Source organism: Rhyacophila brunnea, unplaced genomic scaffold (assembly GCF_057557595.1).
Source record: "Rhyacophila brunnea isolate RB1 unplaced genomic scaffold, BYU_Rbru_1.0 scaffold_24, whole genome shotgun sequence".
In the NCBI taxonomy this organism is placed as follows: domain Eukaryota; kingdom Metazoa; phylum Arthropoda; class Insecta; order Trichoptera; family Rhyacophilidae; genus Rhyacophila; species Rhyacophila brunnea.
Genome location: NW_028232904.1, coordinates 12,306,727 through 12,367,937, shown reverse-complemented (window position 1 = coordinate 12,367,937; position 61,211 = coordinate 12,306,727). Strand labels below are relative to the sequence as shown.

Here is a 61,211-nt window from a genome sequence, read left to right as displayed (position 1 = left end):
CTATAAAGGAAAACAAAAATTGTCCTCTTATAACACCCGAACAAATAGGGAAACTTGCCTCTTTGCATATTTTCTTCATGTCTACAGTTTAATTTTTTGTTTCGACCATTTCCGATCCTAATAGGATCATATGGGCCTCCACAGAGTGGAGGTTTGTTTTTACGAGAAATGGATGTCAGCCACTTGCCCAAACTATTAGGTCCATACTCTGACTCTCTGACTGAAAAACAATGTGTATTTGTCAGACCCAGGATTCGATCTTGGGACCCACGACACTGCAGTCCAACGCTTAAGTCGCGCGGCCATACTGATCAAAAATTGCCAGAATGCTCGATATGATATATGTATTGAACGTCATTGAGAGATTCCATGTCGTTGACCTATTCTGCTGTCTACTTGAATATTGAGGATACGTACTGCCGTGTTCAAATGACAAACATTCATTTTATATTTCAACAGCGGTTCGTCGATATGCCATGGATAAATGGAACCACATTATTAAAAATTATGTTAATCGATATGTATGTAATTATTATTGTAGTTGTATGGAAATCCTCCATTAGGTATATTGTAATCATGACAAATTAATATTCTCTATTCTTCCATGTCCGCTACTGGACAATTGAACGCATTCCTATTTTTTATTGCGTGCACTATTTGCCCCATAATGTACTGGGTCATATTCAAGAAATTTGAGTTTGCCAGTGTCCATACTAAAATTAATTTACTTGACGGCCATGTTGGTCGTAACCATAGTGCCACTGCAGTAGTACTATGTACTCTCTAATTCCTGTTTTATCTTTGTGTTCAGTTTAGATACCAATTACTAGAAGGCCGGTCTTGACTGCAACATGGCCATAAATCAATGTGCCAGCAATGTTGTAACTCGCTCTTGTGACGTGAATAAAAATTCAAACGAAACAAATGTCTGTACAAAAATGCCATCGGACATTGATTATCAGTAGATATAAATATTGGATCATGTTTGAATCCTGTTTCAAGCATGAATATGCATGCATGTAGTGTGTGAAAATTTCTCTTGTATTTGTTTCAATTCTCAGCACCTTAATTATTATGGATACAGAATTGATTTGTGGTAGAGGATTGTCTCAATAAAACAAAGTGAAATAATTTTTTAAAAAGTTTTTATTCAATTTTTTCCTTGTTCCAATAGCGCTGATAGCAACCCGCCACATTTCCGACGGGTTGCGATCATCGCTACCGCACCGCCCCACCACGCAACAGTGACCAATAACAAATTCAGCATAGTAAAAGATAATTCTGGTCTCATCGTCACGATTGCGTGGCGGAGACAGCCTAGCATCGTGGCGCGGAGCGTTACGTCTATTCGTCCTTGACGGCGTCTCCCTTTCCTCCGCGAATTCTGCCGGTTCTTCTGGCGGCGATGAGACCGATCTTGCGACCGGCGGATGTTCCTCGCTTGACGGTAGAGGCCTTACCTGTTGGTGGACAAAAAAATGATTTACTAATTTATGGGACACAGAGAGAATTGACAATAAATACATAAGCTTCCGAACACATAACACCGACAAAACCTATGGAATGTAAAAAAGGAATTTACAAACTCTCAGTGTGTCCAACTGGGTATTACAGAGCAAAAGAGAAAGTTGGTGGATAACAATGTTGCAATACAGCTGTATTTTTATTTTGCAGGTCGGATACTAATTTTCACACTGCTACTGCTGCTAACCGCATCATAGATAAAAATACACTGGACTATTTCGCTGATCTCCGATAGGTCTATGTCCCAGTTGATTCCATCTCGTTCACCTTATTTCTTAATCATTAAGCAGCGCTTCCGAAACCATTTTACATTGCACTCACATGGCGGTTGTGATAAGGTCTTGGTATCTATTCGTGCTTAATTAAAATAAAACACAAAAAAATATAATACTTACCTACCACATAGTTAAGGGGGGACATGCTCGTCGTAGGTCAAAATTGAGTTTTATTGTATTTTCAAACCATGATCCTGGACACCTTAAACGTTGTAGATAATCTATTTATATAATTTTGAAACCTTATTATTCTTTATAGTTATTTTAAACATTTGATGACTGCATAAAGTATTTTTGTTACATAAAATAGTATTCTTTTAAACCTCTCGCTCTAATGTTTTAGAATATAGTCATATTTCGGTACATAACTGTGCAGTGGTGTTAAGATTTTTTACATTTATTAATTTTTAAACGCATTTATAAAACCATTAGTATAATTTATGACGAGATAATTTTTGTAAAATATTCACGATAAAAAAATATATTGATAATCTCTGTGATCCCAAATTTGACAAGAATTAGGCATTTTATTATTCAAAAATCGGCAAAATTTACACATTTGAAGATAATTCTAAAGATACTCATTATAAGCTATGTCTTTGACCATTCAAGTGTGATAAACATCCTACGAATAATGATTGCTTTATAATAATTATTGACCTAAGATTAAGGTAGTGTTTTTTTGAAATACGCCATTTCTTTTGGCATTCCCCAGTAGTTAAGCTACAACATACGGCCGTAGCCATAAATTGACAAACTATAATTAAAGTAGGGAGTAAAATTATGTTAAAGCGCGTGTTTGAACATGTACCTAACCGAATTTTTTTAAAAACGGTAAATGTTAAAACACGCGCGTCAATATCATTTTACTCCCTACTTCAATTATAGTTTGTCAATTTATGGCTATGGCCGTATGTTGTAGCTTAACCACTGGGGAATGACAAAAGAAATGGCGTATTTCAAAAAAACATTACCTTATTCTTAGGTCAATAATTATTATAATGCAATTCATAAGATGTTTATCACACTTAAATGGTCAAAGACATAGCTTATAATAAGTATCTTTAGAATGAACTTCAAATGTGTTAATCTTGCCGATTTTTCGAATAATAAAATGCCTAATTCTTGTCAAATTTGGGATCACAGAAATTATCAATATAATTTTTTATCGTGAATATTTTACAAAAATTATCTTGTCATAAATTATACTAATGGTTTTATAAATGCGTTTAAAAATTAATAAATGTAAAAAATCTTAACACCACTGCACAGTTATGTACCGAAATATGACTATATTCTAAAACATTAGAGCGAGAGGTTTAAAATAATACTATTTTATGTAACAAAAATACTTTATGCAGTCATCAAATGTTTAAAATAACTATAAAGAATAATAAGGTTTCAAAATTATATAAATAGATTATCTACAACGTTTAAGGAGTGTCCAGGATCATGGTTTGAAAATACAATAAAAACTCAATTTTGATCTACGACGAGCATGTGGGCCGTTAAGTAATGAACAGGTCTGTATTAGGCTTCGTATTACACCTTCTAATTATTGCATTAGTTCATTCCTAACTCACAGTAAACCGTTCCTGATAATTACAAATTAGATTATGTGGAATAAGTACTAAAGAAGAATAAGGTGATACAATCTCACCTAAACTATTTACAGCTACCCTTGAAGATTTATTCAGGCAACTTGACTGGAATGACAAAGGGATCCCCATAAATGGAGAATATCTGAGTCACCTGTGCTTTGCCGATGATATAGTAATTTTTTCACAAGACTCAGAAGACCTCCAAACCAGAATGCAGGAACTCGCTGAAGTAAGCAACAAAGTAGGCTTGAAAATAAATCTAACAAAGACGAAAGTCATGTTTAACTGCTTTGCGGGCCAAAAAGAGATCCTCATCAATGGCACTCAGCTCGAACAGGTGAAAAACTACATCTATCTGGGACAACAAGTGTCTATAGATGGATGTGTATTTGATGAAATTGTTCGGTTGTAATGATAGGCTGGAGTGCTTTTGTCCGCCTGAATAATGTCTTCAAAAGTGACCTTCCACTATATCCAAAACACAAAGTGTTCAACCAGTGTGTGCTTCCCGTAATCATATATGCGTGTGAAACATGGACCCTTAGTAAAAGGGAAATCCAGAAATTTAGAGTAGCACAACGCGGTATGGAGAGGTGCATGCTGGGCATAACACGAAAAGACAAAAAGAGGAATGAGTGGATAAGGAAGCAGAAAAGGGTTTGCGATGTGATAGAGTTCATTAAAGCCTCAAATAGAGATGGGCTGGACAATCGTTGGACGAATTTAGTCATCCAGTGGTATCGAAGAGGTACAAAACGTCCGCAAGGTAGACCTAGAGGCCGCTGGATCGATGAAATGATAAAGTTTTGCGGAAGTACGTGGCAACGCAACTCACAGGACCGAGAGAAGTGGAAGCAGCTTGAAGAGGCCTTCATCCAGCAGTGGATAAATTCAGGCTGATGATGAAGTACTAAATATTCTGTTTTATTTTATTTAATACAATTTCTTTCCACCAAGACGGTTGGTAAACAGCATTAAAGAAATCTACTAATAGTACAAAGTTTCATGGAAAATTAGGCTCGGATGAAAAATGGTTGTATTTCAACTGTGGGAATCTTAAACACTTTGTTTTTAACGTTAGTTGCTGCATTGTTCAGGAATGGATAAAGAGAACAATTATTGACCGGCTTAACCCATCCAATCGGCTGTATACATAAATAATTCTAAATCAAACCCTGTGCTTGATGTAAATAATGTATATATCGCACCATCGCAACTAAACTGCCACAACCCAAAAAACGTCAAACAGAGAAAATCAGCTTTTTGTTTTTATTTTTGAAATTTGTTTAGATATTGAGTGAAGTTTTGACTTATGACTTAGAGATATGAAATTTTCGGTACATAATATGTATCTATCGTTCATAGTATATCATACTATGAACGATAGACAATGAAACGTAGTAATTAACCCAAAACACGTAAATTTGGACTTGTGGTGGGTTTAGTTGCGAGGGTGCGATATGTTCTTCAATAAATACAGAAAAAAACTATGCAAGTAGAAGAGAATGAAGTCTTACCGATGTGCTGGTGATTACCACCTCCGTGGGGATGCTCAACAGGGTTCATGGCAACACCTCGTACCTTTGGCCAGCAGTTACGCTTCACCTTGTATTTGTGGTATGCTCTGCCTGCTTTCAAGACGGGTTTGTCTACACGACCGCCTCCAGCAACGACACCTGTTAAACAAGGAACATACTTAGAAGGTAAATCCCTATTTTCAGCCAGTGGATATCCACAGTTTGGAGATATTTTGAAATACTTATTCACTTAAAACTGGATAAAACATGAATTTGACGCAAAAGGCAGAATTTGATTAGTATAAGTTGACCAATAGTCGTTCACTAGAATGCTATCTATTGAGTAAGAGCCGAGCCACACCGGGCGACTCTGGTCTCCTCGTGCGATTTACTCGGGCAACTTGCCGGCGACCAGAGAGGCAGCCTATAATAAAAATAATAATGAATGTACACGCAAGTATGCAAAAAAAATACGTTCTCTCCGCAGCGTGGCTGCCGGCGACTTGCAGGCGACCAAGGCAGTCAATAAATAATAATAATAATGAATGTACGTACCTACGCAAGTATGCAAAAAATAATAAATATAATGACGTGGCTGCCCGCGACTAATCGCCCGGTGTGGCAGCACTCAATACATAGCTATATGTTTTCATACATCGCTACCGGTCGCCCGACCAGAGAGACCAAAGAGACCAGACCGAGCGCAAGAACGAGATTTTACTGATCGCCCGACTTTATTGCTTGCGCGACTACTGGGCGACCAGGTGTGGCATGGTCCATATAACTGCATGCATCGGTCTGGTCTCGAGACCAGAGTCGCCCGGTGTGGCTCGGCACTAGGACATAAATAAATTATATATATCTCCAAGATTTTAATTGATGAACTGAGGATATAACCCGGATAATTCAGCTGTCAGGTAGCCTTTTCCACAGTTATTGGCATTCAGTGACATTAAAGGCATGTGGTAGTGTAACGGAAAATCTGTGGTATCCTCAATTTGGTCCATCCATCGGTTGGAGTATTCGAACTTTTCACCTGACCAAACATCACCAATTTATCAAGTTGTCGTCCTCGCGGGATGTAACCAACGAAAAAGCTAACAATTAATCGACGAAGAATTCTATCAACTGCGATTCAAACCCAGAATCTTCTGCTTTTATTACACTAATAGGGCTGACTTTATAACTGGATTCAATGGAAGAACATTATGTGTGTTACTCACCAACCATGGCCCTGTTATTTGAGGGCATGACCTTCTTGGCACCTGATGGCAGCTTGATCCTGGTCTTCTTGGTGTCGGGATTGTGGGCAATGACGGTGGCGTAGTTTCCTGACGCGCGCGCCAATCGGCCGCGGTCACCTGTCTTCTCTTCCAAGTTGCATACGATTGTTCCCTCAGGCATAGTGCCTACTGGCATAACGTTACCTAAAAACAAACACATACGAAGTCTACACACAGTTGAAGAAACCAACATTTTTTTTTTTATTCATTTAATTTTCGCAATATAATTCTGTACTTCACAGGCAGTGTTGTATGTACGATTTTGTACCTAAAATATAACAATATCTTCCGGAGCCAATTCACCTTTTAAGTTTTATAAGTACTATTCATGATTGAAATCAGAAATGTTTAAAATCAAAAAAATTATCTTAAATTGCGTATATCTGAAAGTGATCTTTTTAGGAGATACGGTCCACTGGTTCTCGGGTACAGAAATTATCTATTTTCAAAATGCCGTAGATTAGTTAATTGGCATTGTATATTTGCATTTATAGTAATATTAAGCATAGACTTGAAATAAACTGTCTCAAGATCATAATCATTGACATCATAATTCAATGAGTGTCTTTTGCCTCCAGGAAACGACCCTGTCTGCAAACTCCCTTCACCGTCTTAGCCTCAAGAATGCCGTCTCATTCTACAGTCCTACTACCCTAGGTCTTTCAACCCTCCTTTTCAAAGACGTGTGTTGAAGAGGTGTCTATTTGTGTGGTTGGGTATCTTCCATCCTTGAGACATGGCCTGCCCAACAATTAGAGATCATTGTACTACACATTAGGAGATACTAAATGATTATAATCTAATTAAATCAATTTGTAGGTAGAGTATATTTACCGATTTGGAGGGTGGCTTTCTTTCCGCAGAAGAGGAACTGTCCAGTGAACATTCCCTCGGGGGCGATGAAGAGCTCTTTGCGTACCTTGAACTTGTACGGGTCGCGGAAGTGGACCACGGCCAGGGGAGCGCCTCTACCGGGGTCGTGGATTATATCCTGAACAGAAAACAATGAAAGGTTATTCAACAGGATTCTAAATGGTGATAAATTAATAACCACGAATTGTGCTTCAACTCTGATGTAAAGAAGCTCACGTAAAAACTTGTTGGATTAATTATTTTTTGGCATTGCAATATTATTTTTGGCTGGCATCTGAACAAGTTTTATCAATTGACTCTCGCGTCTTTCACATATTAAAAGGAGGTGAGGTTTGTATCTGTTTGTTTTGGTGGCCTAAAAATATAAACTCTTTGATAACGATACGGCACTACATATCGTTTCAAACACAACCTACTTATTTTTTGGATACAGTACATTGCGTTATGTTTTGGTCTCAAAAGACCTCTTGTCATAATAACTATATCCGAGTACTTACTGTATCTTAACCAATTATTCACCCTTTTGGCTGTATAACATTATGTGGCTCTTGGCTTTCTATATAATCATACAAATTGATTAGAGTTGCTTCATTATTGCAGGCTATTTATTCACAACTGTTCCAAGTAGTAGAGGAACCTGATATTTTAACAACACTCGCCCTAAGCGTATATCTTGACATTCCCGTAATACGAACGTTAAAACACACAACACTTGCAATAATTAAACGTATTTTTTAAATACCTTGACGACTCCCTTGATGTATCCATGACGTTCTGAGAAGTCGAGGGAGCGAAGTTTAGGAGCTCCCTTCCTTTTTTTGGTGTGGGCAACGAATACGGAGCCCGCTCCTTTACGCTGTGCACGAATTACACGTCCCATTTTGTCGTATGGACTGAAAATATAAAAACAATTCTCCTGTCAATTTACAATAAGCATGTATGTAAAGATCGGGTTATGTCCACACGTCTAACCGCTGTCACTTATGCCAGTAATAACACATATTATATAAAACCCGTGCTTGCAATCGATGTAAAACTTATCGCCTGATCGATTTATATCAAAATAAATAATGGATGGTTGACAGTTTTTCAGATAAATAAAGATTTAATAATTATTTCAGAAAAAAGACGTACCGTGGGTACCAAAGACAAACTGAAAAGAAAAGTTGATAGCGATGAAGTTGGTTGCAAAACTGTTGCAATCAAATTAAGAATAGACAATAAAATCAATGCAGTTTGGATACATGTGCCACAAGTAATACTGAGAATTTTAGGCTTGCAATTTTTTACCAATGCATCTTCAACCGTAATAAAATAATGATAGGCGAGTTTGGTGAATTTCAAAAATGATTCAAATCTAATTAACTTGCTTATGGAAACTGTTTATTACACACTTATGTTACTTAGTATGATCGACGATTTTTAAAATTAAAAACAAATAGTAGAAAGTTTTTTCACACAAATGTTTATTTGTATATTTTTTCGATCTAGCAGCACCACAAACTCATTCCGTCGTGTCAAAATATTTCAATAATAAAAATAAGATGGTAAACATATTAATTTTGCCGTTTTTATAGTTCGTTTAAATCAGTTCCGCATTTCAATCTTCGAAGAAAATATCCCGCTTTATTTAAACAAGAATCAATCGTCGAATTATTCCTGCATAGTCGAGAAAACTACATAACAACATACAGTGAATATTCACAACAAAGCAAAGTAGTTGTCTTCTAATCTGTCAACAGGACGAACATTTGGAATAATGTACATATTATCGATAGGTCTACGTAGTTAATGAAAGCGTGAAAAATTGAACTCTGTTTTGCGTTATTAAGGACACATAATGAAGATTAAGGGCACAACAAAAGATTTATTACTATCTGCTGCGAAATCTCCTTCATCCATTGAAACTATGGACTATTTTGATTCTGGGGACGATTCGGACAGTTCAAATGAACCACTCTCGAGGCTATCTTTGAATCGCAAAGAAGATGTTAAGGATGACGGGGGCGAATGCAGTCAAACAATAGAGGTAAATATTAATTATTTATATCAAACCGATGGGCAGAGGCTAGAATCAGGACTAGTCTACGATCAGGACTGCTTTATCTAATAGCAGGGTAGTCGTAGTCGTGGTGCCTAGAGTTGTATTAAAGGTTACAATAAATACAGTGAAATTTTTATGGACATGTCTGCAGTGCCCAAGAGCAAGGTTACACAACGCAAAAGTATGTGTTGTTGTTTTTTTTTTACACCCATTCAATAACTAATGTCTGAGCAAAGAAACAAAGAAACATTCTCGAAAAGGTGGAAGAATACATTAAAATATTATACTAAAAAATCATAAAACCATTATGTACAAATTTTAATGTAGATATTTGATTGACAAATAATTTAAATCAATGCAATTGCCTCACTGATATAGGTAGTAAGTGATTGTGGTCAGCTGGAGTTAATCCTTTTTCTTTAAATTTTATTTAGGTGTGGTCCCAATATTGAAGCTCGATTTGATAATAAACTAAACTAAAATAAAATAAAATAAACTTAATAAACTAAATTTTAATAATAAATATGACCATAAAATATATGTAATAATAAGACGGGGTCCAATTCAACAAATTCACATTTTTTATCATTACAAGTTTATCTTTGACTTAAAATAAAAAAATATTTTTCTTTTTAACGTCTTCAGATACATATTTATTAATTAACACAGTTGAAATTGTAAATTATCAAAAAATGTCTGAAATAGCAAGCTTCGTATTTTTCCGCTAGGTGCCTCTGGTAGGTAAAGACATTGCCTTAATGTCATTTGGCTTTATACTTTACTTACAGGAATCCCCTTCAAATGGAGACCGTAAATGCAAGAAATCGACAAAGTACTTGTTCCGAGATGTGGACCCGTGCGAATTCAGCAACGCAAATGAAGATAAATCAGATGTAAAATTTCACGAAATGTATCTCAACGATACTTATCTAGAATGCAGCATGTGCAAATTCATGTGCATGGATTCAATCACACTCCTCAAGCATGAAATGGTACACGGAAATACGAAACCGCGCAAAAGAAAGCGGAAACCTTCCGTTAATATCAGCGAAAGAATCTTCAGCTGCCATCTTTGCGAGTATAGCGCAACGAGAAAGTGCACTTTGAAACGTCACATGTTAATTCATACAGATGTTAAGGCGTTTAGTTGTAATGCGTGTAGTTTTACATGTAAAGGTGCGCACAATTTAAAAAAACACTCCAGCGTTCACAGTGAAAATAAACGAATGTCTTGCGACGAATGCTTATACACGTGCGTTAACACGACACTACTAAAAAAACACAAACTAGTACATAGTAAAGAAAAACCTTACTCGTGTAGCAAATGTGATCTAAGATTCAAGCGATCAATTACACTAAAAAATCATCAAAAAGTTCACAGCAATTTGCGTCCGTTTTCCTGTGAACACTGCGATTATACTGGTAAGGAGTTTGAAAGTTTAAAACGACATTCTATGGTGCATTCAGATGATACACCATTTTCTTGTAACCTGTGCTCCTTCTGCTGCAAGACGCCGGCGCGGTTAAAGCGTCATCACATCATGCATAGCGACGCTAAACCATTTAAATGCCAGCTGTGCGGTGCCAGTTTTAAACGCCGCACAAATCTAAAAGAACACGAAACAATACACATGAGTAACCGTCCGCACGGATGTGGAATGTGTAGTTTTAAATGTAAAGAAATCGCCGAGGTAATACAGCATCGAATGACACATTCTGATGACGATCCGTTTATCTGTAATATATGTCAATATCGGTGTAAATCGGCTGGCAGTCTGTCGAGGCATAAGTTAATTCATAGCGATGAACGGCCGTTTGCCTGCGATCTTTGTCAGTTTACCACAAAAGACTTGAGCAGTTTAAACCGACATAAGATGAGGCACAGCGGAGGTAAACCGGCTCGCTGTGATCTCTGCAACTTCAAATGTATCAAACTGGTGACTTTAGCCAATCATAAGATGATTCAACATGGCGTCCACGACATTAGTAATGTTCCGGAATGATCATTATGAGTTTGAGAATGGTTATAAGAAATGTGCGCCCACTGTGGAATGGAGGTTAGCACTTTAGACTCCTGATCAATATGTGTTCTTGGGTACAGACCCAATGGGTCAAAAGAATGGCTTAATACTAATCCTCGTCCATAATACGTTCTGTCCTCAAGCAGAAATGATGATTTCCCTCTATAAAAGATAAATTATTCTGACATGACATTGCGTTTCATATTTCAGACGAATTTGTGATATTTGTTGCGATGTGATGTGGCAAAAAAGTGTTCCCTATCACCTAATGTACTTTTATTTACATTCATCCTGGAAAATTACTAAATGAGTCTTCAGAACTCCGATGGAGCATTCTCTCGATATTTTCCTTTATACGTCCAAATAATGTTATTGTATTTTTTTTCTGTAATCTAAAACAGTGACAGAATCCAATTAGCTTGAAGAAAAGGTCCAGGTTGACTCTCTTAAACCATTTGTAGCACGAGGTCCAATGTTGGATCCTCACCTTAAATATGATAAGAAACCACATGGTTCGCTCTCTGAGGAAGTCATACAACTCCACATTATATCGAAGCTCAGCATCAAGGCATCGGAAGGAATGGGGTAATCAATTTGCTTCCTTAAACCCGAATGATTAGCAAAACGTCACCATAATAGATGACAACTGGGTCTGTAAAATGATGAGCCACCAAAGCTTCAAAATTGAGATTGGGATTTATCAAGTTCACTTGCCGAGTGACTTAGCTGGAGAAATGGGAGTTTGAGAACACATCACTCAAGCGTGAGCTGATAGCAGGCTAGCGATAGGTTTCCACTCAATGTCGAGGGACTCTGGAAAACAAAAACAGTACAAAGCTCCGCACTGGACTAAACTAAGGATATAACAACATGCACCTGTGCTCAGTAGAATTGTCTGCAAACCCAATATCTTCCCTCCTTCGGTGACAATTACATTATGACATACCTCTGCGCTTCGGATTAGCTTGTTTAAAAGATAAAGACCAGCGTAAAGGATGATGAGGATGATGATGCTTGATCAGTAAGACAGTCAAAGTTGCTATCTTCAGATTTGCTTGTCTATTCGTTGGTGAGGGCAACACATAACAAGTGCTAATAATAATTGGAAATTGGTCTTGGCACACAGCGGCTCGTAGCTGCTAATTTGCACAGTCGGCACTCTAAAGGATTCTGCGTTCGTCCTATCATTCTATTCACATTTGGTTCTGCATGCAAATTTATCTCAAATATATGAGTTTCATGTCTGTACTTAGGATGATTAGTGTTCCCAGTAGATAGATATATTTTTATTTTACAAAATAAAATACACTAAACATTATAATTTACATAAATATTGATACATATATCAAAAGTTTTATCACCAAAATTATTGCATAGCAATATATTGCCTTGGAAGAAGAAGGGTCTACATCTAAAAGAAAGATTATTTATTTGATATATAACTATTAAATTTATTTAATAAACCAGATTACCTATTTATAATTTTATGAAAATAATAAATAAATTATGTCGCATTGGTAGTTTTACTTTTTGGTGGAGATTTGAATAAATGCCCGCAAATCAAAATTTTTCAGTCTGGCTCAAATTCACATTTTACTTTTACCAATGCTTCCAGGATAATTTTGAAGGATGCTGTCGTCCATTACACCAAAAGGTTGTGGAGAGAGAGAATCTCCTTGGATTCAGAGAATGGATCCAATGGGTTGACTGAGTGTTGTGATAAAACATACTTCATAAAGTCTGTTATAAATATATTTACGTACAGTGAAATCATGATTTTACGTGTCAGGAATTAAAAATTTGTGTGTAGATTTTGCAGCCCTGCTTCGTTATAATACATTTAATACTCGGTTTTATGTTTTATTTTCCCGCGATATATGTCTGAAATGTTCATGCAATTAAGTGCAATTATTTAGATCAACTATCACGTAAAATTACAAATAACAATATGAAGTAACTACCCAAAGAAAAACATTTGTGGCTGTCATCGGATTCCTGTAACCCAGATCTCAATTTATAATATTATTTATTTTTCACGTGCAATCAGTCAGAACCTATATATAATATGATTTCGTAATGTTATGAGATAGCGGATCTGCAATTTCATAACATTACGAATTAATATTATTTCATAATAATTTCAACATATTATTTCATAGTCGCCGGCAGTGGCGCACCCAGGGGGGGGGGGCAAGGGGCCCTGGCACCCCCCAAAAATGAAAATTATCAGAATGATTTTAAACATTGAAATTGAAAGTTAATAAACTATACCTTTGGGCTTAGACAAAAAAAAAACACAGCAAAAAAATGATTTGTAATAATTCTCCAGCACCCTTTTTAGAAAAATGTCTTAGATTTTAATTTCTAACACAAAAATTTCGAAACACTAATGTCAGGTTTTTTTAGAAACCCAATCCCTAATGAACTGTAAAAAAATTCTCGGTGTCCACCCGAATTCCGGAGTGGTGTAGGTCATGGCTGGGGAGGGCTGACAGGGCTCTAATCTGGGGTCCCGGGCTGTAGGGGGCCCGGCGTGTCGGGTTGACCAGATAAGTGAGATAAACACACATCATAAATTAGCTTTAATAGTAAAAAAAGTTGCTAAAGGCGCTATTATACTTCATGTCCATGAACATGTTCAATTATTTATATAATTGTGCAATATATTTTTTGATTATTATGTGTCAATACTCGACAGCTCCATTATTAAAGTAGATGTATTAAAAATCGCCAATAATTCACTGTATAAGTACCCTTAATTTGAACTTAAACACAATTTGAAAAACGTTAATGTAGTATTTCACACTGCCTTTAATCTTAGCGGTAGGTAGGGGGGCTGTCAAATATCCTAGCCTGAGGGCCCGCTTCGGGATGTAGGTACACCGAATGCAATAGACAAAAGACTGATAAACGAGAAATTAGGCTGTGAAGAAGAAAAAGAGCCTATAGGACTAATTTACATTCTCCTTCTTGGGCCCCCTCCAATATTAAATCCTGGGTGCGCCAATGGTCGCCGGTGTCGATCAATAAATAGCGGGTCAGAATCGATTGGACATCTCACACAATTACAAGTTTCCGTTAAAGACACATCACACCGAATTACTGTTATATTTATTGTATTGTATCGATTGTACCCTTGTAATTATTTGAAACAGTAAATAAATTCTCGCCTCCTCGATCTTCACGAACAACTACTACCATCTTCATCTGCAATACTTATTGTCCGCTGAACCAGGATACTACACATTTTCTTTTCCATAGTTACCAATACAATCATGCCAAAATTTTAGAATTATCAAATGCTGTAAACTCCACCACATCTCGACACACTTTAAGGCGTATACAATGATGTAACGACAGATATTCCTAAAGCCCTGGTTGTGAATGACATGAGATGGAGTTGGTAGAATTTCCAGTTTGACTACTCATCGTTGCTTTGGTTCGAGCTTAGTTAAGAAGAAACCTCTTCTGTGGCTGCATGATACTGAGAAGCTATACTAGATTAAAACTATTTCACTACGTCCGACTGGGGGTCAGACCGACTTACGAGGGAGGTTTAGGATTGTACAAAAAAACCACAATATTTTTGTTGCATACACCGTCATGCATTTCATTTATTCTACAAAAATAAATTTACAATAATCGATACTGATTTTACGTTACATAATTAAATTATTTAAAATGACAATTTTTTACTATCACAAATTGACAATATCTCATTCAAAGAAACTCATATACAATTTAATACAGTACAAACCCGAATATAAGATAGAAATAATGGTAATAAAAATTCTTATCTTATTTTCTGGTCTGTACACCGTTGTTGAGCTGAGGTAAACAAGTCACAAAGCGACATTGATATCAACCAGAAAAATAAAACTGTAAAGATAGAATTGTACGTAAATAACAATTTTATTTTTCTGGTCAGTTTTTGACTATGATCTGCGTTTTGTAGCTTGTGTGTATCGGCTCTGTAAAGTCCATCAATATATACCAGATACTGTGTGTTTATCAAGAATAATGAATATTATCACTATACCGATACATATTATATTTAAATGGACCTTCCTTTATGGTACATTTTTTAAATTTCATTTTGCTAATTGATTTAGTTAAATCGATTTTTGTGCGATTATCTATCTACAATAAAGACATTGTAATAATGTTGCGAGATATTATTTCATAGACAAAAATTATTATTTTTCAAATCGGCAATGATTATAAAAGGCTTAGTACCATTGGATGATGATTTTATCAAATCTGGCACACGGCATAATATAATGCACAGTGCACAGATACTGTATGTCCGATTTATATGAATTGAGAGAAAGATTCAAATCGATTCGACAAGCAAAATGGACATAAAATATTTTTAAAGCATCGCTAATGAATGTTGTCGGTTTGGTTTAGTACCAAATATTCACAGACTTATAACAGTAGAGTAATAAATAATGTCATCAGTAGAAGGCTTATGAAGTAGATGAATATCTTTAAATACATAACTCCGTCAAGTTACCATTTTTTTAAATAAGAATTATGAATTACATAATTTTTACTAATGTCAAGTGATAAAATAGAAGTGTTTTGAATATGATTATGTTAAGTGTGCTTAAATAATCGATAGATCATCTTAAATTTATAAAATACCTAACACTTTAAGTGGTCATTGGAATAAACAGGGTGTTTATAAATTTAGTAGTTGCTCTTGCATAAATGCTGTTGTGTGAAAATAGTTTTAGAAACGCGAGACTGGCGATTTTTATGATATAATGTCAAAAAATATGGCGTTTCTTTCAATGTGTTTTTATCATACATTATATAAGTGGTTCACAATAATATCATTCGAAAAATAGAAGGTTCATACATTTTTAAACAAATTGAGCAAACGTATACAAATTCAATAGGTTACTAATTCGTAGGAGAATTATTAGTCGAGACACTGTGTCAAATTATGTAAAAATGGTTTAACGATCAATGTTTTACGACGTCAACATAATTAGGTTAGTAATAAACATGTCGTTTTATAAAACAGTTACAATCTGTAGTAGTAAATATTCAAAATAATGTTGAATATCAAAAGATTGTATAAATGAATTGATTTGAAAACAATTTTAAAGCTTCATTTATACATCTCAATACCAGACGATTGTTGTCTCCTTTATGCAATTTTGAATATGGTATCTGTTCTTGCATAAACATTGGTCGTTTACTGACAACAACATAAGTCACGATACTGAGTAATTTAAAATAAATACAATAAAGTGCATTCTTACCCTATTTTTTTTTGCCTCTTACGCTCTCTCTTTTAGAAATCGACAAAATATGGCACACGCTGCCATCTTAACTGTATGCAGGATAGGGTGAAAATTTAGTTTAGAAAAAAATCATACTTGCAATTTAAACAGATAATAATTTAAAAATTCATTCATTAAAATATAATCAAACAAAGACCATTCTGGTATTAATGCTGTTTGTAGCAGTGGCAAAGGGTGGAGGTAAGCTGTTAAGATTCAACATAAATAGTGCACACTAAAGTTTACCAGTCATACGTATTCATTTTTAAAAATCAATTAAACCCTGCCTACGCCAAACCATAGTTTAGGCATGCTGTGGACGATCCGATAAAAATAGTGCACATTTTTTCAGTCATACTTATTTGTTTTCGTGATGGTGATGGTTAGTTTTTTAAAATTCATTAACCTAAGCCTAAACCAAACCATAAGAGATTAAAAAATATTCTTCTATATATAAAATATCTAAAACTGTGTGTAGGTTAGGTTTAATTAATTTTAAAAACTAACCCTACCTTAGGTTCAATGAAAACAAATATGTATGGTATGACTGACAAAGTTTGATGTGCACCACTTATGTCGGATCTTATTAATAAATAGCCTACATCCATCCTTCGCCAGTGGTTTGTAGAATAATTCAACATGCATTGTTTAAATTCTTGTCAGAATAGTCGCAATATAACGTAAATCAGTCATGTAAAATTTTCATGAAATTAATGTCACATAAAATATATACTAAAACGACTTTAATGTTCACCTCGCGTTTCCACACGTTCTACGAGTTTACAGAAGATACTGTGGTCTTCGGTTGTCAGTTTTATAAAATTTAACATACATTTTCTTTCCTGGATTTTCAGGGAGGAGTTTAACATTCAAACTATTTTAATGACAGTCGAGTTCTTATAATATATGTTGACCAAATGCCACAGATATAGTCAATTGAATCATTCAAAAAACGTTTGATTGAACATAATACCAGTGTCGTATTTACAGGGCACTATCAAACTTTGCGTGGTACTGTTACAATAAAAAATATAGTTCATTATTATACCGTGTCCATACTGGCAACCTCGTTAGATTTTATGATAATTATCGTAAAATTTAATGAGGTTGCCAGCAACTTTTTGCCAGTGTGGACACGGCATTAGATACATACAGAGCAGATGGGTACAGAACCGTTACAGGACTGAGATGCCTAAACGGACATTTAAAAAGTGTCTTACAGGAGACAGTCGTAACGCATGGAGTGTTGACACTGTGTCTACTTGGAAAGGTTGTGATCGAGCTGAGAGGCGATTGCTTCGAGGAAGTCTTGCGTGTTGAGGTACATATCCGGTTTGAGGTTGGAAAGTCCGTGGATGGTGATGGCTAAGTCTTTGGTCATTTTGCCGCTCTCTATGCAGTCAACGCACGCCTGGAATCAGATAAAGTGAAGATATTGGATATAATCTAAGAATTTAGACTTTTGGGAATTTTGTTGGCAGTGCATTGGTAACAACTTCACTATTTTCTTCTTACGTTGGCAGTCCCGAAAACAAAATGGTAGTTCGCATTTTGATTTAAAATCTGTTGCTTTGTTTACAAAACCTACATACGCATTTCTCGGTGTTTCACATAATTATTCATCTTAAAAATAACAGTCAATGTACTGCTTTTGGTCACCTACATAAAAATTGCATTTATAGCTAAGTGTTATTATATTCAAATGTCTGCTTTTATTGGCAATATGCGAGATGCGTTAAATGTGAAATTTAATTAGGTTAGGTTCAGCTTTGCAATTTTACGATTTTGATAGGAAAATTACAGTTGGGTTTCTGCAACGTGTTTGCAATTAATAAATTTTTATAAAATGTCAAAATTTAAAAAAGATATGTACAAAACAAATATCGATCAATAAAGATTCCTACCTTCTCCAGGCTTGTGGCGAACTTATCGAGATCAGGAGTGTTGTCCAGCTTCGCCCGGTGAGCCAATCCTCTTGTCCACGCGTACACGGAAGCCACGGGATTGGTGGAGGTTGAATTTCCTTTCTGATGTTCTCTGTAGTGACGGGTGACTGTCCCGTGGGCGGCTTCTGACTCCAACGTTCTGCCATCGGGACACATGAGGACTGAGGTCATCATGCCGAGGGATCCGTAACCCTGAAAAGTTTTCAACAACATTTACTCTTTAAAGAGTTCTTTCGTCACCAAGGCAGTGAAATATGGCTTTTGTTTTGTAGGTTACTACAGTAGGAGGATGTACATTTAGTCTTGGCAATTGTAGTAGTGGTGAGGGGTGGAGGTAAGTTGTTAAGATTTGACATAAATAATGCACACTATACTTTGCCAGTCATATTTATTTGTTTAGTGTGCACAATTTATGTTGGATCGTAACAGCCTTCCTCCACACATCGCCACTGACTTGTAGTGACTGCAAGAATCTGCGAGCGGGAGGTACGGACACTTGCAACTAACCACCAGCAAATATTTAGTCACCCACTAGCCATCATAGTGGGTGAAGGATCTAAGCTTGGTCACACGTACAAACTCGTCTCGACTGCAATGAATTTGTCAATGTAATTTTGTTGGCATTCACAAAACACATGTAACTTAATGTACCAACGCACAAAATTTTTGATTGAAAAAAAACAACTGCTGGCGCATGCGCAAATTTCACTCGATCTTGAACATGGCAAACTTTTCAGCGACGTATTCATAAATGTTGCTCTGTGCAGTCCGCCATTTGTATCGGTTAAAAATACAGATATACTGTGATTTCGGCTAGCTATGTGCGCGGAAGAGAGTTATAACATTGCTGGCAGTTTTCATTTATGGCCACGTTGCCGTCGAGATAATTTTATGACAACAATAATATCAGTTAATCGACAACATTGATGGAATAATTACCTGAGCAACAATGTCCGACTGTACGTCTCCGTCGTAATTCTTGCATGACCAGACGAAACCTCCGGAGCTCTTCAATCCTTGCGCCACCATATCATCAATCAGTCTGTGCTCGTACCAGATTTTAGCTGCATCAAAATCTTTCTTGTATGTCCTGAAAGGTTTAATTAAAATTTTGCATAAGTCAAATAAATATTTATTTCGTTCTTCACCATTCTTCGTAGAATTGACCTGATTTGAAAAGTATCTTAGAAATCGGGAGCATCAGCTGTTTATTCTCCGAGGGTGCAGGTCTAACCTGCCATTAGTAATGCGAATTGGGAGGGCAATACCTGTTTTCAATCAACTTGGTTTGTATGTTGATATATTCCATTTGCATGAGAATGAGTTTAGGTGGACTGTTTTATAATTTATTTAAATTAGTATCTACATAGTTCATTCGGTGTACTTTACATGTACTTTATAGAATCATTTCTTCTGTATACATGTACATTTGTAATTTGTCATGTTCTTTTTCTCTTTTGACTATGTCCGATCCTATTAGATTCATATGGGCCTCCACAGGGTGAAGGTTTGCATTAACAGATTTTTATTTTTACGAGAAATGGATGTTAGCCATTTGCTCAACCTATTAGGACCATACTCTAACTCAAAACACAAATTGAAAAACAATGTCTATTTAGCCGGGCCCATGATCCGAACCTGGGACCCCACGGCATTATAAGCCGACGCGTAAGCCACTCGGCCATCGTGGCCATAATATATCATTGGAATTTTTAAATAAATCTATAATTGTGTTAAAATTCCTTTTTTTAACAGATGCTGGTGATAATAATGGTGCAAATGAACCTGCAATACTAATTTAATCATAAGTCTGTTTCAGCTTCACTTTAATATACCAAGGCTCCATCTAAGAGCGCGATGCAGAACACTTTAGGCGTGTAAGTCCCTGAGACAGGCACCTGAGAAAAACATATATAATTCCTATTAGAACGCCTAAGTGGAAAAGAGAAAGAACATGTGACGTGTTCTTCTTGTTAGAACGGCTATGCAATGTCAACGGTTCTGCATCACGCTCTACGGTTTTTCCTAAATGCTTTAATGCCTGTGATAGACTTACTCTTCAAAAATTTCCTGGAATATGTCCTTGAAGCGGCCATCGTAACGTTTCAGGATTGTATTCTTGGTGGACAGGTACAGAGGCCATTTCTTTTGTAGGGCAACCTGAACAAATAAAAATCATTCATATTAAATTCATAAGGTCTTTAACATATGTCTGCTGTTATCAACTGTAGCGATGTATTTAGCGGCAAATATTTGAGTTTGCACCGTGTGAACAAACAAACAACGGAGAATTGAATTAATATCAATCCACATTACTAGTAATTTTATATGATTTTCAAAGACTCGCGACTCTAGATAGTAGGAGTCTTATATGCATTCTGTATTATTAATATGTATTCGATTTTCGAATCAAACGATTATACGTATGGTTGTATTGGTAATAAGTTCATTTTTTTTTTCTATTGGCATCCCTGAAAACAAAATGGAGGTTCGCATTTTGGTTTACAGTCTGTTGTTTTGCTTACATAATCTACGTAAGTATTTCTCAGTATTTTACATGATTATTATTCATCTTAAAAGTAATCGTCAATATTATAATATTGGCTGTCTACATTAAATTGAAAAGGAAGTAGATGTTTAGATGTAGAGTAGAAGTTTCATGTTTAGAGCATAGACAATTAATAGCGAGCCGGAAATAACAGTTGTCTAGAGACTTTCAATATATGTAGAGGTTACAAGGGCAATCGGCCCTTTTCCAAATTATCAAGTTAATATGATTATGATAAACCTTTACATGTAAAACATAGCTTAATATAACTTCATGCTATCTGCCATGTAATACAACTAGTGTATTTGCGCCATATAAATTAAGGACAAAAACGATATAAATACCAATGCGTGTTTTCCTTCAACACTGCCCATACAATATCACTTACAAAAGCAACCATCTGAATATAAAATAATAACGGGGGTAGTTGACCAAACAAATAACAACTACCCCTTATATATCTTTCCACAGGGATTTACAGCTAAATTTCATATGTGAGAAGCGTGACATGTCAAATAGAAGTCAAATTTAATTACACATTATCCAATCCTATAAATTTAAATATTCAAAGATTGTATGTATGTATTTAACTAATTGAGTGATTCTGAAATTATAGTGAAATGTCATAGTAGAAGTGTGAAGTTTTCTTACAATGAACCTGCAATGCAAACTCACCTGTAGCTAACTTAATCAGTATACCTGATGCTCTTTATAATATGCTTCAATTTCAGACATTCAGGTTCCATCTCCATAAAAGAAGGTTTTTTTCAACATCTCTGTTAATAATACTTTCATCTGCTTGCTCGGAAATAGGCCGAACCATCAATAATCGAAATAGATATTGTGTGGTTCCTGACCGAAGAAATGCTCCATTTTGACAATCCTGACGGAATACAATCAAAATTAGCAGTTGACGAAAAGAAGACCATGTTACCTGGAAGCTGGCATGGGCAAAGGACTTGATGGAGTCGTCGGTGTTGTACATGCCCATGGCTACGCCGCCTCCTTTGAAGCGGAACAGCTCGTATTTCTCCACCTTGCCGTCGTCTCCGGTGAAGACCATATCCACCTACAATACAAACAAAAAATAATTCAATGCTACAGTCAATCTGTAAACATAAAAAATTAATACTATCGACTGAGGGTACTTGCATACTTTGAATTTCAATTCTAATTGATTTAAGTTTTGTACAATTCCATTTGAAACATTTTTGATCAATCGGCTTTCGACTTTCAGCATCTTTAGGCACTATGCGCACCAGAAGCGAAAGGTGGAGGTAGGCTGTTAAGATCTGCAATAAATAGTGCACTAAACTTTGTCAGTAATACGTATTTGTTTTCATTGAAATAATACTACAATTTACAGATTGTGTTGGTTAGTTTTTAAAATTCAATTGAACCCTGCGAAAACCAAGTCATAATAGATAATAGTCAAAAAATACTCGACTATCTATAAATATCTAAAATTATGCAATTAAATCATACATAACTTTGGATATTCTATAGATAGAATAATATTGTTTATCTATTATAGTTTGGTTTAGGCGGGTTTAAACATCTGTAAATTGTAGTCTTAGTTCAATAAAAACAAATATGTATGACTATCAAAGTTTCATGTGCACTATTTATTGCGGATCTTAACAGCCTACCTCCACCCTACACTACTTATGCGCACTCACCAATGGCAATGTTGAGTGTGCATTTGTTAAGGGTTGGAACCAAGCCATAGAGAAGACTGTTATACGGTGAAATCATCTGCGTCACGATGATCAGTCATGAGGTCCCGATGAAGAAGAAATATGCACAACAATTTCTAAGTATGAGACAAGGAAAAAGCAGGAACTACTAGATACACGGAAACTTTCTAAAGGCGGTTTCATAACACACACTAAATTATTTTTAATAAAGATCAAGTTATGTGCGGTAATCAATCTTTTAGGTATTTGCACTGCACTGCTAGTAGACATACCTTGCCAGGTTGTGTGACGACAAAGTCTTTCGCCTTGTACTGGTCTCCGTGGGCGTGTCTGCCGATGACAATGGGCTTGGTCCAGCCTGGCACCAGTTTGGGAATGTTGTTGCAGAGGATCGGCTCCCGGAAGACGGTGCCTCCGAGGATATTCCTGATGGTTCCGTTAGGGCTAAGCCACATCTGCTTCAGTTTGAATTCTGCAATGGAAACAAATGTGTTTTAACTATTTGGCATCCAGAGAAGATCTATAGTTAAGGACTGTAAATCTTGCGACTACATGTCTAATAATCATTAGTCATGCACCATAATTAGGCTACATGTGGACACAGCCACTACCCACATCCACCAGTGATAACCACATGTTGCAAACTGCATTTCCTATATTGTTTGTATGGGATGTTTTCACATTATGTTGCAGCATGTCACTGAGAGAACAAGCAGTGCATCATATAATGACATTCGCATAACACATGTATAATATTCATCAAGCCCAGACACTTTGCCCTTTGATTTAAGTGAAGGACCTCTAGTTTGCAGCGGTAACTCCTGATGGGCATGCTCACCTGCTAGTCACTGCTACCTGTTGTACCCACAAGTATCGTATGCGTCTAGTTTTATGTTAAAAATCTTGGAGTTGATAAAACTATTTTTATTCGATGAATACATATTCACTAAAACCATTGAATCCTTGCCTGAGACTTCTTCTGTCGGTGTCTTGTATCCAAGGATCAAATCGCAGGACATATCCCTATCTTATGCTAACAGGCATTATCGAATGTTTTATGAGGTCAAACTCATACCATATAGTTACAAGAATTACGGAGAATGCTATTTATTGCTCACCTTCAACTCTTTGTTCATCGGGAGTTATGGTGGCGCACTTGATGCCTACATTGTACTTCAGGATGGCGTGTGCGGAGTCAATTGTCACCTGGTCACTGGTGGCGTCCCGATGAGGAAGACCCAAGTCGTAGTATTTGCAATCCAACTGGAAACAAATAAAAAATGAATTATTCATTAATGCATTGTCAGCTATCTTGCTTTAGAAAATCACTCAAAGCGGAAGGCAGAACTGTTTTAAATGGATCTGGCAAATTATTAGGCTATTTATGCGGATGATCTGGTATTGCTCAGGAAAAATAATTATATATATGGGATATTTTCTCTCCTCTGGAAGATTTGGCGAAATGAATAACTCTAAAGGTTAAAATTGAGAAATTGAGCAAAAGTGCTAAACCGGTTCTATGCCTTCAGCGAGTTTTCTCACTCTATGAAGCCGTGATCGACAGGCCGCACATACAAATTTCGCGAGTTATCTCGTCTGACTTTAAACTCAAATTATTAGCCACTGTCGATTGATTTGCTTAATCTAAAAAATTAAACATACCGTGACATCTATTTGAATAATTATGAAATACTAAGCCACAAATTATCGGTATTACAACGATTTTAGTAAGAGCTTCGCTCTACATTCAACTGTGTCGTTAAAAATCTCCGACCTGTCAGATACTGCCATAGTAATATCGTGAGGCATAGAAAAGGTTAATAGTGTCGAGGTTGAATAAACACCCAGGAAATATCTTAGCAGGTAACTGGACGAATGTTTGAAGTACTTTACTAACATTTCCCAAAAGAACGAGATGAACCTCGAACTTGCCAGCGAACTAAAGTGTGGGAGCAACATTCTTCGCAATGAAGAATCTATTCAGGTCCAAACTACTGTCCAAAAAGCTAAAATTACCGGCATACAACGTTACCGTGAAACCAATCGCTCTGTACAGGTGTGACACCTGGAGCCTAACGGAGAAAAAAGAGAGGGATACCAATACATAGAAGGATTCGTACGAATGCTGAGCTTTGCGAACAATTTAACCCCCAATATAGTTAATGTCTTGATGTTGCGAAGACTTAGATGGGACGATCACGGTGTTAGACCTAGAGCTCTCCATCAAGGTTATGAAGGAACCCCTGTAGGAACATGGCCTTGGGCCAACCCGGGAGGAAATAGGCAGATAATATCAAGAGAGACACAGAGGCTGAGCGTGACTGACTGGAAAGAGAAGCAGGGAGGACTATTGTGTAGTCGGCCATGAACCTGCATGGTCTGTAGAACCAGCTTAAGTAAGTATTAATGAACTGAGTCAGTGCCGAAGACTGTCTGTTGGATGGCAGTAAATGATTATAAACTTTTGAAAATGAGTTTTTGAAAAATATTATAGAAATTCATGGTAATTAAAGGTTTCTGGAAAAAGCCAAGATGCGCCATAGGTTGTAAAGTCAAGATGTACACACCCATATCCGTGATTATTGTAACAATAATCTTGGATACGCTGGATCAAATTAAATGAATAGTTGTCGGAATAATATTATGATTGGATTGTACCTTGACATAAGGGAAGATGAGGCGTTCCTTGATCTTCTCCCAGATGATTCTGGTCATCTCATCTCCGTCCATCTCCACAACGGGGTTTGCCGCCTCCACTCGCTTTTTTGAGCCATCTGGAAAAGTAAACAAATAGTAAAGTTATTTCCAAATGAATTAAGTTTTGTACTATTCCATTTGAGTAAGGCACTCACTATGCGCACTCACCAATGGCAAATGCACACTGACACAGAATGCAGTTAATCCTCGTTTAAATAACAAATTAATAAAAATAACTATGAAAACATTATTACTTAGTATATAAAATCTAGTGTAGGAAATTTGAAACATTTGGAAATACTGTAGTACATTAGATAGTTTTCGAAAGTCATTACCTAATAGGTACTTCACTAGCGATCGCCTGTGTGAATTATGGAAATTAAAACTAGACAGATATACACAATAACGATCGGGTCTAGGTGCACTGCTCTATCCACACCTCACCTCACAACTTCACCATTGCTATCTGACTGCTTTACCTACTCGTGATTTAATAAATAATTGTATTATTAACTCCAAGTAGGATCGTGCAATCAACAACCTTAAATCAAACACTTGTTTAAATATAATAAAATTGTAGCATCATAGTCTGCAATGCTCCACGAACAACGCGTAATAATTGTTTGATCTCAATGCAATACAGACATCTCTTTTAGGTACGACAGCTCACGGTGAACTGTGATACGGCGAAATGTAATACGTAAAATTTAAATTTATTTATTTATTTATAAAAAAGAGTATTACGGCATTACAGCTTTTGGCCAATGCGCCATAATACATAATACATACAAATATATAAAAATATCTTAATTACAAATAACAACTAATATGACAAGAAAGTGGAAAAGACAGCATGTGTAAATATTAAAGAAATATGATAATATATACAATTATAAATTTATCCCATTTAAAACGTCTACAAACATTATATAATTAATAAAAAACAAATCAACCTTTATGGTGCCATCAAATAAGCTAATTGCACGATACACAGCATCATGAAACATAACATCTGTCCTGCGACGAGGTATCTTGAAGACCGTGGAGCTGCGAGTGATATTGGTAGGAACATGAAAATTAATATTTGCCAGTATATGCGGATTGTAAATGAACCCACGAAGAAGTAAAAAGAAATGCTTTAAAAGAACAATCACTCTTCGGGTAGACAGGGATTGCATTGATAGCATACCCAGAAGAAAACGAGTCGGGAAATTCATTTTATTGTCATTATCATAAGGAAAGAACCCGTATGTTCTTAAGTAGAGAAATCTAAGAAATCTATTGTGGACTCGATCCAGCTTAATTGTGTGCATGAACCTATTAGGACTCCAAATAATGCTGGCATATTCAAGAATACTCAACACAAATGATACGTATAATGTACGTAGCACTCGGACGTTTTCGAATGATTTTGAAACCCTCATAACAAAACCAAGCATTTTGCTAGATCTAGTACTGATGTTAAGAATATGCTGATTGAAAGTGAACTTTGTATCATACAATACTCCCAAATCTTTTATCTCCGTTACCCTACTCAATATTATACCAGACAATGTGTATAGGAACAATAAGGTGTGCCTTGAACGATTGAATGAAATAATATTACATTTGGAGGTAGCGAATTCAAGTTTATTTAAGATAGACCATTGCGAGATAGCATCTAGGTCAGACTGCAACATCGCACAGCATAATGGGGTTTCAATAGTTCGAAAAAGTTTAAGATCATCTGCGAATAGCAAACAAGAAGAATTGGTTATAACTTTGACAATATCATCAAAAAATATTAAAAACAAAATTGGGCCAAGATTTGAACCTTGAGGAACACCAGAGTTTGTTCTAAAAATCCGCGATTCATTCCCATGGTAATCAACAAATTGACGGCGATTTTTCAAATAAGAAGCAAAAAAACATATTATACTATATGACGCGCCAAATGTACAAAGCTTTTGTAATAAAATATCGTGATCAACACGATCAAATGCCTTGGAAATATCTGTGTACACAGAATCAACTTGAATTGACTTATCCATAGAATTTGAAATAAAATTATTATACACTATAAGATTTGTTACTGTGGACCGCCTAAGTCGAAAACCATGCTGCGAATCGGAGAGGCGAGAGTCTATTTGACGGTTGATGTTTATATGTAATATCGATTCAAATAATTTACATGGAGCCGAAAGAACTGCTATTGGCCTATAGTTAGAGATCTCTGATCTAGATCCCTTTTTATGAAGCGGCCTTAGGCGGGTTATTTTCCATGCATCAGGAAAAGTGCTGGATGCTATGATTAAATTAAATATATGTTTAAGCGGAAAGGATATATGTTCGTAACAGCCCTTAACCACATAAGGTGGCAAGCCATCTGGACCAAATGAACTTTTGGGAGACAAATTTGAAAACCCATATTCCATATCTTTCTCGTCAAAAGCTGAGATTTGAATATCTTGCGTTGCAGACAAAGGACCAGCAGAATCGGGGTCAAGTAGCGGTTCTATTGAGCTATAAAGTGATTCAAAATGCTTAGCAAATGCATCAGATATAACATGGTTCTCTATAGGATCATTATTCAACGTCATCATGGCATTGTCTTTTGTAGTACTACTGGAACTAAGCGAATGAATATATTTCCAAAAACAATTAGGATCTGAGACAATATTTCGACCAATCGACGTTAGATATGATTTGTGAGCCGAAGAGATGTCACACTTCAATGAGTTTCTAAGACAGGAAAATTTACTATAATCTGCAGTCCGTCTATGTTTTTTCCACAGTGCATGATAATATGCCTTTGACCTTAGATTATAAATAATTTCTGGCGTAAACCACTTAGGATATGAGTACTTCGGTAGATGAACGAGCCGGCGAGGGAAACAGGAGTCCAGACTATTATAAAATTTATTATAAAAAATAGCTAATGCCGTGTTTACATCAATTTGTTCATATAAAGAGGTCCAATCTGTAGTACTCAAAGAATTATACAGCGCTAAAAAATTTCCATTTGAAAAATTCCATTGCGGATTATGCCTATTCAGTGGAGGAATCGACGAATCATTTCTGTGCGATACATGCTTAAAAGATAAAATTGTGCAAGTAGAGGGATGATAGACATCTTCAGGAACGAGAGGCTCATCACACGCGCTGACCACCGTGCAACCAACGTTAGATAGCACCAAATCAAGCGTCCGACCGAGACTATTTTTCACAGAAGAAAATTGTTTTAAATTAAATAAATTATTAAAGCTGGTATAATCAGATTCAATTATACCAGCGGAATACAAATTAAAATCTCCCAAAATAATTAGTTTTTTGTTGGGCAGTACCAAATTTTCTATTATGTGAAAAAAATCACTGTATGTAGTCGCTGAGCTGCCGGGAGGGAAGTATACAGCGGCCAAGTACAGTGAACAAAAGTTAAAATTAACTTTACACAAATTAAAATCAAAATCATATTCAGTTAAATTTGATCTGGTTGGATATAAAGTTTGTGTGGATAATGCTACCCCATTTCTAATTGCCAGCAAAACGCCCCCACCTCGTCTACCATTTCGACGGTCTGTTCTATGCACAGAATATTCACTCCCGAACAGCTCATTGGCCGATATGGTGTCGTCGAGCCATGTTTCGCTTAGAGCAATTATCGATGGTCGGGCACACAATATACCCTCTTTAAATGTATTTACTTTAGTTTTTAGGCCTCTTACATTTTGATAATAAATCTCGCATGACCGAGGTGCGGAAGTTGTTGAATGATGCTTATTATAAGCGAGTCATGCTGAGGATGGGTGAGGGATTTCAATTGAGTAGTCCGTCATTGATCGCTCCCTCTGCTCCGCATACAGGCGAGCCGGACATGTTGCACTATAGGTCGGGTGGTCATATGGCCGCTTGTGACGGCGGCAGGCAACGCATTTTGGTGAAGCTTCCTTCACGGGGCAGTCCGCACGGTCGTGGCCTGGTTCGGCACAGTAAGAACAGGTGGCGTCTTTTGCCGAGCATGATTTGGCCATGTGCCCATATAAGTGGCATTTATTGCACTTGGTTACCCCTAGATAGTTCTGGAGTGGGAAAGAGTCCCACCCCATGTACAGTCTGTCATCTGCAATGAGAGCAGACCACACCGCGGCAGGTACATACGTGATATAATGGCATCTGCCAGTCCTGGGACCCGCCTTGTGGCTGAGGCGTACGGCCTGGTAGGCCTCCTCAGATAGACCCGTTTGCTCTCTTGTAGAGTTGTAAATTGCCTCCCGAAGCTGGGGTTCTGTAGTGGAAGCCGGCATATTAAAAATAATAATGCGAGGCTGCTTTTTTCCTGCAAGTTTAACACTCAGAGCAGTCTCTGAGGTCTCCAGAGCGCTGACGAGACGCTTGGCCTCGTCCTCAGAGCGGGGGTGTACGATAACACCTCCGTTTCTGACGTTTCTAATTTCCGTTATTTGTACCCCAATATCCCTGGGGTTAAGGGACTTCTTGATGAGCTCTCTTGTCGTTTCCGATCGTTTTTCTCCTTCTCCCGTAGGGAAAAAGAGGACTCCAGGCCTTGGTGCTAGCGGCAACAGCGAAGGAAATGCTGACCCGAAGACAGCAGGTGCCGTGAATGGCGCCGCTGCCGGACGCTGCCGCCTTCCTAACGCAGTAGCCCAGGTGGTATCAATAGGGGGGGCAGTGATGGTAGGCTCCTTGTTAATTTGTAATGTGGCAGTTTTGAGAGTTTTCGTCTGCTCTCTTAAATCAGCAATGGCCAGGTTTTGATTTTCAATGCTTAATTGCTTATCACGAAGTTGAATCTGCAGGCCCTTAATCTCGCATTCCTGCGCTACGACTTTTATCTCCAGCTTGGCCATGCACAAATTCTGCCTTCCAACAGCCTCGGAAAGGCTTAGTAGGGCATTATGTAGCTTATCTTTAGAGTCAGCCTTAAGGGAGGAGTGCACTTCATGTAAGCACGTTTGTATGTCATCATAGATGACATTATTTTCAGGCTCGGTTGTGGTGTCCGATACTGCTGAATCTATAACGACGTTGCAGTCGCTTTCGACATCCGACGTACTCGGGGGTGCAGGCTGGTGGCTTCTTTGTTTGGTTTTCTTTTGCTTTGGCTCTCTTTCTCCATCTTCAGCATTAGAGGCCTTATCTTGTTGTGATTTGGGGCTCTTCGGCGAGCGTTCCTTTTTTGACCGCTCGCGTACGCGTGTTCCGATTCCTGAAGCAGTTTTTGCAGGGCCTGGAATGTCCGGTAGCGATTCCCCACGAGGAGGGGTCCGTTTGAGCGGCATATTACTATGCCTTTGCTGCCAATATGATTTAAATGTCTGAACGGTTGCTACCTTAGGATTTTGCAAGATCACTTAGTTTTACCGGAGTGTAGGTCATTATAACTAAACACAAAGTACGATATTAAATTGTTGCCTTAATCCATAATAATAATAAGAAATTACAAAATTACAATATTAAACTATCCCGTTTATTTATTAACTACAAAATCGTTATTATTAATAATTATTATAAATATAAGATGAACTAAATCGAAACAATTTGTACAACGTTAACAAATTTTTATGAAACACCAAATTTAATTACTAGCTTAACACTAATTTAACGATTTATAATGATCGTTTATGAGCGAAATAACTAATTAAGCAAAGCAATTATTTGTAATTAGACGGCGACATAAATTTATTGAAAACACGTCTGTTCACGCGCGATTCGACGACTGATTTTAAATTTAATTTAAATGTAGCCCAGACATGAGGTCCTGGCGAAAAAAAACTCCGAATCGGTTTTTGAAAGTGTTTTAGTCAGGGCTTCGAAGCGGAGCTGAACCGAAAACCGGAAAACCGTTATTTTTGTCGGAACGAAAACTGGAACCGAACCGACAAAAAAATATCGGTTTTTTTCGGTTCGGTACATGTTCAAACACACGCGTTAACATGATCTTACTCCCCACTTCAATTATTGTCGTAGGCGCAACACGTCTTACGTCTTGGGTCTTGCCCCTTGGACTCTTGACTGCTCTTAACTCTTGGGCAATGATGTCATTGCTCTTGGGTCACTCTAAAATATGGTAGAAAATATTTTTTTAATACAAATAAAAACATAAAAATTTATCACTCTGAGTTGAAGCGAAAATCGGAAAACCGTTATGTGTTTCGGAATCAAAAACCGGAACCGTACCAATATATATATATATTTTCTTGACCAGGAACGAAAAAAAATAATGGTTTGAAGCACTCGCATCGAATTATTAAAATTTTCGAATATCCTGCGACGCCCCTAGGAATAAACCGCGCACACTTTGACAACCTCTGCTTCTATGAGTTAGTACATTAATTTTGATGTAACGCATAAAATGAAATTATTTAATGTACGATTTTACTGCGTAATATATTATTATCAATGTTTACATTGCGAGCCCTTTTTCGAGGTTCTAAAATCGAAATAGAATAAGGTCATATTATAAAATAATATTACGTAGGTTAAAAGTGGAAAAGTAAACCTACTAGCCTCTTATCTCTTTTGCTAACGAAATTAGAACAATATTATATGATACAAATATATAATAATATTATATCATAAAACAAAATAAAATAGTTAGTAACTATCTACCTCTCTATTCGCTTTGTGATAGCGATAAGATAATACTTTTTTTTTGGTTAGATTCAAGGCATGATCGCCTGCGATTTTTCAACTCATTCGCGCTGACTAGTATTTTGCCAAAGTGGGCGATATTGCCAGGGGGCGCTACACCAATCCAGGGGAGGCGGTAATAGCCTCGGTATCAATCGGGGGCGTTGGAAAAGCAGAAGAAATTGTTTCATGTGTTGTATGACATACAGTTCAGTTTCCTAGTATTTCAGTGGCGAATGATGGATGTAGGCTATTAAGTCCCAACATAAATATTGCACACTAAGCTTTGCCAGTCAAACATATTAGTTTTCATTTAACTAAGACTACAATAATTAACATATAGTATTGGTTAGTTTTTAATATTCAATTAAACCCTGCGAAACCAAGCCATAATAGATAATAGTCAAAAAATACTCGTATATCTATAAAATATCTAAAATTATGCAATAATTAAATCATACATAACTTTGGATATTTTATAGATAGAATAATATTTTTTATTTAATATAATTTCGTTTAGGCAGGGCTCCATGAATTTAAAAAAATGAACTAACAATATGTGCAATATTAATTCTTAATCCAACGAAAACAAATAAGTATGACTGAAAAAGTGTGCACTATGTTTGTTGGATCGCCCTTAGCATACCTAAACTAGTATGGTTTGATTGATTTTTAAAAACTAACCAGCACCATCTGCAAATTTTATTCATAGTTCCATGAAAACAAATACGTTTGTGTGCACTATTTAGGTCGGATATTAACAGCCTACCTCCACCCTTCGCCACTACTATAATATTATGTAGGACGTACGTACGTAGTCTACATAAAATAACGCAAATTGTCCATCGCATCCTTCTGTTTAAAGACGGTAGATTTTCAGGAGGCGTTGAGTAGTTTTTTTTTCTGAAAGGGGAGCGGTGGGTCAAATAAGTTTGGGAATCTTTGTGATATACCTACCAATCAATGCGTGTTATTCTCAGCACCTGCAAATCTTCACACAGCCCCTGTGACGTTCGTATTAGTTTACGGATAACAAGCGTGCGAATCTGTAGTGAAATATTCGCAGTCGACTGCGTTTTTTTTCGCAACCCTGCGAACTTCGCAAGTTGAAAACAAAGTACTTCCAATAAAATTAATACAATAATGTATTATGTTGTACAAATTGTCAATGATAACTGTAGTTGATTTCCCAGATATAATTTTTAAAAAATACTAGATTGTATACAACATTTTTTCCGATAAAATCAATATTTTATAAGATAACAAATATAATCGATTTTTAATACATGTAATTACAATGGGCCCGGAGAACCATTTCGCCTGATCTGATCGAGTTGAAACTTACAGGAATTATTTTTTTTATCAAATTGAACCAATCTTGGTAAGGTACTGTGAAGAAATTTTAAAAATTGAAAATAAGGGTCACCTTCGGGCTTAAGCCAATCGTCCAACATTGCGAGCAACGACTTGAGAACCTATTCTCTTTCAACCGACATAACTAGGGATCCCGGGATCCCGAGCTATTTTCGATACCTATAAATCCCGGGATTGATTTTTTATCAATTTTTATGGAAAATAAAATAAAAACGAAAATATATCATAAAAAATACTTTAATAACAAATAACTACATTAGAAATAAACTGAGTTTGAATGAAGTTTGATTTATACCCATGTGTAAGTTGCCGATTCATTTTATTTTTTCACATAAATTAATAAAAATGAGAAAGATTGGAAAAAGACAATGCTTCGCACTATTATCGTAGTATATTCTTGGGTTTCCACCGTGTCTCCTTCTTCCTTCTTTACTCGACGTTTCGGGCTCGTTGCAGAGGCCATTATCAAGAGATGATATGGCCGATGATAATGGCCTCTGCAACGAGCCCGAAACGTCGAGTAAAGAAGGAAGAAGGAGACACGGTGGAAACCCAAGAATATACTACGATAAAAAACAACCATGAAAGCCTCAAACATTATATAACTTCGCACTATTAACAAAGTAATACCGCCATGATCTCATACAGTTTCACTGCAGTTTCATATTTGGCTGACTAATTATATTTATGAAGCGGAAAGGCCATAAGTTCACCATGATTTGCTTTACTATTTTAAATCTCGCTAACCCATTCATTAATTCTTTACTATCAGAAACAGCAATCTCATATTAAATTCACATTATTATTTATATCACAATATTATTTACTCCATTAAACTTTTTCCTATTCCCATTTATTATTATTTCCAAGATTGAACGTATACAATATTAACAATAAATATCTTAAATAGTATAAATTATACTAGATTTATTTTTGACCGATTTTATCAATGTTATTTGTAAATATAAAATTTTTATATTAACAATGGAAAAAAAATGCCAATCCCGGGATCAGAATTTTGGCTCGGGATTGGATTCCCTAGACATAACCAGTGGGCACTCCCAGAGGACGCATTCGGCATCCTGCAATTCAATATGTACTCAAATGCAAGTAAGTAGGAGATAGCAATAAAACCGGAAATGATTATTCCGTATATTTTATTAAATAAGACAGTAATTTATTATGCTGGTATATTGAATTTTATATTAACTGGATTGGATTGCTGCGTGTCCTCTGACTCGAAGGGTTTAGGAACCAATGAGTACAAGTGACAACTGCATTGGTGTAGTCATGGTAAATAAAATAGTCCCGGATGATTGGGTATTTAAATAATATCTGTCAATTCATAACACATGCATTGTAGCAAACAATACTAATTCCCCGTTTATACGTGCATGCATTTACTGCTGACAGTACGTATTATCGCGGCCAAAACAAGAAAATGCACGTGTAAACACGTATCGTGCAAGTTGCAAGCATGGATCAAAAATGTTCAAACACTTGTATCGACATGTTTCCATGTTATAATTCCAGTAATTCTAAATCCAGAAAACACAGAATTGATGGGAACTGAAACATCCAACGGGTGTGGAGTAACAGGGAACCGATCTCGAGTGTGAAAGAATATGGGAAAAACTTAAACACGCGTCAAGAATACGCTTGTCCTTCGTTCTGATAACTACTCTCGGTTTATGCACTGACGCTCGTTCAATATTGGTGTATTTGAAGGTTTCAACACACACTATTGCACGTCTATAATGTGTTCTATGTTCGTAGGACAGACACATTAAAAACCCTGCTTCAAAATGTAGTATATTAGGGTATAGCCTATCAGCGCATCTATTCTATTTACAAGGCTATTATCGAGGGTAGTTTATCATATTTATGTATTGAGTTATTATACGTATTACAATAAGTTAGCCATCTAAAAACTGTCTATCTCGCTCTAAGAGTTAACACAGCCAAGAGAGGTGCTGTTAAAATATAGCACTTTTTGACAGTCCAGACGGTTAACTTATTGTAACAATTAACCGCCTCAATACATAAATATGATAAACTATCCTCGATAGCCGCAAATAGCAGCCTTGTGTATAGAATAGATGCGCTGATTTAATTTATTAATCTGTTCTGTGCTACTGACCCATCGCTAAATCTATTAAAAAGATTAAAAAAATGTGTATTATTATGATATGATATTGACCATGTGCTAAGGATCCCTTGTGTCCTCAGCACCTCAATAAGCACTATTATCTCCACTCGTTATTCTAGAATTAATACGATGCGGGCAAAACTAGAATTACTTAATTTATTATTATTTATCACAATAACCGACACAAAAACATTGTAAGTATGCACGTAATGTGAATTTCCTGTCATCGGCTATTGTCGAACTAGATAAGACGAAACGTCATAAAATTATTACAACATTTTTTATTTATTTTTTATGAATTTCTACGTGCATAAATAATATTGTTGACTTATTTATTGCAAGCAATAAAACAAAATAATCTTGTAAATTAACTGTTATTTTTACTGTATTTATGACATTATGAGAATTGTAAGTTATGTTTTATGATTATTATAATTATATTGCTAATTAGTAATTACAATTACTGTAATTGGGAGTCATTAGATATACGTAATTGAAAAGAGTCATTCAGGGTTGTCACCATACCAGAGAACACAAAATTAATGGGAACTGACTCCCTGCTGGGTGTGGTATTATAACTTATAACAGACTACGGTTGTCGAATGTTTGGAAAAATATGGAATACATAATTCATTTTTTTTTTTTTTAACATATTGTGAACATTACAAATTATAAGTTTAAGACGTTCACAACACGACATGAAACATTATTATAAAGAAAAGAAAAATAAAACGATAAAAATGAAAATATAAAAAGAGAACACAATATAAACATACAAAAGCAGTGAAAATACAATTATACATAATATATTATAGAAGTGCAAAGAAGTACCTACACCGAGTTTGCGAAGGAGACCCTATTTTAATAATTTGTAAAATAGCGCCTACTTAAACTCACCTCACGCAAGTGGAATATAACTCAAAACCCGAAGCAATTTGGTTGAACATAGTTATCGCCCTCCCAATTGGCATTACCAGTGGCAGGTTGGTTCAGCACCTTCGGAGAATAAACAACTGATGCTCTCTATTTCTAAGATAGTTATCAGGGACACTGAACACATGTTAAAGAACATATTGTTATTTTCAATAGTGTTACGTCTGTATGCATTCAAGTTTGTCACGTGAAGTATCGTGTATTCAATGTTGAGGGCAGTCGGTCAGTAGTGAAGGGTGGATGTAGGCTGATAAGATCCGACATAAATAGTGAACACTAAGCTTTGTCAGTCAAAGGTATTTGTTTTCATTTGACTGAGACTACAATGTGTAGATAGTGTTTGCTAGTTTTTAAAATTCAATTAAATCCTACCTATCCAAGACATAGTAGATAATAGCAAAAAATATTCGTTTATCTATAAAATATTAATTCAAATTATGCCATTTAATAATAAGTAATTTTAGATATTTTATAGATTGTGGTTTGGTTTAGGCAGGGCTTAATGAATTTAAAAAAAAAACTAAGTAACACCATCTGTAATATGTACCTATTCTTAATTCAACGAAAATAAATAAGTATGACTGAAAAAGTGTGCACAATTTTTGTTAGATCTCCCATAGCATACCTAAACTATTATGGCTTGGTTATTGGCTAACACTATTTATGTCGAATCAACAGCCTACTTCCGCCCCTCGCCACTGCAGTCGGCACGCTTTGTTATACTTAGATTTTATGGCTTGACCGTCATATTCAAGTACTCTGTCTCAAACCTTTGGTCCATGGAGATGACTTTTACATTTCTATTTATTAATGTGTTCTGATATATTATACCATGTCCGATCCTAAGAAGACCATAATATAGGCCTCCACAGCGACAACACCATCTGTAAATTGTAGTCTTAATTCTATGAAAACAAATAGATTTGACTGACAAAGTTTAGTGTGTACTATTTATGTCGGATCTTAACAGCATACCTACCACCTCCCACCCTTCGCCACTGATAGATAGGTTAGGTATGTTTCGGAACTATGTATGTTCAATAAAGAATGCTACCTATATTCTTAATGAATTATTCGTTGACTAAAAAAATAGTTTATCAAACAATCTATCAGTTTGCACTTATCAGTCAAAATAGGTTCAGTTAATATTTAAAAAGGGAATAAGTTTATTAAAGGGCGAGTACATAGACTAAGTTACTATTTTTATATTATTGGCTCACAAAATATTTCCGATACTTCGAATCCGGTATTGTTCCGGTAATGTCGTCGCCCCGTTGGCAACCCTACTGAATATTATAGTAACCAAAGTAAATAAATTATGTGCATAGCAGCTACGGCCCGAATCGCCCAATTGTGCTGCCTTTATATCCATTTCTCCCAAAGTAAACATCTTTAAAATTAAAGTAAAGTAAAATTTACCATACGATAGGACACCACATAGCTGTATTTTATTATTTCAGCGTACTAAGTATATCGATTATTTATTATATTTACATCTATTGACCGCATGCCACTATATATAGTATAATGCCAGTATAGTAATCTTTTTAAATTGTGACCTTCTCGTGAATGCGGAGCATTACAAGAGAGGAGCAGGACAATATTTGGAGCGCGATGCAGAATCATACTTAGAGCTCTCACAGACGGGATTCCGGTGTCGAGCCACCGAAGAATCCAGCCACTCTACACTGCAGTGGCTATGGCAGCCACTGAATTCATATCGCACCATCACAACTAAACCGCCACAAGTGCAAAATTATATGATTTGAGTTAATTATTACGTTTAATCGCTTCACCGCGGAACATTTAATTACTATTTAAATACCACGTTTAAATAACATGCTAATTATATATAATGGCCACCAAATGAGGATACAACAGCTGTGCTGTCAGCGCTGTAAGGATTAATAGTCTATCATTCATAGTAGGGGAAATGCGTTCAAAATGGCACAGTGGGGAAAAATAAACTTTTGCTCTACTGGCGAAATGCAGTCTAACATGATGCAACTAGCTCAGGAACAATGCATGACCCTTTTTTTTAAATATTCAGCCATATTGAGTTTACTCAAAACAGTCGTACAAGAAGATACAGTGGAAAGATTTGTGAACCAAACGAATATTTTTGCAGCTTGTCGACAAAAGGTAATATTACATGTATTTTATATTATTAAATCTATATATATATATAAACCAGCTTAAGTAGCCGTTATTAGTGTTCATGTACGATGTAAATTTATCATAATTACTGAAGTGTAAACTGCATTTTTTTAACGAATTTGCCAAATTCATTTGATTGGGATAAAATGGCATACATTATGGTAGGCTAAAACGGCATATTATGTGATTTATGATTTTATTGTTTCTGAAAGATTATGTTCCGAAATTACCTACGTAAAACTCTGTAAGAGACATGGGATACAATGAAAATAAATCAGGCAATTTTAGCTGTGAAAATGAATGGAAGAACTTAAAAAAGGCATTTTTTTAAATAGAAATAAAACAATAAAACGGAGATAAACATCTTGGAAGATTTATGACTACTTTTCCAGTGGAAATTGAATGTCAAAATATGAAATTTTTATTTGATAAAATATTTTTGTTTCTATTTTTGACAAATATTTATGTCGTTTGCCATTTTGTACAACCGGAGGGGTGAAATGATTTTTAACTACACGTTTTTACTTCTTTTTTTAAAAGTAGTTTTACTTTATTCATGCTCCGTTTTTATAATAAATTATACGTTTTGATATTCTTTTTTTCATTAAACTAAACACTATGCCATTTTGTACACCCTTCTCCTACATGTACCGAAAATTTCATACCTATAAGTCAAAAGATCGTTCAATTTCTAAATATATTTCGAAAACACAGTACAAAAATGTGAAAGGTAAAACCAATTTTGCGTTAGGCGGTTTAATTTAAATAGTGCGGTTCATTATGGTCGTCTAATTAATAATAATATAATAATAATCACATGTCGGTCGACGAATACAATACTATTATTATTATTACGTATTATTATTATGACGGTGAATCATAAAGGAATTACTAGCCGCAATAAAAATGTTCTTTGGTCGATGCAGCAATAACAAACCATTTATTTTATACAATGCGTATAGAATACGTTGTTTAATAATTATATTATATCTAATAGCTTTTTCGCAGGTACCTATAACTAATATAGATACATACAAATACCAATTAATATATACCTAAAGTAATACTATAACTAACTAAAATATACTAAACGTTAATTTATTTAGATTTAGAATATTTTATATCTACTAATCCGAAATGCCACTATACCACTTACCGTGATTAAATTAGTTATAAGCCCTTAAGTAGATAAAATGCAGGCTAACGTTCATTTCTAAAAGAACACACGCCCGTTCTATTCAATCATGTATTTAGGTATTAGAGGAGCGAAGGGTGAAGGTAGGCTGTTAAGATCCGCCATAATTAGTGCACATTAAACTTTTTTAGTCATACGTATTTGTTTTTATTGAACAATTTACAGATATTATTGGTTAGATTTTTAAAATCAATTAAACCCTGCCTAAACCAAACCATACTAATTTTGGTATATTTTGGGTGATACGACAAAATTGTGCATACCTTTTCATTCATACTTATTTGTTTTCGTTGGATTAAGAATAAATATCATTACACATTTTGTTGGTTGTTTTTTTTAATTCATTAAGCCCTGTCTAATAGATAAAAAAATATTATTCTATCTATAAAATATTCAAAGTTATGTATGGTTTAATTGCATAATTTTAGATATTTTATAGATAGGTATTTTTTTACTATTATCTATTATGGCTTGGTTTCGCAGGGTTTAATTGAATTAAAAAAACGAAACAACAGCTTCTTTAAATTGTGGTGTTATTTCAATGAAAAAAATACTAATACCTGATAAAGTTTAGTGTGCACTATATATAGTGGATCTTAACAGCCTACCTCCACCCTTCACTACTGAGGTATTATTATTTGATTTAAACATATATAACGTGGAAAGACACATGATTCATGACATGCAACGGCAGGTACCTTGCTACATATTTCATTCAAAACACACTTTTAGAAAATAAAAGGTTTTTATTTTTTTTACTTTTTCCACATTTTATTTGATAATTTTGATATACAAGCGCTTTTATCCTAGCGTAAATTTTCAATTGAATAACAGTAACAAATATAGGTACATATTATTGAATAAAAAAAATTTATAGAGAACGTCGGTTTCGATTGTTTACTTAAATTAATACTAACTTGTTGGTGATATTTGTACTTATTTATTAAATTAATGATTTATATACATTATGAGATTGCCTAATTTTATCATAAAAAAATTTGCTGTGTTTAAAATTCACCTACCGTATGTTAAAAAAAAGGTTCCCTATCAATGACAAATTTTGTATTGTACTTTGTAGTTATGAACGCTCGATAAATACAAACTTCATTATTCCCATCCTAACCAAATAATAAAAAAATATATTTCCTATCTATAAAATATCCAAAGTTGTGTACCTATAATTTAATCGCATAATTTTAGAGTATTTTTTACTATTAGCTATGGTTTTCGCAGGTTTCATCGAATTTAAAAACCTTTTACCTACTTAAGTAGGTATTTTGAAGATACTCGGCCAAACTGATCTATTTGATTATAAACTATTGTCAATAATGAATTTCATCAAATCGATCGTAAGAAATTTAGTAAGAAACCAATCATCTGTAAATTGTCTTTTTTATTGAAAACAGAATATTAATTTTTTTTTTCAGAATCTGGATCAGTATGAAACACTGTTTTCATTTATGCATTTTATTTTGAAGAAATTTCTATTTAGCTAAAAAACATGCCTATTAATATTAATTATGTGTCAATGATAAATTCAATTTCAAAAATAATAATAGCACACGTGTCGCCGAATCAAAGCGGTCTTTGTATTAATTATTATTATTATATTAAGATCGCCGGAGTTTCGGCCGAGGCCATGAATGAAAAAATGTAATAAAAACCGCGCTCGCAAATAATAATGAGATCGAGCGGCTTGACATTGTGGCGGGCAAAGGAAAAGTGTGCGATTCTCGTAAACACGAGTATCTTCCGTCTGAACGCTCCCATTTAGTTATGTGTAAATGCGGAATCTCCGCCACACAGGTGGCTTAAAAAAAGTGCGATACGGGTGTCTTCCGTCTGAACGCTCCCATTTAGTTATGTGTAAATGCGGAATCGAGCCACGCCGGTGGCTCGACACCGGAATCCCGTCTGAAAGAGGGCTTAGGCGCGTAAGTCACTAATGTACGCGCCTAACTTAGGTTGCGTCGCATACAGTATCCATACATAATATGGCAGATAGTAAATCTATAGAAAAAAGGCAGTGACCAGGACGAAACCATTTAAATACGGTTAAGAGACACCTAACTCGAGCTAAATTAGCATCTCTTAATTATGTTTATTGCCAAGTTAAAAAGTCAGACTAGGATCTTCAGCGCTTCCCACTCCTGCCAATTGCTAAGTCCTTAGGGTTCCGCGGAATGCCAATTAGGAAACGCTGCTATAAAAGATTTAGTATTAAATAATTCAGTTTAAACTATGGTACAAGAGGATAATATAATCTGCCGAATGAAATATTAGTGGGATGGACAAAACAAAAGTCGCTTTTATTTGTCTTCTGTCCATAACACTTTGCAGGTCTGCCTACCCCCCAGGCTAAAGCATTGTTAGCTCCCCTGTTGTGTGGGGGGTGATCACAATGATCACAATATTACCATTAAGGAGATTTTAAGATGAGACAATAGAACTGACACCTACAACTATCAAGCTGAGAAAGACTGCATACTGGGGCAGGGCCATATTTTCAGTATATGGTTTACTCCAGTCCATAGGGCAGGGAAAGGTAGTGGGCAGGAAAAGATTGTACCGGCTCAGTGTCCAAGATGTTGGTGATCAAATATTATGACTGGCCCATGATAGGGGATTTACTGTAATTTCGCTGTCAACCTTCGATAGAAGACAACCCCAACACAAAACACAAAGTGCAAAAGTCACCAAGCGCTCCGGTGCGTCAAATTTGTCGATTTTAAGCTCTGACTGTCCTAATATTATACGACGTATGGTCACTGTACCTCAGTGGCGAAGACTCCATACTAGGCGATTATTTAAAGCCTACCTTCTTAAGAAAATTATTTTTTATTTTCATGTTGACGTATTTATATAATCACAAATAATAATACTATATTCAATATGCCCAAAGACATCTATCGTATAGTTGTCATAATTTTACGATCTTTTCCCATATTTCAATAAGTACCATCTATGGCATCTCTCGAAAGTTTAAAAAAAATAGAACACACCGCGTTTCGTTTTACATATTGTATAGGATTATTTTCGCGTGAATCGACGGGTTTTTCAATATGAAGTTTTTTTCTCGTTATTTCAAAATGTCTGGCGTCCCACATACAAATTTACAAGCTGTTTCGTTAGCGCTTACGTCGCGAGAGCACATTTATTCAAGATAATTAATAAGAAGATAATTTAAAAAATAATTTCTATGGGATTCAATCACATACTTAAATATGTATTGATTGTTGTTAAAAATATAAAATAATTTATCTCGTGATTTTTATTGATTTATTAGTTCACTCATTAGACAATTTAGATATCTGATATTGTACCTACCTAAGTCTGTGTTTTAAATATAGAAGTATTTTAAAATGTCTAGTTTTACGGGTTAGATTATAAATTGTTATGGAACATAATATATTTTGAGCGTATGTTCAAACTAATTGCTTATTTTTATGAACTAATTATAACAAACCAATTAAGCTTTTGAAATTTCATCGATTTAGCGTACGTATTCATCAGTATTATTGGGTTATCTTCTTATTTCTCGCAAATATTACTGACAAGCATGGTTACTCCCACAGCCTACCTCTTTCAAAAAGTCACCCTTCGCCACTGCTTTACCTATATTTCGAGATCAGTGGCGAAATCAGTCAATAGCGATATCAGGGAAATCCTTTTTTTTAGAATGCAGGACACGGTCTGATTCTGATTGTGTACCATAAAACAAGGAATGTTTACGAAATAATATGATTGACGTTTATAATTGTTGACGTAACCTTAGACAAGCATAATTATTAATTATTATCTATTTTTAGCAAATTAGTTCAATAGCTAATCGTTTATGTGTATAGGCACTAAGGCACTTAAAACATAAGAAGCGTAGTTCTTGCTTACTTACAAGATAGCATGTTTATTGGGTTACAAGGTGACCTTTTATAAAGAAAATACATTAGAACAAGTGAGAATTTCTTATTAAATTTAGTCATTCAGTTAAGAGCGCACATAAGTGAAACGGCCAATGACATTAATATGGACGAAGCATCTGGAAATAAAAATGACACTCACTTTTTTGTCGGGTCTGCCGAATGGCATAATCTGTTCTAACGCCATTACAATAAAGGTGATATTGCTATAAATTCCCAATGCTTTTTGTCGGGTCTGCCGCATGGTTCGGTTCGAACGGGTTCGCTCAAATGTACATTGATACTAGAAACACTGTTCTAACGCCATTACAATAAAGGTGATATTCCTATAAATTCCCGATGCGTGATATTGCATAATGGATATTGCGTGACGTCTACCTATGCACTTGCGAATGTTGCTATGGGCGAATTTACTTGCTAGCTACTGTCTGAGTGCGTCGTCCATTAATAATGTCATTGGAAACGGCAAATAATTTTCAACAGTATGTGGAACGAAATATCGCAATCGTCGCCATTCGGAGAACGATCGTCGGCCTGTTCGCACGCCAATTTGTTTTGTGATGGCGTCGGAGGAATATATTCTTAAATCGTGTAAAGATGACTAAAAAACGTTCTGCATGTACTTGAAAAAGAAAACATGTCAATGATTATACTATTATTATTATTATGAATATAATAATAAACACAACATTAAAAGGACGCATGTTGAATTTTTATGACAAATTATATTTCATTCGGCTCGCGTCAATTACAAAATTCGCGCATCGCCTAGTCACGATCTTTTTAGACCAGTGGTTCTTAATCTTGTTGGAGGTACTGACCCCCACCAGTTTCATACGCGCATTCACCGAACCCTTCTTAATTGGAATAATAAAATACGATTTTTTTCTAATTCAAAACATAGGAATATATTTTACTGGTGCACAAAATAAACCGTGCATTAACATCACTGTATTCAAAGAATAAAACCATTAAAACATGATTTTCACACAAAAACATAATAGTGAATATTTACCGCAAATCAGTGTGACTTCTGCTGTTCCGCCGAACCTCTGGGGTTCGATCGAACCCAGGTTAAGAACCACTGTTTTAGACCATGCCTCAGCTGAAGTATAGCCTTAAGGACCATGGACAGTGATGGCCTCGCGGCTTACGCTACGGTTTATAATGTCATGAGTCCCTGGTTCGAATCCTGGATCTGGCAAATACACAATAATACCTATATTGTTTTTCAATGTGTGTTTGGAGTCAGAGTATGGACCCAATAGACTAAACACCGATTTCTCGTAAAACAGAAATTTGATACAAACCTCCACTCTGTGGATGCCCATATGATCTTAATGAGATCGGACATTGTCAAAAGAAAAAAAATGATAACAATATGCTATAGATAGGGTAATAAAATAGACTAGTTGGGGGGAAAAAACTTAACATTCTCTTATAAATAATAAAAGGTTGAGAAACTAGTATATTAAAAAAAAAATTGTACATTGATATTGAAAAAGAGGAATAATTATTAATTGTTACAAAACTATTAAATCCAAAAACAATCATGGACAAAATTTGGTCAACAACGAAATATTTGATATCATTTAATTTAATGATAAAGTATTATATCGACTTCAGAAATGAAAAAGGGCGTAACCCTCAGTTTTTTTCAAAATATGTTTTATTGCATAATAACGTTGTACTCAACTAAATACACATTGTGTCCAAAGGATATAAGCTGCAAATGCCGATTTATTATATAAATTTAGCTATCACTTAAAAAAAAGAAGGAATTGACGTGGGAAAAACGACTTAACTTAACCATCATTTTTGTTGTGTTTTTTTTTTTAAATTAATCCAATAATTAATATTAGATTAAGTAAGAACCTATATAGAAACCAAATTATTAATTGTCATGCACTTCAAGGTTACATCTTTTTTGTATTTTAACTTTGACCGAAAATCATAACAAAAACGTTTTTTGCCTCCTGTAAAATTTGAGTTGCGTGGATTACGCCTTTTTTCCTTTCCAAATTGGAATCTAGTACAAACGGCCAGCATGTTGATTTTAAAAGAAATTAGTGTAATATAATATAGTTTTTTTTATGAGTAAATGTTAAGCTTATTTCGTTGTTGAAAAATGCTACTAGATTCGTATTTTGCAAACTAAATGTCTATTCAAAAATGATAGATCTGGCAATTAAAATGTTGACCATGGCACCAAGCGCCCGCAAGACTAGGTACTTATAATAAAATATCTATTTTGCTTTATTAGAAATATCAGTGAAATATGGCACTCGGCGACTGGACAACCGCTGGACAAATCGCATCATACACTAAGGAGCACTAAACATCACTAAACAACCACAAAAACGCTCTAAAACCCGATGGATAGAAGAAGTCGTAAAGTTTGCTGGATGTACGTGGCTGCGAAGAACTAGTGATCGAGAAGAAGGAGCCAGCAGTGGATCGGCCCCGGCTGTTGATTATGATGGATCCTCGTCAAATGATGCCAAGGTTAATGTTTACAACGTGCGAAGATGCTATTATAAATAATTAATAATACTATGGAAGACGTATCCAAATATTAAACTTGTTATCAATATTATTATATTTTAATTTCTTATCGCTAGCAAATAGGCGTTGCGCACTTGTCTTGTTCTCCCATTCAGTAGTGAATATTGTATAATAAATTAATTTGTACATCTATACGTTATGTCAGAGATACTCAAAGTGTGCGACGCAGCGCCGTAGGACAGCGTTTCCAAAATTGTTCCGCGAAAAGGTAAAAGACACATTTCCAAGGACCTTACGAAATTGTCCGTTAAATGTTACGATTAAGGTAGATACAGTGCTATTCACAATCGTATTGGAAATATTACGATATTATTTACATTATAATAATTGTATCTCCAAATGTAAAAATATTATTATCTTTAGAATTTATCATGTTTCCACAGTCGCACTGAAATAAAAAAAAAACTACTTTCAAAAATCAATGTACTTAGGTATACGTAGGTATGCTATGTTGCAACAATTAATATCCACTCCACAGAACAGATTAATACCTAAATAGAATTCAGATAGGCTATACTACATTTTGAAGCAGGGTTTTGAATGTGTGAGTGTCCTGCGAAAATGAAACAAATTATAGACGTGCAATAGTGTGTTTTGCAACCTTAAAATGTATCAATATGAATGAGCGTCAGTACATAAGCCGATAGCAGTTGTCATAACGAAGGACAAGCTTAGAACGATGTATTCTTGACACGTGTTTAAGTTTATCCCATATTCTTCCACACCCGTTATATATTTCAGTTTCCATTAATTTTGTGTTCCCTGATTTACCCTTTATAAGTTTATCTATCTAATCTTTTCAACAAATCACCTATGCTAATGGTAAATCATTATATTAGCTGAATTCATTGATATACTACTGGATGAATCATAATATGCTTCTTAAAATGACGCCCGATTTTCAGCGACTCGGCCAGTGTTAAAACTTACTGTTTTAATATCAGCGGACTTAACTCGATATAAGCTCACTTAATATTTGTCTCGAAAACGATCTGGCAATAATTATGAGTAAGCCCGATCTAGCTTTCATCTTACTCTAACTAATAGTCAGCGCATGATGACTTGCTCTGTCCGCTCAGACATGAATTTTTGGTAGTTTACAAGCTTTGGGTTGCAGACCCTTAGGCGTAAAACCCACTTAACGGAGCGAGTGGGGCTCTCGCGCAAAATTTCACAAGTGGCGTGTAAATCATCGAAAATCGCTTTGTGCCCGCCTGCCCCATGAGTCTCCGTTGTGTGGCTTTTCAGCCGGACGAATTAACGAAAATACAACGTAGTCCATTCATTGAACACGGCGAGCAAAATCACGCTCTGGAAGCGTCGTCGATAGACGGGCGAGAAGCTATTATTTAATAACAGAGAACTCATTGTTTAGTTATTGCGTAATCACAAGCCCCGAGAAATAATATAATATTTTTATTGCTTTGTTATGAGAGACGCTGATAATAATTATTTTGTGCTTCTTGTGCCCCTTATTACATAGGTGAAGGGTAATGCGCGGGTGGGAGGGGGCCTACTCAGTAGTGAGCGCACCGAACGCTTTTTTGGTGGGCTTTATGCTTTAGCCGGCTCGCACATCACAACTCGCCTTGTGTGCCTGACGGCCATAAATTAAAACCTTCGAGACTGCCGGCGAATGTTGCACGATCACAACCTGGCACATCTGCCTAGCGCTGCTAGCTCTAGCTCTACCAAACGCAGCGACAGTCTGGAGAGAAATGGCCGATTCGCCCGATTCTGCAGCTGTGTGCATGCGCGGAGTCGATATTGGCCGGACATCGACATGCAGGCTTTGGACAATGCAACTAGACGAATGTCGCAGGGTCGCAGAGTTGCAGTTGCATCGGCCAATCTGCGAAGCTCCATTTGATAACGTTTGTTTCTTGGTTTACGATTACGTCACGTCGACGAATTCGTCGTAAGACGCATGCGGCGAGTTCTGATGTGCGAGCCCTCTTAGGGTCACTATTCCAAGAACGCAAATTTAGTTTTACAGCCAGGGCAATACGGGCGAAATTCGGGAATCCATGTTAACGGTCTTAACGCATTATACCTACAAGGAAATATTATAAGACGATATTCGTAATATCTTCTTTTGTGGTACATTTTTAAAATGACACTTGTATGGGAACTCCTCATCTAGTAGTACTTATATCAATGGCTGGATTAGTTATTAAATTTAAACGAACTCATAGCAAAATTTGTACCATAAGTTTATTATATTGAAGGGAGATGTTATGCATACCTACTCCAAATTCAATGTCAACCTCAAACGAGTCAGACCTTGTATAACCTTTGATTCTCCTCGAAGGTAGGACACGGATTTCTTTTTTGTTTATATCGATCTCGCCAGACGGATTGCGATTGTTTTCATTGCAAATTCTTACAGATGCAGACTTATAAACGGTCATTATTTTGTCCACTGCTATATTATAATAAATATCATCATCAGCCTGAATCTATCCACTGCTGGATGAAGGCCTCTTCAAGCTGCTTCCACTTCTCTCCTCCTGTGAATTGCGTTGCCACGCACTTCCGCAGAACTTTATCATTTCATCGATCCAGCGGCCTCTAGGCGTACCTTGCGGACGTTTTATACTTCTTGGATACCACTGGATGACTAGATTTGTCCAACGATTGTCTCTTCTTCAAGCTATGTGTCCAGCCCATCTCCATTTAAGGCTTTTAATAAACTCTATTACATCGCAAACCCTTGTCTGCCTCCTTATCCACTCATTCCTCTTTTTGTCCTTTCGCGTTATGCCCAGCATGCACCTCTCCATACCACGTTGCGCTACTCTAAGTTTCTGGATCGCTCTTCTACTTAGGGTCCATGTTTCACACGCATATGTGATCACGGGAAGCACACACTGGTTGAACAATTTGCGCTTTAGGCACAGTGGAAGGTCACTTTTGAAGACATTATTCAGGCGGCCAAAATCACTCTAGCCTAGCTTCTAACTTCTTATTTATAGATGTCTTTTAATATCCGTAAACCCATAACATAAAGTACTTTCACCATATACTGACAAACCAGCAACCAACAAAATTGGACGTCCAAAATGCGGTTTGTCAAGAACAGTCACAGTGGCCATATGCCCCACTTTATTTGTTAATTTTTTATGTTATTTTTTTACAATCTCAAGTTCTTTTATATAGGTACATATATCTAATCATAAAATGCATAAAACACATAAAATACAACTACTGCTTTAAAAAAAAAAACTTCATATAGGTACGAGTATCTAAAGCCAATGTTTGTTTATCTACACGCAGGATATTTGACCATTACAATGACTACACAGCAAACCATATCAACTTAAAAACATATAAAAGGTTATTTTAGATGAAACATCTGAAGAATTGATTTGTAAACAATGTTATATAAAGTTTGTGATCACATAAGTTGCATTTTTATATTATGTTGCTATGAACGAAGACCGAGCTCTAAAACTGGTTGTCTATGTCTATGAGAATATTAAATGGCAAAGAAGCAAATTAATGATAAACGTGGTTTTTTAAAACAAAATAATTCTAAAGGATAGTGTCGTAAAATTAAGGAAGAATGGTCATTGTACCTATGTGATGTATAATAATTAAAATAAAACATTATAACACAATATTATATAGGTACATAATGATTTCAATGTATTTAATAAATAACAGGTCCGCAATTGTCAACTCAGCAGAACATTCTAAACTTTATGAAAATAGTACCTATTGATAGCGCCTGTGCATGGATTCACAAAAAATACTCATCTATCTATAAAATATCTAAAATTATGCAATTTAATCATACATAACTTTGGATATTGTATAGATAGAATAATATGTTTTATCTATTATTGTAGTTTGGTTTAGACAGGGCATTATTAATTTAAAAAAAAATAACCAACAATATGTGTAACATGAATTCTTAATCCAACGAAAACAAATACTTCAGTGCATGGCCCCCACATCCTGAAGCGGGCTCCCAGGCTAGGACCTTTGGCGGGCCCCCCTACTTATCGCTAAGGATAAAGGCGCTGTGATGTTCTACAGTAGCGTTTTCCAAATGGTGTACGCGGTAAAATTAATGTGTATATTTAGTGTTTTTTTTGTATATTTTAATACATCCATTTGAATTGTGGAGTTGTCGAGTATTGATGCACAATTAAAAATTGTATCGTACAAGCACATAATTTAAAATAATAACATCATCGAAGGAAAATAGCGCAAATACCAAAACTATTATGGATTCATTTAGTCAGGGTATAATTGATTTTGAAAAACGAACCAATACTATCTGTAAATTATTGTAGCTTAGTTCAATAAAAACAAATACGTGTCACCAATGAATGTCATTGCGTGTGACTAACAAAGTTGAATGTGCACTGTTTATGGCAGATCATAATAGCCTACCTCCACCCTTCGCTACTGCCGTGTGTAATGTGCATTGCAGCTGTCGAGTTTAAAAGGCTGCCAAAAACAGTTTTTTTTTTATATTATTAAAAAGTATTAAGTAAAATACCTATTTGAATATTAGGAACACTACCCTTTTCCAAAAATATTCCCCAAGTCGAATAAAATGTAACACAAGAAGGTATGAGCCCATACTAGGACAATGACGTAGGTATTCGGCATAACCTTAAACTAGCTCCTCTTCCAATAAGAATGTATCTCCGCGATCGTTAAACTTGGCAGGCTCCGATGGGCGTGCCGTGTAGAAAGAATGGACAGTGCTCAACCGCCGAGGGGAATCTTGGATATCAGACCGAAGGTCGGAGGTCAATTGGCAAGACCAGACTCCGGTGGTTGGACGGTGTCAACAAAGATTATAGAGCGGCCGGCGTAACATCTGGAGGACACTGGCGCAGGATAGGGGGAGATGGAAAAAGTTCATGGAGGAGACTATTCCCCACCCTGAGTTGTTGGCCCACTTATGATGGTAATGACAGAAAGGTTTGCACCAAATGTAAAACACCTGTTTTAACGTTTTGTACCTAGTTAATATTATGAATATACGGTTCTTGTCTGTTTAGTCATTTAGTGAAAGCCAGTGGCAAACAAAATTTGAAAATAGCTGATATACTGGATTACTTGTCAGGTTAAAATTCTTGAATATGAATTCTTACCGAAATTGGCCATGGAAATTGCCACTGTTCCCGCCTTGCTTCCAGTAAACAAAATTGTACCGAATATACATCTTACATAATATTTAAAATAAAAAAATTAAGGTGGAAATAATATAATATGTAGGTATATAGGTAGATATATATTATAGTCACACTCGGTTATTAAGATCACGGATATAGCGAGATCTCGGATGTAACGAGAAAACATTCGTTGACGTTTTTAGTTTATGATTTTCAACATACATTTATTCACTTTTATAATGAGGTACTTATCGGTTATACCGAGCAAAAATATCGTCAAAATTTTTCTTAAAACTGTAAATGTGTCGATCGTTCAAAAACATTTCGACCCTAAGCAATGAAATCTGACCAGACAGGATGCCGCCGGAATCGGATTACGTTTATGACACTAGTTAGGTGTCTAAGTACCTACCTAATTTGTGTTTTCGCCGACAATATTGAAAAAGTATACCGACACACATATGGTTGAAATTGCATCTAAAAAGTTCAAGGTTTGTGAAGTCACTAGGTACCTACCAGCGTTATTACAATAAACAACTTCTTTTGTAGTTTATGAATGCCATGCTTGTTTCGGGGAAAATTCTAATTGTGTATTTTTGTTTGAATTGCGACTTTTTGTGTTATGTGACCACTCATTTAAAAATACCTATTCTCTGATATAACGAGTCACGCTTATAACGAGCAAATTCAGTCGGTCCCATCTTCCTCGTAATAACCAAGTTCCACTGTAATTGTAATATACGATATCGATAGTCAATTTTCGCCCACATTCCAACAATTGGCGTCCATATTTCAATTTGCACACTAATATTTTTTTAAGCGCATGATATAATAAATAACTACAACACTTTTCTATGGAAATAACTATTAATTTGTAGAACTCGATAATTTTATTTTAAATTAGATTGCGGGGGCGGCTGAGTCCCTTACGACGGGCCTGTGTATGTTAACAACTGCCCAATGGGCAAAATAATATAGCTCACCGGTTAGATAGATATTTGCAATCATTCCAACAGTAAATGTCGTGCTAATAAATTAGATATACATGCGACCTACTCCTAATCATCAATTATTCACTATCAGTAAGCTATCAGTGTTATATTTTTAGCAAATATCAGAATTATCACATTAGGAAAAAAGATAGAAATAAGACATTGACACGAATTAATCTTTGTCATAATAATATAAACTCAATATATTAGTTTCAACTCATCACATTGTGATTAGTGATTACTGATTATTAACACGTGACAATGAGATTTACGGTAACAATGTAACTTTAATCATTGTACGTCCACCGCATTCTACGAAGATATAAAATGAATCAACCATACGCTAATAAATAAATTTATTCAACCGTTATTTCTTTTGTCTCCGTTTTTTTTTATAAATATATTAACAAATAGATTCTTTATTAGTAAACCGTGCATATATTTCGAACAACAGCTGTAAAATCGTCTCCCGGGCACTCAAATTACATTATCCATGGGCCAAACGTCAAAAACTATTCGCAAAACCGGACATAACCTAAAAATGCAAATTATTCTCTACTCACAATTTCTCAATTGGGACACGCACGGAAGCGACGCGGCCGTGTTCGTCGTGGTGACGGCTTTAATTCCGGCACCGATAGCTTTTGCCAAATTGCCGGCCATTATGTTTTTAATTTATCTTTTTGGATTCGCACGAAACACTGAACGATCAAACTGACAACCCGCCCGGCGCTCGCTTGCAGAAAACTGAAACCGCTCAATTTTCTTTTGAACTGGTTTTTAATTCGCAACGTGGCCACACTGGATGATGCTGTGATAACATCATTACGAGTTTAATACGTCAGTTTGGATATTCACAATAGTCAAACAAAATTATATATTTTTTTACTTTGCTAAAATTAACAAAATATTTACTGAAGCATTTCACAGCATGATATTTAAAAATTGACTACCTACATAAATTACAGTTGAATATTTGTGGTAAAATTATACGCATCAATCAACATTCAAAACTATTAAATTTATAGACCTTGCTTAGTCACAGATAGGCAGTAGGTAGCATGTCAGTTTATACTAAGAGTCGATCCGTAGGTCGGACAGGCCGGGTTACCGCCTGAAGTGCCGGGAATTAAGGAGCGGCAAATTTTGAAATACACACTTTTAGGAGAAAATAGTGTATTACTTTATTTATTTACCACTGAGTACGAGTAGAACACAATAAAAGAACACATTTTCCACTTTATTATCTCACACATAAAAACTTATTGCCGCAATTAAAAACTGGACACAGGATGTTGTCATTTTTAACTTATTGGACTATTTGAGTTTTAATATCTGACATGAGGTATTCCAGTTCTAACAAATACCTGGCATATAAAATGTACATGTATTTATGATAAAAAAAGCTCAAGTATACTGGTATTTTATACGCCGGCTTAAGACTAAACAATATTTTGACAAAATAGTTATTAATAATTATTGTAATAGACAATCACAAACACTCGTTATATCGATTTATTAGTTTAATTACATCTGTGTTTAATCTTATATCGGATGTTAATATAAAAGATATATGTAGTAGATTGCTGGGTACTTAACACATACCTACAAGTCAGGCCAGAACTATACACACTACTTTCTTCTTTTTGCTCCACTTGCTCAACCTATTAGCTCCATACTCTGACTCATACACAAATTGATAAACAATATGTGTACTTGCCAGACCCAGGATTCAAACCTGAGACCCACGACGAGACAAGGCAAAACAGAACAGCCAGGGGAAAAATGAAACATTATTTTTTGTGGAATCTATTTATTAATTAAATTTTAAAAGAAATACATATACTTATGTATAAATATTTAATATTAAAAAAAAAACAATTTTTAAGTGAAATCATCAAGGTATAATAATATACTTTCATTTTATTTCTTACAATACCGTTATTTTGAAAATAATGCATTTTTTATATATAGAGTATATAAAATTAAATAACGTAATCACTGCATGTTGGCCATTTGGCGTAAATACCTAAATTTATCTGTTTGATTTTGATAATCATGCTCGACTATTGCCACTCGATTACTAAGGCGACCTGTATTAGCACTAGCTAATAATAATCGGGGTGCCGGACGAAATCAAAATCACGAAAAAAAGGGTTTTTTGTCTCTCCTGTAAAAAATTGCACAATTGTAACACTTATTTTGAATTGCGCAAATTTTACAAGATAAACAAAAAAAAACATTTTTTGTAGAAAAATGGGTTTTTGTCTCTCCTGTGAAAAATTGCGCAACCTTAACACTTATTTTGAATTGCGCATTCAAGATAAGTGTTACGATTGCGCAATTTTTTACAGGAGACAAAAAAGCTTTTTTTTTGTCTCTTAATTATTTTTCGGGATTCCAGCCTTCGGGATTCCGGCCAATCGGGATTTCAGCATTCGGGATTTCGGCATTCGGGATTTCGGCCTTCGGGATTTTGGCTTTCGGGATTTCGGCTTTCGGGATTTAGGCTTTCGGGATTTCAGCCATTCGGGATTTCAGCATTCGGGATTTCGGCCTTCGGGATTTCGACCCCAACCCATCCTAAGCTGGCCGGCAACACCGAGTTAAGTTTATTTGAGGCTTTCTAGGGATTAGTAATGCAGCAATTAGGTATATAATTTGATTTATTATGGTGTATTGAAAATCTCTGCTATTAAAAATCTATCAACATAATAGAGATAGGCCAATTTCACTATTAAATTTATATTTTGCCTGAAAGGTCATAGTTACATTTATCGTTGTTCTGTTTTGTCATTTTCCGTTTTGTCATGTTCTGTTTTGTCGTGTTCTGTTTTGTCGTGTCTAAATCATTATTTTTACACCATTAATCCAATAATATGATGTACAATTTTTTTCATATTTTTAATTTTTATTATTAATTTTGAGAGTTCTTACGCGTATTTCGTATCGACGTGATTAAAGCATTTTACGCAGGATTTATCAGGGCATCAAACTATAAGATGAAAATGAACTTTTAAAATAAAGCCGTAAAAACATTTTTATTGTGGTAAAAATTATTTTGAAGTTTGAACTGCACGTGACGGAGTAATCATAATAATTATTTTAATAGCTCATTGTAATAATCCAATAAATTAGAAATAATATTGTAATTCTATGAATACAAACTCATTAAATTATTTGCCAAGGGACAGAGGGGGATTGGGTTCCGTACCCATCAAAGAAAGGAAAAAATACAAATTTTAAGGCGAATGAAAAATTGCTTCTTCTTCCAATTAGCCAAGACCTCATGAGTCATGACAGAGAATCGTGGCCTGCATGATTTGTCTGTCGCACAGCCATCTCATAAGTTGACCCCACTTACTTCGATACTCATGAATAATAAATACACCCATCTGGGACATCCATTGTTTGCTTTATTATTCTTATACGATATGTTAAAAAGACAAAATAGCGAGGACGACACAAACGGACATTAACAGTCCTAATAACTATGACAGCTAGGCCATACGCCTTCGATAACCACATTTGGATGCGACACGCCATTATATCTCGTAGGTGTTCATTGCTAGACTCAAAGTGCGTTGTGTCTGGGTGTGAGGAATATACTCGGAAAAGTATGGAGGCTGCGTGAGCAGCCCGCGAATGGTGAGGTTAGATCAGGGTATCTATCACTAAAATAAAACTACGGATTGCCTGGGCATGGGGAATGTCAGTATCCGGAAACAATTTCAGAAATCGGTGGAATCGGCTAGCTGTGACTGATCCTCCTATCCGTAAACCTACAGATCCACAAACTTATCTGAAGAACGGTCAAAAATGGAACTGCTATGAAGCCATATGGACCCCATATTGCATATGTCATTCCAATGTCAGATTTTGTCCAGTTGCGAATCTTGATTGGGTAGTTTTCGACTGTGGCTCCCCCGTCAAGTTCTTCAGATAAGTTTGTGGCACTGTAAGGATATTTTTTCGAAATGGACCTATCCAGCGCCATCTTTATATTAATAAAGCCTAAGCATACCTTTTTGCACAAGCAACGAGTGGTCCACTGTTCAGTTGTAAAAATCAGATCCCTGATTGCTTGACACATTGATTCGCCCTTTCTCGTTTCAAATTGAATTATAAAAAAATCTCAAATTAAATATATCTATTAACTATCAGTGTTATTTATAAATAATATAGGTACATTCCTGTTATTTATTAGCTGTCAAAGTCAGACTAGTCCTTCAAATAAAAACCGGTGGTAATATCGATTTCCAAAAAATATGTTGATCTATGCATTACATTTGTAGAAAGTATGTTAATGTTAGGTAGTGTATTATTTTATCATGTAACTCATCTATCCAAATCAAACCATTCCCGGTGCGAACGCGACAGACGCGACAGTATGAGCACTCTATAGAACAATGACAGGTCATCCATAGACAACAACGGGAGGGGCGGAAAAAGTAGGACCAGTCGTTGTGAATGTATCGGCTTTCTACTTGAGTCCTATCCCATGTGATTTTTACATGGCCAATAATAATATTATGATGTTGATGGTGCCACGTTAAATAATATTATATTATCAATGACTATTTACCTACTACATATTATATCAATGAATAAGACTTAGGTAGATATTATTATTATTATTACCTACCTATTTATTTGTCATCCTGTCCTTTCCACAGAGCAGTTTTCCAAGAACCCTCATACGTACATACTTCTATTAAAGGTACTTATACTTTATTCAATTTACCAGAACACAGGTAATACCAGGGAACTCAGAAATACTCTGTTCTGTGGGTAATACGGACCCACCTACACACCTGTGTACTTCTCTTCTGAACAATTTATTATTGTATACATTCTAAGTAGATAGGTACTTGAAAGAATGTACATAATAAATACATATACACCATTTATTACAGCGATGGCGAGCCTTTTTATGCTTTCGTGCCAAAAAATATATTATCATAATAGGTATGTATTTGTAGTATTGGATTGGATGGCGTGCCAACGCATGCGATTGAAACAAAAATAAAAATTTAAACAGCATTATATTTAAAAATACACCTGGCAACTTCCAAAATTCGCTTGTGACTGGCAAAAATATTTGGATGAATTTTAAATTAGGCAAGTATGTATAGGTAAATCATTCTACAGTGGCACCATAGGCGTTTCGCGTATGTATTGGAATTGTTTGCTGCAATGCCTGATTTAATGCTAACAAACAATACCACTACAGCTGCAAGTCGCTTTTTCCATATCCATGCTGCCACTGTAGAATGATTTACCTATACCTACCTACAATTCAAAAATCTGCACGTGTCATTGCTGGTCATCAAGAATTTGATCTCCAACGACAACGGAAGTAAACTAAACATCGCGAACCCGACAAAAAATACACTCCTGTTAAACCTTGTAGGTATGTTAATTAATACACTTTGTTTCCAACCAGTGAGATGATTTTTTAATGGAAAGATATTTCCGTTATTACTAAGTTTAGGTAGCTATTTCTATACGTGCCTAATGTTTCTCTTCTGCCGCCCCCAAGCGACGCTCAATCTGCTACCCCCACGGGACGTCACTGCCTCGATGGTAGTGCTAATTATTGCTCATACTTCGAATGCAATAATATATGATAAATTATTTGTAGAAAATGATTATTGTTGTACATATACCTACTTATAGAAAAAATGGTAATAATTTTAACGAAATATGCAATTGAAATCTTCATTTATTGACAACAAATTACGGCATTGCATTCGAAGATAATCAATAACTAGCACTACCATCGTAAAGTGCCACGACCTGAATATATTATTTTTTTAATTGGCTCTACAATCCGATGCGGCTCTTGGTTGCCATGAAGCATTATTATTAAGAAGAAAAAAAAGTAATAAAAGCGATATAAGTATAAATAATTACAAGATAAAAAGAACTTTTTATATACTTACAACGTTTTTAAATTTTCTGTTAAATCATATAAACTTGACTTGACTAGCTTTAACGATCCAAAAAATTGTGTATAGACGTGCCATATTGATTTCCACAGTAACGCACGTATATATTTATAATTTGGTTGCTAGGACCCCAGACCCCTAGCAGCCAATAATGGTGTCGAAATAACTTTTCATACAAAACAGAATTCACTGAAAATGAATTCAATTCTACTTAAAGATGGCTAAAAGTATTTAAAAATGCATTAGCGATTGTTTCAAATGTCTAGCTAGTTGGGAAGTTAGTTAAAATTGATTGCAAGATTTGTACCGGACAAATAAGAATGCGAGCTAAGAAAAACGTTGTAAAAGAGAACATAATATAAACATACGAAAGCAGTGAAAATACAATTATTATAATATAATGGATATTATCCATAGAAGTTCAAAGAATTAGATCGCGTTTGCTCTAAGGAGACCCGGCCTATTCTAAGAATTTATAAAATAGCGTCCACCTAAACTCGCTCTCACGCAAGTGGAATATAATATCAACACCCGAAGCAATTTGGTTGAACTATAGATATAACAGGTTGGTTCTGCACCTTGGGAGAATATTAACAACTGATGCTCTCTATTTTCTAAGATAATGTCCGATACACTGCCCAGAATGGCAGATTTCTCATTTATACCTCATTTATACCGAAAAAATTACGTAGCTAAATAAAGATCTTTTCTAAATTGCAGATTATTTTTAAAATGTAATTTATTTATAATTTACTTCGCGTGCCAGCAAAATTCTGCACGTGCCATACTAGGTCGCCACCGCTGAATTGTACATATTATTATTATGAACCTGCGCAGGTAAGCGCTGTAACTAATCCACGCGTTCTTATCAGTCACTCAAACATAATAATTAGGTATCAGTGGCGAAGGGTGGCAACAGTTTACAATAAACTTTGTCAGTCATACGCATGGCCCCCACAAAGGGGGGGCTGACATGGCTCTAGTCTGCGGGCCCGGGCTCAGGAAGGACCCGGCGTGGCGAGTCGACCAGATAAGTGATATAAATAAACATCACAAATTCTCTCGAATAGTAAAAAAAGTCACCTGCGGCGCTATTTTTCTTCAATAATGTTATTATTTAAAATTATGTGTTTGTACGATACAATTTTTATTTGTATAAGTATCCATACACGACAATTCCATAAGTATTTCAAATAGATGTATTAAAATATTTAAAAAAAAAACACTAAAAATATACACATTAATTTTACCGCGTACACCATTCGGAAAACGCTACTGCGGAGCGTCACACTGTCTTTATCCTTAGCGATAGGTAGGGGGGCCCGCCAAAGTTCCTAGCCTGGGGGCCCGCTTCAGGATGTGGGGGTCATGGTCATACGTATTTGTTTTCATTGAACTAAGTCTACCATTTACAGATGGTAGATTTAATAGTTATTAAAATTCAATTAAACACTGCGGAAACCATGCTATAATTACAGATTATAGATAATAGTCAAAAAATAATCGTCTATCTGTAAAATATCTAAAATTACGCCATTAAACCATACATAATTTTGGATATTTTGTAGATACCTACAATAATATTTTTATCCACTATGGTTTGGTTTAAGCAGGGCCTAATGAATTTAATTTAATTTATTTTTATTTAATTTGCTTTCGACAGTCCGCACCGCTCCTCCCTCTGGATGATACTGGGAGCATACGGGATCCCTCCCAAGATCATTACCATGATCAAAAGCCTGCACGAGAATAGCGAATGCTGTGTCAGAATTGGAGACACTGTCACGGAATGGTTCGGGGTCACGACCGGCGTCAGACAGGGTTGTGTCCTTGCACCGTTTCTCTTTATCATTCTCTTTGACTTCATACTACGGAAGTCAATACCACCCGACCGAGGCATACCTGTTACCCCACGCCGGGCCCACGGTGAAGCTATGCGACCTGGAATACGCCGATGATGCTGTCCTATTCGACAACTTAATCGAGGGCATTCAAGAGACAATCGACAGGTTGCATAACAACTCCTCTCGCGTTGGTTTGAAAATCAACGCGAAGAAAACCAACGTCTTGTGCAATAGCACCTGTCCTGATCCAGATTTCCCTCTGATTAGCGATGGACAAAACATCGAGAGCGTCGACAGCTTCAAGAAACTGGGGGTACACATCACGGGAGATGGCATTTTGCAGAAAGAGCTCGCTATCCGAATGGGAATGGCTGGAGCAACATTCAACTCGATGCGAAATGTCTGGGACTCACGATTGTACAAGGTCAAAACCAAATGCCGCCTATTCGACGCTTGCATTCTGACAGTGCTGCTTTACGGTAGCGTATCATGGCACCTTACGAAGGCTCAGAGCAACCGTATACTGGGCTTCGAAAACAGATGTTTGCGACGAATACTGGGTGTGCGGTGGTGGTATGACTTTAGGAGCAACGAGGAGATAAGAGAACGCACCAAGCAGCCTCTCATCACGCTGAAAGTGAAGAGGCGACGTTGGACCTGGCTCGGCCACGTGCTGCGGATGCCAGAAGAGAACTTTAACCTGGCTTGCCTGTTCTTCAAGCCGACCGGATTCCGGCGACCTGGAAGGCCGCTAAATACAATCTACAGAGTATATACGGCGGAGCTACGGGATGCTGGTTTGACCTGGAACGAAGCAAGAAGACTGGCGAGTGACAGGGATTCTTGGAGGCGCCGCGTGGTGTCCATATGCTCCAGCTAAGGGGCGGATATGGCTAAAGAAGAAGAATGAATTTAAAAAAACTAACCAACAACATGTTTAATATTATGTATTCTTAATTCAACGAACACAAATAAGTACTGTGCACTATTTTGTCGGATCGCCAATAGCATACTTACCTAAACTATTATGGTTTGATTTAGGCCGGGTT

General features: G+C 35.9%; 2 protein-coding genes across 2 annotated transcripts; both read right to left on the bottom strand.

Annotated features, from left to right (window-relative positions):
• Nucleotides 1-1,128: 1,128 nt before the first annotated feature.
• Nucleotides 1,129-8,234, bottom strand: RpL8 (ribosomal protein L8). The gene is made up of 6 exons (XM_085951530.1): nucleotides 8,208-8,234; nucleotides 7,816-7,966; nucleotides 7,035-7,191; nucleotides 6,141-6,344; nucleotides 4,918-5,076; nucleotides 1,129-1,460 (listed from the first exon to the last, which is right to left on the bottom strand). Exons 2-6 carry the CDS (start codon nucleotides 7,951-7,953, stop codon nucleotides 1,345-1,347), a joined length of 774 nt encoding a protein of 257 aa, XP_085807656.1. The 5' UTR covers nucleotides 7,954-7,966; nucleotides 8,208-8,234; the 3' UTR covers nucleotides 1,129-1,344.
• Nucleotides 8,235-14,731: 6,497 nt separating this feature from the next.
• LOC147069057 (isocitrate dehydrogenase [NADP], mitochondrial-like) lies at nucleotides 14,732-53,116 on the bottom strand. Its single transcript, XM_085951717.1, has 9 exons — nucleotides 52,931-53,116; nucleotides 25,282-25,397; nucleotides 23,742-23,886; nucleotides 22,896-23,095; nucleotides 21,861-21,995; nucleotides 20,435-20,538; nucleotides 19,318-19,468; nucleotides 18,337-18,570; nucleotides 14,732-17,843 (listed from the first exon to the last, which is right to left on the bottom strand). The coding sequence occupies exons 1-9, from the start codon at nucleotides 53,028-53,030 to the stop codon at nucleotides 17,691-17,693; spliced, it is 1,338 nt and encodes a 445-aa protein (XP_085807843.1). The 5' UTR covers nucleotides 53,031-53,116; the 3' UTR covers nucleotides 14,732-17,690.
• Between the last annotated feature and the right edge of the window lie 8,095 nt (nucleotides 53,117-61,211).

Excerpts from the sequence above, each read along its gene's own strand:
- RpL8 (XM_085951530.1), bottom strand. The coding sequence starts at position 7,953 with ATGGGACGTGTAATTCGTGCACAGCGTAAAGGAGCGGGCTCCGTATTC. Across the intron at positions 6,345-7,034 it reads GAAAGCCACCCTCCAAATCG|GTAACGTTATGCCAGTAGGC; the intron begins GTAAATATACTC and ends GTTTGTTTTTAG. Across the intron at positions 1,461-4,917 it reads TGGTAATCACCAGCACATCG|GTAAGGCCTCTACCGTCAAG; the intron begins GTAAGACTTCAT and ends GTCCACCAACAG.
- LOC147069057 (XM_085951717.1), bottom strand. The coding sequence starts at position 53,030 with ATGGCCGGCAATTTGGCAAAAGCTATCGGTGCCGGAATTAAAGCCGTC. Across the intron at positions 21,996-22,895 it reads TCGTCACACAACCTGGCAAG|GTGGATATGGTCTTCACCGG; the intron begins GTATGTCTACTA and ends TTTGTATTGTAG. Across the intron at positions 19,469-20,434 it reads TTCCAGGAAATTTTTGAAGA|GACATACAAGAAAGATTTTG; the intron begins GTAAGTCTATCA and ends TAAACCTTTCAG.